Source organism: Platalea leucorodia (genome assembly GCF_965183815.1).
Source record: "Platalea leucorodia genome assembly, chromosome: 7".
Taxonomy (NCBI): domain Eukaryota; kingdom Metazoa; phylum Chordata; class Aves; order Pelecaniformes; family Threskiornithidae; genus Platalea; species Platalea leucorodia.
In genome coordinates, this window is record NC_138829.1 from 6,446,079 (window position 1) to 6,507,026 (window position 60,948).

Genomic DNA, 60,948 nt, shown 5'->3' on the forward strand with positions numbered 1-60,948 from the left:
TACGGAGGTTCAACAGATGGGAAACTGGCAGAGGGCAGGCAACATGCACAGGGCCACCTAGGAAATCTGCGGCAGAGAGGTTGCTCATGGATGTCTTAACCTACAAGTGAATGTCCTAATTGCTGGAACATCCTTTTGCTCCAACAAGAGGCCTCTAGTCTCCGTTCCTTCTGTACTAGGGCTGCTGCAGGAGCCAAACAGTTCAGCTTCATCCATTACTTATTACATTTTATTTAGTTAGTTTACATGGTTTGCTGTCTCATTATGGGGTGAACCATCCTTGAGGTCTCTCTAAGTACTGTCACCTGAGACTTCAGTACAGACCTTTCCCCTCCCAGGCACCGTTCCTCACCTAGTCACAAGCCCAGGGTACCAACACCCTTGTGTTACCCCTGCTGTGAATCTGGTGGGTTCTGAGCTTGGGAAAAGGTTTTGCATTGAAGCCTAGGGCATCAACTGATGAAAAGTGACTCAGAAACCACTATGGCTCATAATCGTTCTACCCTTACATGTCCTGGGTGGGTGGAAGATAAGGGCGAGCTGGGCTGTCAGCCAGCCAGGGCCAAAAGGAACAGATAGAGACATTCCTCTTCTCTTTCCCTCTTCAGAGGTGCTTGGTTGGGTTTCCCTCCTTTTTAGGCAGGTGATGAATTTTTCTTTGTCTGTTCAGTGAGAAACAAGTCAGTAAGAGCGTTATCTTGGAGGCATCTACCCCTCTTTTGAATGTGGTTAAAATTGGCAAGCTGGTTCAAAATTTTGAGGGTGGAGAGGAACCAACAGGCTGTATCCTCATATAAACCTTGCTTCCTGAGGTAAAACTGGGTCCTACACCTTCTGCATAAACTTAACCTTCTCTTGCTGTGTATCAGGCAGCTAATTGCTTTCAGCAAGTAACGAACTCATCTGTTCATGGCCTGCCTTGACTATGTTGAAGAGAATCCTCCTTTGCTCTCCATCTCTTTTCACCACCACCCACCACCCTCACCACCACCCATCCAAACCTGCTCTGCCTTCTGGGGTCTTGGTGGTTTGAAGTCTCCTTTGATCCAAGGCTTAGCTCTAGGAAGAATAACTCTCTCCACCTGGGATGTGTCCAGCCATTGTTATCTTCATGCCTTTGAAGCTGTCTATCTGCAGTGCACTTTTCTGTACCGTTGTTTTCACTCCTCCAAGTCCTTTTAACAGCCCTTTCACAGCTGCATTTGCCTCCACCCCAGGCATTTGGCAGTACAAAACCGAACAGGGAAGCGGAGTCACCCGTAATGTTAATAAATATTCCCCCTCCATCCCATGGGCTGGAGACACTGGCTCTGGGAGGAGGCCTTGCTGGCTGTGATGAGGGTTGCTTTCGTTTGCCCAGCGTCCCACCAGCTCTTTCCCACGAGGTGAATTGCAGCAGTGTGCCATGACCCCAGGGCTAAGAGCAGCACAGTGGTATAAAACGAATACAGCTATCATGCTGATTGGAAATGAGCCCAGGTGAAAATCCCTGCTTCAAATAGCGCTGAACTTTGGAAAGAAGTTTTAACTCTGGACCAAGAACTGATTAGTAAGAAGTTTTTTTTTTCCTGAGTGCATTTATCCTCTGCTCATTGCTAGGGTACCTGGGCCTCTAGCAGTGATAAAAAAAGCAATACCTGCCAAACACTGAGGTTTTCAAAAGCTAATCAGGATGATGTGAATGTTGAACCTGAGTATTTCATTATCCACCCAACAACAGTACCAGGACAGTCTTTGCAGAAGGACAACCATTATAGAGGATTACAGCTCATTTTAAGGGCTAGGTGAATTCTCAGAATGAGTGGTGTTTAGCTGGGAATAAGTAAATGAATTCTTCATTCAATTTGGCCTTTGCTCAGGACAAGTGGTTGAGTCTCCCCTCCCTGACCTCACTTATTGAAAACGTATCTTTGTTTAAAGCCGTAGGGAGTTCATTAGAGTTGTCTGTCTCTGGGCAACTAAAGATTAAGGTGTGCATACATTAGCCAAAGCAACATACATCAGGCCAAAGAGAGAAAATAAAACGGGCTGTATTCACTACAGCTGAGTACAATTGTGTGCTGCCACACACAAGTGAATATGGCCCTGGATCTCTTGCATCTGATTCTGCACAGAAATAATTCAGGAATGAATATGGGATCTATTTGTATGTCAGCCTGTGGGACTCTAAGCGTGACTCCCGGCGGAGGTTACTTGGAACGGAGCCCACGAAGCCCCACTGAGATTCCCATTGAGATACATATAGACCATTGTGTATTGCACATTAATGCAGAGTAATTATGTCGTACTGGAAACCTTTCAAGTCAGCATTCATCATTCAGAAATCGTCTTAAACCAGTTTGTGCTGCTCTTGTGCTTGAAAGTGAATTGTGCGAAATTGGCAGCCATAACCACCACTGCAACAGAGCGTATAAAAGCCCTTTCATTGTGGAGTTAGTGGTTTTACTGTAACTTCCCTGTCTCATCAATGAGCACCATAATTCACTGCAAAAATCTATAAATCCTGGAACATCCTGAGCCTTTGGCTTGCTGAGCATGAGTGACTCCAGCCTGAGCTGTGGTGGGATCATTGCTCCCTGTCCCAAGTGTACCATCAGCAGGCAGACAGCAAGCCTGGACAGAGAGTTCCATGAAAGTTGGTTCAGATTGCACTTTCCATGTGGTATGGCTGCGCTTGCTGGATGGGAGTAGGGTGGTAGGAGGAACGTCATCCTCAGCAGCAGTTCTCTAGTTGAGCTAATATAGAGGCAAGCAGGCATTTGCAAATATCATGCTGGGCAAATTCTCCAGGGCCTCTGTCACAGCTGCAACATGAGAGAGATGATAATGAATATCTCGTCTGTTCTGTGGCCTTTCGGGCTGTTCCTGAGTTTGTGGCAGGATTACAGTATGCAAAGAGCAAGCCTCCAGCCTCGTGCACCAAATTAGGTGGTAAAAATAATTGTGAAGCAATTTGTGGCTGAGTTTCATTATGTTGTTTTTTCTTTCTTTAGGAGCTACAGCATGCTGCAGACACATGAGAAGAGCATCAAGGCTCCTTTGGAAAAAGGACAGAAATAAAGAACTTTGAAGATTTTGGTTGGTGAAGATCTTCCAGCTCAATCAGGTTTGAAATCCAATTCTGTATTATTTCGATGTCTGGCACACCAATGAAGAAATATATGTCCAGGTTGCTAGTGGTGGGAAGGAGTGAAATGAAGCTACAACCCTTTGAAACTTACAGAGAAAACACCACCCCCCTAAATTAAATGCTAAAAACTTCACAGATCTTGTTACGGCCAGATTTTCACCAGCCTCTGATTTTAGTGGAGCTGCTCCCATGCTTACAGCAAGCATCTTAGTAAGCTTTTGCAAACTTGGAGCCTTAACTCATGGTCCCAGCTGCTGGAGGTGGGAAAGATATTTTAGTCCAGCTTTTTGCCATGTGGAAGACTGCTCTCTACATGACATTAATTGCTCTCTGCCTAGCTTAATAAGAGTCTGCTTTCAGCAGCCGAATATAACCATGTAATCGGAAGAATTTCTGTTTATTGTTAAAATGTTTTCATGCCTAGAAAATGAGGACTTCCGGAATGTGCCTGATGGCAACATGACATGGGCATTAGGGGCGAGTGCAAACGTCTGGAGTGCTGAGCTGTGATTTGCTCTGCAGCCACCCCGTGCCCTGCTCTGCAATCAGCTGCAGCCAATGTAGAATTTAATTTCAGATTAAGCAGCTTAAGACAGCAAGGACTTTTCATTCTAAGTGAGGAAATAGCACACCAGTTATGCTGCCTGCTTACATGTGCTTTGTGTGTGTAAGCACACAAGCATAACCGACAATCCACCACGATCGGAAATGATGAGCAGCTGGGATGTGTCCTGAGCACATGCACAGCTCCTGGAGTGAGGGTGAGCTGTCGGACGTGTTACTGCTTTCCCACAGCAGGGATGGCACGGAAATGGCATCGGTAATGCCCTTCTTCCCAGGATAATCCCATGCCAGCTGTCCATGCCACCCCCTGCAGCTACTGCTGTGGCACGCTGTGCGAGGAAGGAGAGGACAGTCCAGCCTTTGGGGTGCCAGCTTGCACTTTAGGATGCTGTCGCCTTTGACCATGTCTCTGGCAACCAGCATCCCCTCTGGTCATCTCCACCCCAGGAGGTTGTCCCATGTGTTTTGCGCAGGGAGAGGCTTTCAGGGCAGAGCAATGACCTTCTAGAGAGGGACTTTCTCCAGGAACCATCTCTCAGGTGCCCTCACCTCTTGCAGAAGCTGTGCTGGAGAAAGCTGGGCTCAACAAAAGACACCTTCCCTCAAAAAAAAAATCTCAAACTACTGCTTATGGTTTTTAATTGGGCAGTACCTTCTCACCTAAATTAACTGGTGCTCAGCTGATTCATCCTACCTGAATACTCCCCCACCCCAAACCCCAGACTAGGGTCCACTGGATCTCACCTGGATCTAATCAGTGCTGGAAGAAAATGAAGAAAATACATTTGAGAAGCTGTGTCAGAAACAGGCATTTTTCAAAGGCTCTTTTGCCTACGGGTGTTCAATGAAGAAAGCCACCACACTGGAAGAGCAGGCTGCATGTCAGGGGACACATCTGCAGTGTGTCCCTGCTCTAAGCATCGCGGCGAGTGGTTCCTATAGCACTCAGCAGTTGACCTGCTGCGGCAGCAGGGACATGCGTGCTGCAGGCATCTCGTGAGCCGACCAGCCTTGGCTTTACCTATTTATTTTTCAGTAAGTGCATCTGAGCCAGGAAAGTTACTGTTCTGGCTGCTTCTCCCTTCACCCGTGAGTGGTTTTTTCATCTCCAGGCTGTGTGCAGGGCACAAGGGACTCAGTAAGGAGCAAAAAGCACTGATTTTTTTTTCCATTGCATCCTGCACGTTTCCAAGGGGAGACCTCTCCCCTCTGCCAAGGTTCAATGCAGCTCTTATGCACTGGATCCACAAAAAAACAGTAAATACAGCACAGAAGCATGCTTTGTGTGCTCTCCTGCCCGAGAAAAGTGTTGTAGGGCAACTAGAGTTTCAAAGCTTCCTCCAATAGGACGTTTCATTCCCCACGGGATTTTGGGCACCGTGAAGCCTAGCTAACTCAGCAAATGTATTTACTTTTGTGAACCGGAGAGCCACAAGGCAGGAATTCACAGCAATCCCAACTTCTTAGCACAGAACCAATAACATTATGAGCACCTCAGGGCAGCTGTGAACAAGGGCTTCTTTTATAGGTGGGAAAGTGTAATACAAAGTGATTCTCGGCCACAGGAAAAGGGAAAATCGCCCAGGTAAATGTGCAGTGGGACCTGCAAACTGGATTCTTTCTGAAAAGTTTAATAATTCTGTGTTATTCCATGAAAGCTTTCCGGTATTATGAGTAATAACCCCCTCCTCCGTCCCTACATGTTAAAGTAATTAGATTGCAAAATGCAATGGCTGTAGAATGTATCTATGGCTTTTGTTATTTAGTGGGGTTTTTTTTGGTTTGTTTCTCTACCCCCATGATGCGCCTAATTGAAATCCAAATGAAATCAGAGGACAAAATAAATGGTGACAAGCTGGGTGCTCCCTCTGGGTCTGCGGCCCCACTGACACACACGTTTTGTTCAAAAACTTCTCGGAAATGTAAAGCCAAATTAGAAAAGTCTTAATATGCCAAGATGCTGCAGGAGGTGTTTGGCTGTTCCTCAGGAACTGGTTCTCCAGATCAGTTCTTTGTGTGAGGATTTTCCCTTCCAGCCAGCCTAGCACAGTGGCGTTGCTAAATGAAATTACACAGGGATCACCAGTGCAAGGAAAAGAAAAAGAAAATCTACTGTTCCCCAAATAAAGGGCTGTAGTGTATCACCTTGTCAGACTGGAAGAAAATTCCAGCTTATCAGGGAAATAGCAACGTTAGGCTTTTTTCTGAAGATTAAGCAACACCAGTGCTACCTCGAATTTAATTAAAGATACATGTAATTTCTTTATATTTTTTTCTAGCTGTTTGACCAGAGAGGAGTTTGGATGTAAAGTCAGGTGCTTCCCAGAGAGCTGAGAGACACCAGCAAAAGTCCTGGCTCTGCTTCCATCCCCACAGAGAGGGTAAAAGCACAGGTCACATCCCGAAGGGCCACTGCTGAGCTATCAGGAGGGGGAGCTCTGACCACACAACCCATCTGCAAGCCTTCTCTGCTTGCTCCCAGATTTCTGCCCACATCTTCAGTTCCATCCACATCTTCTCGGTCTGCATTGGCTTGTGCATTAGCATCCATCCCCATCTCACTCTGCTCTGTATACCTGCAGTAAAGGATCTCTGCATCACTGCTGTCTGGTCAGGGAAATGAGATCTCCCCCTATGGCACTTTTGGTGTTCCCCAGGAGACAGCGCAGAGGGTGGGTTTGGTGCCTCATGAGGGGTCCCTTTCCCTGTCACAGCACAAACCATGATTCCTTGTGGCCCTCTCTGTGTTTATGGTGTACCGGGGAAGCTTTTCATAAGCAGTTCTTCTTGATGGAAATTTTTAACACTTGTATCCATAATGCTGAACAAGATGCGTCTTGCAGAATGCTTTTGACTAAATAAATGAAATCCAGTTACTTAAATTAATGTAAAAAGACTGCAATGCATATAAGAGTATTTTTTAAATGCATGGTATAAAGGGATACTACAGAAAAAGCAGATACTGAGGACTAGCTATCAGCTGCTGGATTCCAGCTGATCAATAGATATCAATCCTCATGACAGACCAGAACAGGGCAGAAAATGATGAATAGGGATTTTCACCATCCTACTAATTCCTGTAGTACCTGATGGCTTCCCAGTCTCCTAATTAATCTAATCTCATAACCTCCTGAGGTGCCAGGTGCTCTGAAGGGGACCAAAGGCACAGCCCAACATGCCACTTTGGTCTTAGGCTTGAAGCTTCTTCCTTGGCTTAGATCCCTTTAAATCTGACCCCCAGTGTTTGAGGAGGACACTGTAGTCCTGAGACATTGTTTGACTCTGTCTGCATCTGTGTTAGAAGAAAATGAGGCATTTTGGGGATTTTGTTGACATTCATTTGCAGCAGGAGATTTGAGAAACCTCAACAGCCCAACACGTGTAGGTGACTGTGCTTCATTTCTTCTGCCAGTGCTTCCTGTGTTCAGGGCCATGCTGGTTCGGCCCTTTCTTGATGGAAAAAACATACCAAAATTTGCCCTAACCTGAAACAGTGACTCCTTCCCAAAGTGGGCTCCTCTAGGGCCTGTCCATGCTGCTGTACAAATACCTGCCTGAGAAAATGAATATAAAAGGGAACCGTGCCAGGATTAGTTTGAGCCTATCCTCCTTAAAAATATACATATATATCTCAGAGTGTATATTGTAAAGAGAAAATGTCACAAGGTTCAAACCTTCGAGGTCTGGGTTGCAGGGAGGATGCCAAGGGAGGATGGATCCAGCCCTGCCCTGGACCATCCTGGTCATGTCTGAGACCACCGTGCCCAGAGATGCCTTATTCCTTCTGCAAGCTGATGTGTGAATTAAACAGAGAGGGATGAGATGGATTCATCTCATAAAACCGCTGGGCTCTGAAATGAAGCCCAGCAGGTGAGGTGATTGTGAAAAGGAGTTTAAAATATGTTGCCTGTCCCTGCTCTAAAATATACTTTCAGTTGCAAAGTGTTTAGTTTCCTCAACCCCTTGCTAGGCCACAACCTGGCTCGCGTTTCCCTGAGCCGGGTTTTTCCTTTCCAAGTGATTTAGTAACTTTTTCCACTCCAGAAGTTTCTCTGATGGGGAGAACTTTCCCTTTCTGAAGCATTTTTGCTCTCTGCCGATTAAGTGCAGTCCCAGCCCCTTCTAAATTAGAGGTCTGAGCGTTGAACAATGAACACTCCTAACCAAGATTTAATAAAAACTGAAAGAGGTCACAGTGGAAGCAAAAGCAGCTGGAACCAGAAGGCTTCTTTGCATCTCTAAATGCTCTCTAAATGCTGGGGAGTGTTGCAAAAGATGACGCTCTTTTTTGGAAATCAACACCAGCATTTCTCTACATCTGGTTGCTGTCAAGAAGATCCCCGTAAACACAGGAGCGAGGCCAGTTCCAGCCCTTAGTTGTTGCTGAAAGTGTTGGGTTTGGTGTAAGAGCCTGTGATCAGTGCTGGGACTTACCTGGCCATCCAGCAGCAGCGATGGCTGTTCACAGGTTTGTAACATCCCCCTGGAAGCTTTTAAAAATCCAGTGTAAAATATTGTCAAAATACAAAGCAAAGAGGCTTATTTAGCATGGAGCATTGATTTCTTTCCCTGCAGCTGGCTTCATGTGCTAGTCTAAAATATTACTTGTAATATTATGAGATCCAAAGTGATCTTCAAATTGATGATGCCCCTTTAAAATGACTTTCAAAAATCCTTTTAAAGTAGATGGCAGAATTTTAATACCACTCACAGAGTTCAGCATGTATCAGTGTCACTCTTCCTGCACAGCTGTAAAAAACCCTCTCCATCTGGACTTTAAAATATTTGACTTTGAAAAGGCAAAAACAGCAAACCCTCAATCATTAACCAGGACCCGTTTCCAATACAGATCCATGAAATTAAACAGCGCTCATGTTAAATTACTTCCATCCAATATGTAAGACACATTAGATTTGTTACACTTTGGGAAATCGTGATATTACTTCTGCTATTACTAGGCAGAAATATAAAAATTCCTAATAAAAGAACACACACACACATGAAAATTCAGCTTCTTGTGGCATTTCTCTTTGAAGTTGCTCTGGCTCTGTGCCAGCGAGTGGTCACAGAGTGATCTGCAGCCGCTCTACACGCTCGCCGCATTGCTGGACCCCGTCTGCTAACAGAAATGGCTGTACTCAATGCCAAACTTTGAATCGGTGTCCTCCTCTCTCTCATGCTACTGTGATCAGTATGGCAATTTGCAGGCCCCAAAAGATTTTCCTTTTTTTTTTTTTTTTTTTAATTCTATGTCTTGCTTTTCAGAAAATGCAAATTGTTACCGTTGTAAGTGCAACAGGTGAATGCATTGAGAGGGCTGCAGCTCAGCACCAAGGGATATTGCTGTGAGGGGAAGGTCACCTTTTAGCATCTTCTCCAGCAGCAGTCCTACATCTCATTCTCAGAGCCTACTCTCTCTACCTAATAGTTTGTCCTGGTTTTGATAGCCACCTGCCTCTTGTTTTGTGCAGGTTATCCAAGGATACAAAGCAGGAGGAGTTATCCTAAGTGCTGGTAGCATCAAAGATGTGTGTGTTATCTGAGGCATGAGTTATGAGCATGAGAAATGGTTGATTTAAATCAGACGTGCAAAACTGTTGAGAAACGTGGTAAGCCCCTGTGAAGCTTTGCCTCCTCGTCGTCCACCCACATCCCAGCACGTGCTGGCCCTGCCTCCCTTGGAAAATTGTACAAATAGCCAGGAAACCAGCTGTTGTGAGGGAGGAGAGAATGTGAGTCTGCAAGAACATGAAGAAGAAAATGAGGAGGAGTTGATTTTTCTTGATGTCTTCCACAGGCTGACCTTTGTCTTCATCTTCTATGCAGAGATGATCTTATTTATCAGCTCCTTGCAAATTCTTTGTGAGATGTATGCAAAGAGGATGCCCAAGACTCTGATGGAGGGAGGGAGGGAGGGAGGGAGGGATGGACAGATGGACACAAGTAGACACACAACATATCCTCTCCTCGCTATTCTCCCTCTTCTCCAATTTTTCTATACAAATATGCATGCCCTGTCATTTATCACTTCCTTCAACCCTGACAACTGATGAGAAAGTGTTGTTTAGGACTCAAGGTCTTTATTTAGTTTTCTAATCAAATAATTTAAATGTATGAGTTGACACAATAGACGAAGAGCCATAAGTTCCACTGCTTTCTATTATGTGTGATTCTCCTTTGAGCAAATATATAATCACAGCACTAAGTTATAATAATTATGTAATATTTCTTGATAGAAGCAATTGGAATCTATTGTGTAGGGAAGTAATTACAGCCTACTTTAGTTCCTTTGTTTCTGAGTGGGTGGCATTTATGGGCAAAAAATTATGCATGCTCAAAAATCTTTATAAATTGTTGGGTTCTCAGAAAGTCTTGGACCTCCTCAGATGTATGGGATTTTTAAGGGATAATAACTTCTCTTTATTTTCTGCAATGCAAAAATGTTTATTCAATTAACCAAGAAACATTTAGTTCTAAGGACGATAGAACATCAAGGCAAATGTTTTCGTTACAAAAAAAGGAGAGTTTATAAATTTACACATTCAAATAGGCTTGATGGGTGTGTGCACATGCTCCCCCTCACATACACAGAAGATATGAGCTGCTTTTAAGCTGACACCTTAAATATTGATTTTTATCCTGTAGCAATTTCATGTTGGAGGGTTCTCTTTTGTAATTAAATTATTGAGAAAACCTTCATAGTAGTGACAGTGCAAAAATTGGCTTAAAGGAATAAATTAACAGTAATAGCACAAAAGAAGGAATGTTAAGCAGACTGCTATAACACTGTCTAATTTGCTTTTCCAGTCGCATCAGTGAAGGTCTGGAAATAACCAGATGCATTAACGTTTATCTAGAAATGATAAAAGTTACCATCCTGTCAGATATTCAGTTGGTTTATTAATTACCAGCAGAAACTTGAGATGGGATGTGTGTTGGTTCAAGTACTTCACTGCTCACTGGAGAATGTTTTTAAAGGGATTTCCTGTAGAGGAATAAGAGATGTTTGGGAAATATTTTTGAAGCTTGAAAACAAAAACGTTAAGTTTCGGTTCCTGCCATGATCTTTATAAGTCTTTCATCAGGTGTTTAGGGGACTGGTAAAGGATGCAGGAAGTGGGCTGAAGAGGAGAAAAGATCATAAAAACACAAATATTTATCCTGGAGGCATGGGGTGGCTTTTTATACATAGCAAGCTAAGGGGCTCCTCTTATAGCACGGTGTACTCAATCAATCCTGCACCCGTTGCAGTCACTCTGGGTGCCAAAATTACTGTTGAGGAAACTGGAACTGGTGTTTTCCATGTCAGAGGTGGCACTTTTGTGATTTCTTCAGCCCTGGCAGTGTCTTTTCTCACTAAAAATTAGTGTTGACTCTGGAGATTAGATGAGATATCTCCCAGCCTGGGGCATGTCTGGTGACAGAGATTTCTTCAGGTCTGTGCTTTCTGCTTGGATTTCATTTGTTCAAATAAAACAGCCCATCTTCGGTGTTTTCCTAAATGTTGCCTTGCTTCTTTTTCTGTGATATTACCCTTCTAAAGGATGCTTTTCCCCAGATCTGCCCCAGTATACCTTTCTAAAGCAAACTGCATTTCTTGGGGCTCGGGGCATGCAAGAAGATGTATTTGGGGTTCCACCATGGCAGCTCCTCCATCTCCATGCCCATTTTTGGGGTCAGAGTGAGAAGGGGCTGGTGGGACACCAGTGGCCAGTGTCATGTGTGTGTCTCTCCGCCATCCTGTGGTCTGAACCAAAGGCAGTCTTGCTGAAAACGTTTTCCAGGGGTTTGTGGGGGCATCACCTCAGAAAAGGGATTATTTTATGCTAATCTTCAATTCCTACCCTCAATTTCAGTGACAATAAAGCACAAGAACCCAGCTGGGAGTATCTGTTATCACTAATATTTAGTCACCAGCACCAGCTGAGAAACTGGCCCATGGCTTCATTTTCTCCTGACTGACACAGAGGCTTAAAAACATCAGCTGCAAAGATACCTTCTGAGCCATCACTTGGCTGATAGCACTAAATATTTCTTCTGCTTAGATCTGCATATTTCATCTGTCTGCTTCCCATGGAAAGCTTTGTAAGTGGCTTCCTAAGATGAAAAAAAAGTGTTATTTTCCTCCCATTGCACGTAGACTCAGATACTTTTGTTCCTTTTGACCTGATTCCCTGCCTCCTGAACATTAGGCCAACATTTTAGCTAGTGACCCTTTCCAAAACGTTCTCCCAGCCACTAGAGATTCTCTAATTTACTCTAACAATTGCCCTGGTAAGAGCAGAAATAAGCAGTGTGGTCCCAGTCCTGTGCAGTGCAGATGCATGGTCTGTAACTCCATGCTTACATCTGGGTAAAGCTTTGCTGTCTATAGACCTATGTGCAGGCCCCCAAAGTGGAAGCCTTTTCTCTGTGGCTGAGTTGCACTGAAGACTTCTTCATGTGTAAATTTTATTCTGGATGCCTGCTGCTTAAAAAAGTGATGGCATGATAGCAAAGCCCACCCTCTTCCACATATTTTGACTAACTGCCTCAAAACATCCTGTGTTAGATTCAGGCTGTGTTTCACACCCACGTCATCACCATTTTCTTGTACATTTTATTTCACTGGCTTTCTGAAGCAAAGCTGTGAGCTGCCGAACTCCTCGGAGATCAATTAGAGGTCAGAGTCTGCATTGCTTCTCCTGAGTGGCATGGACAAGGAGAAAGCCCCAACTGTTCCCTGTGCTACAGGACAGCTCCTGCGTAGCTGTGAAAGGCTTCATTTGCCAAGAGGATAAAGAAACTTCATACTGAATTTGATGGAAAACATGATTGATCGGTGTGGGAGGTGGTTGAAAATCCCCCCTAAAACTTTTTGTACAGGGTTTGGAGAGGCAGATCGTTGTTGGGTGCTGTCCCGTACATCCCTGGCCATGAAGCCTGTTTTTACCCAGACCTGAGTCTCACCTGAAGGGAGACTTTCAGGAACAGACACTTCAAGGATGTGCCGACTACATAGCTGCTGCTTACCTTATTGATGCTTCGTATTGAGATTCAAATTCTTTTTGAAAGATTGCAATTTAAGCATCAGTTTTATTGTAGCTGCAGAGATTTCTTAATAAGTTCCTGTCAAGTACAAAATGCAAGTTAATTTTTGATTCTAAAGAAGTGCTGTGACAAAGGCAGTTTTAATGACAATGTTTGGGACAGCCAAGCCCCAAACCGGTCTGCTCCTGCAGGTCAGGATGTACAGCTCATGCTCCTGTAACTGCTGCCCTGATGTCCTTTACCCTCTAAAAGTAGCACTGTAATTCGCACTCGATTAGAAAAAGTCAAGCCAAGTTAAGAAAGAATTTGTTTTCACCTGAATCTTAGAGTGATAGATTTGGCCTATTGATTTCAGAAAGTGAAAATGTGATCTCACCCCAGGTGACAGCTTTTAGGAATATGCCCGATAGCTCCATAGTGTGACTTACTTATTTCAGCAACCCATGTTCCTCCACGTGCACACTTGGCTCTGCCTGCTGTCGTATTAATAAATAACACCTTCGTTTTCACGGCGCGTATGCCACGACGGCAAGACGTTGTCCCAGAAGCCAAACATCTCTTATGATTCATAAAAGAGTTAACAGGCAATCCTGCACCTCGCAGGGAGACCTTTGCTACACATTTTTAATGGCCTGGGCTCTTGGTAGGTGAAAGAAAAGTTCCAAGCAATAATTCAGGTTTAAAATACTGTCTCAGTGCCAAGTAATCAAACTAGTTTTAAGTGAAGCAATTAGCAAGCATTAGAAAGGCAGCTATTTCCTGCTTGAAGGTGGTAAATTCTGTGTCTCTTATTATGATTTCTCTGGGGATGCGAGTAATGGGCTATGGGTTTTTTTGGGGGGGTTAGGGGGTAGGGGTTTTTTTGCATGTGTGGAAATACTGGCAATGTCCTAACTCCTTGCCAATTTACTAGATACGAATGATGATGAGGGTGGAACAAAGTTCTTACTCTTTTCTGGTGGCTTGAGCAATATGTGTGCCAAAGTCAAAGAGGTGGTTTTCTCATTAGTTGCTTAAATACAGGTTTTTCATTGTCGGTTCAGGCTCACTGCCTCACCAGATCACCATCATTGGGACCAGGCTAGCATTGGTGGCTGGAATGAGCACATTGGGCAAAACCTGGTCATTCTGCTGCATTTCCTAGATTTTGTGGTGGGTTGATGAAACGTGGGCGGGGACCAAATCTCCCTGAAGGAGAGGTTTCTCTTTGAAACCAGCTTGATTTTCTGCCCAGGGGAGCTCTCAGAGCCTGCATTTCCAAGGTCTGCAGCAATGAGGTGGCTTCTGGTGGATGCAGCTACATCAGCAGTCTGTTTTAACCTAAGCAGGTGCTTTTGGAGTCAGTCTGACAGTTATGCTAATTTCCTGCACTTTACTTTGTACCGGAGAGATGCCCTGGAGAGCCAGGTCTCTCCCCCATCTCCCTTAGTGCCTCTGTCCTCCACCACAGGTTTATAAATTGGCATCCACATCTAAAGCTGCTTGGATTAATAAGAAATTCCCCTGTTGGCTCTGCTGGGCTTTGAAAAAGGCCTCGGGGGGTCCAACTGGTGGACGTGCAGCCAAATAAAGGTGAGAAGCAAGGCTGAGAAGGGGGGCCAAACCACTGCCCCAAAGGGAAACCCCTGTGGGAAATGTGAGGTCCAGAAACAGACACTCTGCGATTGTTTCATGGCAATTTATTCTTCTTGCTTTAGTTTTGGGGAAAAAAAACACCTTTTCTAAGTGAAAAGTGTGGATCTTAGGAAATATTAGAACTAGTTTGCTTTCTATGGTTTATGTTCCTTCCCCACCAAATTCAGGCAGGATGGCAACACCCTGGAAAGCCTGAAAACCAAATTCTTCAACAGCATTTCAGATCTGCACAAGCATGTGCCCTTATCTAGTACCGAGCCTGATGAGACTACTTTTATTTTAACAAACGTGGATCATAAATTTGATCAGATGGCAGTTCATGCTAGCACCAGCTGAAACCTGTACTGGTAGAATTATTGCTGCGTATAAGCAAAAAAGAAAAGCACACACAAAAAAGCTAGAATCTTACCTCAGCTTAAAGAAACAATGGGAAGTTTGGCAGAAAATGTGGAATTATGTCCTTTTTTGAAAGCGTTGGATTTTCAGGACCACAGGAAGCAGACGAGGAAGATCCCCCTCCCATCCCCTGGATTTTCAATCAATTTGTTCTTAATTCTTTCTCTGAACATACAGGACAAATCAGGCTTTTCTGACAGGGTGTCTATATACTGAAGATAACCACCACTGTGCTTAAAGTAACGGATTTTCTTTCTGAGTGCTGGGATAAAGAGCAGAAAAGAGGAAGAAACTGTGTCCCCAACATGTAGGACCTCAACCCAGATAGGTATTGGCAAAAGAAACTCCTGTTTTTGAAGAGGGAAGCTAAGTATCTCCTTTCCAGCTGACAACTCAGCTGATGAGTCTTTCGGCTCATCGAAAAGGCTCTTGCCTGCTCTTTATTTATTATTATCATGGCATCTGTGTAAAATTTGCTGTTTTTCACAGCTTTGATTTTCACTCTCAAGTTTTTCTGGTGGAGGCATGAATGCCTTTACAGCGATCTAAGCACCTTCCTAGGAGGCTTGAAATCATAGAGAAACAGTCCACAGGTTGAAAACTATTAGACTGCAGCTGATAGCTAGCTGTGATATTTTCCATCAGAAGACACAGCATTCATTTTTTTAGAGCTTTTCCAGCCCAGCCTGCTTGGGTCAGGTCAGTCTCCTCAGAGATGGGTGCTAATTATGTGCTGCTGGTTGCTTTGGTCCCCAGCTTGCAACCCCCTTCTGCCAGACACAAGGGTGAAGCTCTCATGATTGCAGACGCAGTCAAAGGGGACCTGTACTGTGACCAAGCAAAGTGCTATGGAAATAAGTACTCTGAAAAATCAAGCCTTGTGCTTTCTCAAATTATCAGATGCTTTTAACAATGTTGACCTTCCCATCTCTGCAATTCTGTTCCCTGTCTCCAAAAATGGGGATAATAGTATCGTTTTGTGGCACAGGGCTCTGCTGAAGGTACATCCGTTAGTGCTGGTGAGGTTTTCAGTCTCAAAGAGAGAGCATTTCATAGGAAAACTCAGCCCAGGATTTGAAAGATACGCAAGTGAATGAGGGCAAGAGGCTGTGTGATGAACAGAGAGAGAAATACGCAAAAACTGCCTTGTTTGGGGATGTGGATCATTATGTATAGAGCAAAGCAGGGCCTGATGGAGGGCAGAGGAATAGGTCTATGATCATGTCTTTCTAGACCACATTATAACATATGCAGAGGAGACTACATCAAAGTGGATGGCATTTTGTGTATGTGTACACACACACGCATGCATATAAATGTACAGGATCTCATCTTAAATTAACAGCTAGGGTGAGGCAGTAATTTTTAACAGTGAGATTCACAGGAATGAGTGTGAAGTTGAGGGTGACTGTGAAATGTATATTTATCAAAAAATAAATAAATAAAATAAAATAAAATAAAATAAAATAAAATAAAATAAAATAAAACAAAATAAAATAAAACAAAGGAATTTTCTAATCCTGCTATGGAAAGAACCTCTGCTGCCACAAAAGCCATCAGAACAGCAGAAAAATAACCCATGGTAGCAACAAAATCTTAGGACATCACATTGTGGCACAGGGCAGACTCCCAGGCATTTCAGGATGACAATAACCAGGGCTGCTAAGGCAGACCTCAAAGGCTCAGGACTTCACCCGGCACCAAGACCCTTCCAGGGTGTTGACCCACTTGTCTGGACCAGGAGACCCTCCTGCATGGGCTGCGCACTGCTGTCTGCCTGTGTCTGGGCTATCCATCGCCTCCTGCTCACACCCACCCCTGCCTGATCAACACCTGCCGGGCTGCCCCTTAGCCAGGGCCTGCTCAGTGTTAAGGTGGTATTTTTTGTTTCTGCAGCTAAATCTCCTCAGGGCTGGGATTTGAAAGGCAGAGAAATGGCTGTGCTGAGCAACTGGTGGGGTGGTAACCTCTTCTCGGCTAGATGGGGCAGCCAGGGCTGAGAGAGGGTTATAAACCCTTGATCAGGGGGAATGGTCCCTGCACGAGTTGGGATGTGTAACGTGGCTGCTCCTGCAATATCTAATTGCTTCTGCATCAGACTTCGGAGGTGGAACAGCAAGATTTGCTTCTCACAGCTTACATCTTGCTACGAACACTCTCCAAAATCTCCTCACTTCCCTTCTCCCCCCAAATACAGATGTGTCTTTATGTGTATTTTGCTTCCAATCTGAGCATCTAAACTTCTTTGAATATTGTGCTCAAGTTTCCTTGTTTGAAGATTGAATCCTCTATATACTTTCTTTACTCCATTTTCTTTCAGGCAGGCCTGGTCGTTGCTTGAAATATTCCCATTACATCCAACTGATCAAGATATTTCACAGTGAAGCACGGTGCATTCACCCAGAGTGTATCCACCTGATTTCAGAAGTGCTGCATTATTAGCTTGGGAAGCTATGACCTTGAAGGCTTTATATTTAATTTATTTCAACATTCCAGCCATAGAGATGTTTGCTCTGATTAGACCCAGTAAATTACCCTCTACAGATGAATTATCAGGGGATTTTCTTCTATTTTTTTCTGCCCATTCTCAAACTACTCAGAATGAGCCTGGGTACATAGCTGTGTGTGTCTGGATAGCTTAAATGATTCCTTTTCCATAGCACAGGTCTCTGAACAGTTTACAGTGAGTTTTCCTGAGTAACTGCTCATCACATATGTGCCATTTCTAGTGTCACCCAGTGGCTAATTTGATTATCAAAACTTTTCAATAATTAAATAAAACACAAATTATTTGCAGTTTTGGCCAGTGATTAGCAAACAGGTAGCAGATCCATGGGGATATCCTTATCTGCACCCCAAATAAGGCAGAAGCAGCCATTCTTTTGGCATTCTGGGAAGGAGAAGATCTTATCAATTCAGGAAAGGAGACATACAAATAATAAAAGAACAACAGAAGGTCTGAATGAAAGTCCACAAATGCTGGCTTTCTAGAATTAAGTATCTTGATTTATATGGTCTGCTATTGCAGTGACCATGGCTTCTCTAGATAAGTAACATTGCTTGCAGAAATGTTTGGTATTCTGGTAATAGAAACATGGGAATTTGGTCTTGGTGTGTGAACTTCAGACACACTGACCAACCAGGAGGAGAGCTGAAACAAATATTTAATATTTTCTGGTTCTGTGTGAGCAAGAGGTGTGCTTTTTCTGCAACATTTTTCCAGCACAGATACAGCAAGTGCTTGCAAGCAATTGAGTTACAGGAGCTTAATTCTTTATCACTTCTGCCCCAGCAAGAAACTTTGTGCAACTCTGAGCCAAATGCAAATGTAAAGTAAAGCGTGTTAGCTCCAGTCACCCTGCAGGGACATTTTGTTTTGCATTTGCAGGAGGCTAAAAGTCTGCACATGGGTAGTCACCGTAGCATATTTTGTTAGCAGTAACTTTTGCTGAGCTTTCCTAATTCAGTCACCTGCAGCTACATGAATATATCCCTAGGGAAGAGATGGTTATATCAGCATTTAGAAAAGGGCTTTTTCCAGAATGACTCATCTTAAAGACTAAAAATAAGGATAGGTGCATGCTTCTGAAGGTGTTTTGTTCTCCTTGAGGGACATCTTTTCTTTGAGCAGGAGCTGTAGCATGTGCAGAGGCCAGGTTTACGCCAGCGTGCTCATGATTCCCAGCAGAGCAGTCAAAAAGCCTGTTAGGACAAGCGTTCACCCTGCAAGATCCGGGGCCATGCTACCTTACCTCTCACCCGCTGAGCTTCCTGCAGGCTCCTCAGCTTCACCTCACATCTGGAACAGTGATGAATATTGCCTGCTCCCCTGCACCTCTGTCCTGGCGTGCTTCCAGCACTGGGCTTGGGGACTCCATCAGGAGCTTATTGCATTTGCAGAACAAGCTATCGCTACAAATAAGCATTATTTGCTAGTACCTCTGCGGCTCCATGAGAAGGTTTCCCCCCCTGCCCCCCAACTCATTTTCTAGTTTGGATGAGGCTGGAAATGATGGGAGCTGGTGGCTCCGGGTACCCTGACATTTGTTTTCTTGCAGTGATTCGGATAATGCTTCCCAGGTCTGGGGAAAGGAGGGCTGGATTTTTATTGTTTTTATGCTGAGGACTGGAAATTGTGATTTAATCCTTGAACTGTGTAAATAAAATCCTAAATGCAGAATTACTGGAAAAGGCACATGGGCTACTTCAGCCAGGAAATAGCTTCATCAAATGTTTTTTGGATCAAAATTGTTTGAAGTATATTTTACACTTTTCATATCCAAAAAAAAGTGTTGCAATAAATGAGGATACATAGTTATTTGAACTCTAGCATAAAATGCTAACATAACATTCTCTTGCACCGTTAGCTCTGTTTCTTTGGGATATGTATAGCTACAGGCAATTCAGAGCTTTGGCAGGTCAGGGTAACATTTGCTTAAAACATGTTTAAGCCTGGGCTCCAGTGACCTCACTAACCAAATAGATGAAGCTAAAAATAAATGTGAGATGTAGACACACAGGAGCCCCTGTTCCCCCAACTGTTTGCAAAAGGAAGAGACTGATTCTCCTGGTTTCAGTTTGTCATTGGAGATAAGAGCTCACATCAGACAGTTTGGGTGGGGGTCCTTTGGTCTCATTTTCCCAGACAGCAAATACTGCATAGAGATCCTCCAGAAATCCCTCCTGCCCTCTGCATTCCCACTCCCCAAATACTTCAGGCCCTTACATTTTTATGGCTAGATAATGAGGCCAGACCCAATCTGTCATCTGATCTCTCTGCTAATGTAGCAGACACAGTTTTCCTATCCCGGCTTAAGCCGATTTTACTTAACTGTGACCTCTGCAGCTGATGAGAGCTGAAACAAAACTTTTTCAGTTCAGGTCCTAGGTTTCGGACAATGTGTGACCGCTACTCTCTACAACTCCATTTGAAAATCTATGTAACTAGCAAGTCAGATGCTGAATTTGGAGTAACAATAAATTATCTTGACCAAATAATTAGCCTTGATCGCAGAAGTGGAATTTCACATTCACGATTTGAGAAGCAAATGGAACTGGTACAGAAAGATTACAATAGACAACAGACAGTTGTCAGTTTTCCCATGTAACATGGACAGAAAATGGTTTCAACAAAGGTTTGGATGCGCTGTGATATGGGACATGAAGATGGTCCTCCATGGGTCTGGATGAATCTGATTCTTCTGAAGCTACAGGAAGCAGAAGCAGGTGATGGTGGCTGGCAGCGAAGGTGAGAAACCTTTGTGTTGCCATGGCTGTGACTGCCAGAGTTGTCTCTTTTTGTCTTCACCCCAAGGTGAGACTGTGAGGCACATTTCTGTAGGCAAGTGGAGCGCTGGGAGCCTTTACACCAGCTGGTGCAGGCAGACCCAGGCCATCCGCAGCACCGAAGGTGTAACTGGGACACCTAAACAGACTGTTATTTCCCCTAAGAAAGTCTCATATGCAACCGGCCACACCGCAACAGTTAACATTGGTGTGAGTCTCCACAGACACATCTCTACAATGTGCCGTGTTGCGGGAATAGGATGTACCCGTTGTTCCTTCCCCTCTTAATTAGACGTGGCCTTCTAATAATGAAGCTGTCAGAGGCAAAGGGATCTGGGTCCCGTGGGCTGGGCAGGGAGATTGGCCATCCCCACCACAGTGCTGTTCCCCAGATTGAGGCGATTTCCTCCTTTTTGTATTTGGAAGGGGAGGCGTGGGGGAGGGCAGGCAGAGTTCTTTAGGCGATAGTTTAAATGATTTTTCCTGCTGGCAGAAGGGGAGGAAAGGCTTCCAGAACAAGATCTGACCTTTTGTGTGCTGCGGCACTGGCTTCCAGTGAGGCCCGTTGAATTCCTCCCTAATGAGGAAGAACTTTGTTTTTGCGCTGCGGCCTAGTTCACCGAGAATAGCCCCGTTTTCCTGCCAATCAGCTGGAAAACTTCCTCTCTCGGGGCTCACATGGGCTCCTCTGGCCAATGGCTCATCCCGTCCCCCTGTGCATGGGGAGCCTGCTGCACACCATCCTATGGGACTTTCTGCCCAGGAGCGTCTTGGTCTCTTCAGCACTTCTTCCCTGGGTGATCGCAAGGTCCTTCGCAGCCAGCAGTCAATTTGGGGAGGCCCAGGAGCTCTGACTAAACCCCAGAGCCCCTGGGTAAATCTGATCTGCCTCTAATATTTCTTAAAAGAGCCTCACAACCCCAGCTAGTCCCAGTGGAGGGAGAGTTTGGGATATGCAGACAGCTCTTTTCCTCCAGGAAAAGCAGACATGTCTCGTCCACTGCTTATTCCCTGCCGTGTGCCCCAATCCCACCTTTACACAGTCAATGCCCTTTGCTCTCCACTATACCCAACCTCCCTTTATCCCTCCATCCCTCTCTCCTTGCCCTGGAGCTGGTAGCTGTTGAGGAAGATGAAGGAAAACTGCATGTTGCAGCGGGAGGGATAAACACAGTTTCCCTTCCTTGCTCCACGCTGAAATCCAACTTTGCTCATTTTCACCATCTGCTCTCCTATGATCATCTCCAATGAACTTTACAGGCTAACCCCAACGTCAGCTCGGCTCTGTGTAAATCTGTAATACGGGTATGTAAATAAACCCCCCAAACATGTCCCTTTTTGTAAAGAAAAAAAGAAAAAAGGCTAGTAGCAATGTGTCAGCTGCAATAGCTGCAACAAGGGGAAGGGGAAGCAGTTGGAACTGAGGTGTGAAGGATGAAAAGAGTTTCCACCAGGGATATCCTGGGATGCAGGGAAGGTGAAAAGGGAAAGGGCTGAGGACAGTTGACAAAAGGGAGGTGGAAGAGGGGCTTCAGCCTCCCATTTGCTCCCTGCTGGGGGGGCTTGGCAAGGACAGGCTGGAGTTTGAGATCTGCACTTAAAACTTTGCTTCCTTGGCCTCAAGTCTCATTTCTGCTTTTGTCCAATTACCGAGCCTGCATCTCATCTGCAAGAGAGTATTCACTGCATGGATTGTACACAAGTAACTGCATTCACAGCCCTGAAGGGCTCAAGCACAGCAGCACCAGGGACTGTGTGCGCAGCTGAGATCCACCATGCACCCTTTTCTTTGCCCTGCTTGCGAATAACAAGGATGAACCGTATTTGGTATATCGTAGCACCTCTGAAGGGGCTGACACAATTCACCAAGCAGGTACAAATAACTGCTTTACACTGCACAAAGGCAGATGAGTTAAAGTGTTTGCAGTGACACTATGCCAGGCTCTGTGATGGGAATTCGCCTTCGTGTAATTAATTCTGAGGCTCTGTCACTGAATCTAGTTCTCCTCAGATAAAACCGGTGTTAAATAGGCTCAAAAACTTGCCGTGTCAGTCTGCTTTGTACTTGAGAGAAGACATGTACCTTTGGGTAGGGGGAAGGGAGGGAAGGCAAATATGCTGATGACTGAGAGACACTAAGATATGCTGGTAATGGGGCCAGCCAAGAGCCAGAGAGAGAATAAATAAACATAATTTGGTAGTGACAGTCTGTCTGGCATTGTACTGCGGTCTGCTAAGATTTCTTTTTTTAAAGGATGCAGTAATTTAGTGAAAGCAATATGGTGAAAGAGCTCTGGTATTATCGATTAGCTTTGATCCATAAATTGCTGCTGAGCTCCTTGAAAATGCATGAGATAAGGACAGCCATGCAGGATAGTCTGGGGCCAGATCTGGATGGATGCACAGGTCTCGATGGTGCTAGCAGCACAAAATGTGACCTTAAAGCCAACTTGAGTGGGAATGAAGAGGCTTTTATTAGTCTGTGGTAGGTCTTGGCTGGGTATAAAGCTAATGAAACTGGCCCTACTCAAGCCCTTCAGGTCCTCCTACAGTTTAGGGAGACTGTGTTGGGCTGCAGTGACAGGGAAGACTGTCTGAAGGTGTCTCAGGATGTGTGAGAAGTAACCCCTGTGGAGATGGCTTGCCAAGCTGGGACATGGAGGGGACGCAAAGACAACCCAGACCTGTGGCTAGCAGAGCATCGTGTAACATGTCCCATCATGAACCATCATGAGTGCTGGGGTCCTCCAGACTCCTAATGCACCCTTTCTATCACACATTTGCTGTTGGTTTTAGGTGAGTTACCACATCCATAAGTGGGTTGCAGCCCCCTGGGCTATGGGAAATCATGTGAGTTGAAACCTCTCTTGTGATGCTCCCTCTATGGGAAGCTTATGCAAGCTTAAGTTGGGCAGTGTTATTGGAAATACTTATTCCCATGGACAAATTTGAGCATCTGAGCCCTGTTTGGAGGAAATTTGACCAGATCGCTTTCTGAGCAGTGAAACGGCTACATTTCGTAAGGCCCTAGCCCCTAAGCGATGTAAAATATTCACCTCTGTGCAATGCTTGCTTGCCTGACTTCCCAAAACATTGTTATGTCTCAGCATTGCAAGGATTATTGCATGTGTCTGAATGCACAGCTTAGATCCCTCAGACACAGATTCCCTGTAGCTGTTATGTCACTGGCACCATGAGCAGCGCTGGTAGCAAAGAGTGGACTCATGCAAAGGTCTTTTTGTGTAGCATCAGGCGTCGCACAGAGCCTGGAATGGGCAAATGCCTTGCAAGTTGCCAGCAAGTCTTTGCTCCCTTTGCCTGATGATCCTCCAGACAAGCACATTCTCAGCCTCTGGTGATTCAAGGCTGACATTTTATTGCATCAGGGATCAGCTGTGGTCAGATTTGGCAAAGCCAATGACATCTTGCCAGCTGTCAGATGTGTACTCCAAGGCTGGAGCTTCTTCAAAGAAGCTGTGTAAGGAACAGAGTATCCCATTCTCACGGTTTCATTGTAGAAGGGAAGCAGCTTATTTTAAGCATCTGGTCTTGCAATGATCTTCAGAGTGCTCCAAGGCTGACCGGGGAAGTCATGGGCTTTTCTTTGGACCGTCACTGCTTCCTTGTGGGTCTTTATGGATAGCGCACTTGCTAAGCTCTTTCTCACAGCATCAGGTCCTTTTGTAGATGGTGCTGGAGCTCTCTTGACTCATACTCCCACTGAAGTCTGTACCCACCTGGCTCCAAGTCAGTGACATGTTGCCCATCCAAACTGCCACTGTTTCTTCAGGATCAGGCTATGTGTGCTGGTCTTCAAGGGCTTGGATACAAACCCTAGAAGTGTCCATGGAGAAATTCCTGTTTGTTTCAGCTTTGGACCTGGTGCCAAGTTCTCAGCACTGTGCTGAGTATAAGCCAGGATCCTGTTGGAGGCAATATCTGATGCAGCACCATGTCATCACTTTGGATTCCCTGTCTTCAGCTTTTAAAACCCAGAATAAGTATTTTACTCATCTCCCTATAGTTATTCAAGAACACAAGATGGGAAGACACTTCCCTGAATCATCAAGGCTAATTCCCTGCTCCCTCTGGCACCCATGCCACTCAAATCCTTGCATAAACCTCAGTTTTGGTGGTAATTAAACTGTTTAGCCCTTTAAACCATGGCTAGTCTCTCATGCATGTTGCATCCCTTTTCTGCCCAATATGCAAGTGTGTTGTAGAGTCTTTTCTAGCAGAGCTTGGCTGCTGTCATTACCAGCTCACACCTTCTACTCCCAGCCCATCTGTGCCTGGCACTATTTTCATGCATAATACATCAATCATCTGCAGCCTGGTGGGGGGGAAATCATCACTTCAAGTCACTTGTCTGAATTCAAGCCACATCTGAGCTGTATCCTTTGCTGCATCTCATATCTATAGTCTGATATAGGGGGGGAGGGAAACCAGCCAGAAGGTCTCAGGCTCCTCCTGTCTGCAAGGACTCCAAAGCAAATATTGCTTGCATTTATAAGCCTTTGAGAGCCTTATGGGCCACAGTCAAAGCTGGTGGCAATCCATGCAAGTCTGATGCACCCTTGCATCAATGCCAGCTGACACTAGGCAAAGGATAAGGGCTGTGTCTGTTTGCGTATCTTGACTTTCTGCAATGCAAAGGATCAGGCTCTCCTCTTTTGCAGGTTGCCTGCAACCCCATGAATGTTTACTGATTTTCAAGCATGCTACTCTTGATTTACACCAGCATTGCTGGGAAGAGCACTGGTGTTTCATTCTGGAAGACAGATCTTCAAAGAGTAATGTACACTTAACAAACTTGATTTTGAAGTCTCTCAGGAAGGCTTTGAAAACAAAGGCTCAAATTCCAGAGTAAGTAGAAAGTCCTTGGTTTCTAGTGGTGAAAGCTTCCTACCAGAATTATTCCCAGAGGCAGTATAGACTTTGCATTTTGCCTCATCTAAATGCATTACGAGGAGTATTAAATTTCACATGTGCTGCATGTTGATGTAATTCTCCTGACATGTCTGTTTGCACCATTATGAAATAAGGGATTTCCTTTCCCTTTCTTTCCACATTTGCCCTGCTCTCTAGGGATCTCAAGGATATGATCCATTGGCATACAAGGATTATGCCTTTTACACAGTGGAATTAAAAAAAGCTTCGTCATTGTGCTAACAGAAGTCTCAGGACGACATCCTGCATTAGCAGTGCTTGACTTAAGTGACTACCTATGGCTGGAAGAGATCCATTAATCTTCTGTGTCATGATCCCTCCAGGCACCCCTGGCCCCGCTCAAACTTTGCTATGTGCAGCTCTGCTCTTAGGATGAACACTTTGGTGCAGGAGGATCTTGAGAGTCTTCTCATGTAAAAACAACACCTCCTTGCCCTACAAGAGTTGGGGAATCTGGCATCTCCTTCCTTAATTTTTTTTTGATGTGGTGTTAAGGGAGAGTATGTGTTTAAATAAACAGCCCCATAATCTCCCCCCAGTTATCTGCGGGTGCAAGGTTAGGCTGGAGGATGCTCTCTGCCACCCTGTGCACCCCTCCGTAGCCTGTGGAAGGGCGATCAGCAGTCTCTGTTGGGTCTCACACGTCTGCTGCCTCAATACTTGGCGTCAGCAGCCATGCTGCTGTACTTGTGACTTTATTCTGCATCACAGCTCCACACTGCGACAGGGACAGTGTAAATGCCTGCTTTGAGCAGAATTTGGGGCTTTTTCCTTCCCAGTAAATTTTGTATGATTTAAATCTTCTGGGCTGTAAGGAGAGTGCAGAGCTAAGGGGAAAAAGAGGCAGAGATGGGATTTTTTTAAAGCCTTTTTTTTTTCCTAATAGGCAAATTTACATTGCTAAAAGAGCGGCATAAAATGAACCTAACAGGCCAAAGGGAATAGAGGAGGCAACCAGTTTCTTGATCAGTTAGCACTGACCTTACTACACAGACTTGAAGGCATGCTGCCTTACACCACTGGGGGATCCGACCTGTGCTTACTTCTCAGATCCTTTATCCAGGGCTGATTGCTGTGTTTCTCAGCTCATCAGCTGCATGGCGCACAGGAATGTGTACTGGAAGAGATGAATATGCATATGGTTAGAAAATGTACTGGAGGTCATGCTTTGCTTTTGCCTTCAAGTAAAGCTGTTGGCAAAGAGCCTTTTATTCTTAACACCAAAAGTTATATGTCTCTATCTATCTATCTGTCTGTCTATTTATCTATTTATCTGTCACACATATATATATATAGGTGATGAGCACCTACACGCACAGAAGCACACCTACATGCATAGAAGCACACACGTGGTCTACATCAGTGTAATGTGCATGTAAAATGCTTGCGTGCACAGCTACATCCCTTGGTTTTGTCTGTGAACCAAGCACTTTTTCCAGGTGAATGGGAAACCCTCCTGTCTGCCTGTCTGTCTGTCCCAGGCAGGAGAGCAGGGAATGCAGGAGAGTGTTTCTGGAAGGCATAGCCTGCAAGTGGGGTTTTTCTGCACCGTTCGCGCTGTGCCTCTCTCTTGCTTGGGTTGATGCTGACATCTGGAGGCTATGCCGTAGCAGTGTGTGTGCACAGTTATTTCTACATGGCTTTTTGCTCATCTTCATGGTTGTGTTTTGTAAGAAACACCTTTTGGCTATCCTGCTATGCCAGGGTGATTTGACCCTGGGGCATGCCTAATTGTCTGGATATATTTGCTGAAATCCTGTTGCTGATTTGGGTAGCATTTAGCATGTTTCTATGTTCCCTCTGTTAGTGATATCTGCTCGTGACATGGTCAGTAGACATGAGCCCAAACTCGAATAAGGCAGGTCTGGATACAAGACAAGCCATGATGTGACCAAGTTTAAAAGTCAGGGAAAACTGAATTAGGCTTTCAGATGATGGAAAAAGGACTTATTGTCTCAGCTGATGGGCATCAGGGGCATCAGGAGCATCACTGATGTTCATAAGGGGGGTTCACCTACAATGCAGGCTGTCTTACACTGCTGACCCAAAAAATGAGCTGCTATCCATAATCCCATAGGGAAGAGTGCTCTGCCTGTCCTTCTTCTCTGTGACACCTCTGCTTGCCATGCCGTCACCATGTATGATGGATGGACGTGGTCGTGGACAAAATTTCTGTAACTCACTTCTCTGCTTTTTGGCATGTGTGAGGTAAGGGTGGGCTTTGGGGTTTTTAGCATGAGGTTGCCATTCTCTGGTTTTGCCCATGAACTATATTAACTGAGAAAACTGTGTGCCAAAGCAAGGCTCTTTACATGGAAATTTCCAGCCATGCTTCTAAATTCCCAGACGTGTAGCTGAAAGGCACCCTGACCACTACACCAAAGCTCTGCCCACTTTAGTATGGTTTATTATTGTTTATTACTACAAATGCCAGTATACAAATTGTCATGCACCAGAAGTCGTGCTTCTCCCTTAACATTTGCATCCTAAGAGGATGTTTTTTACCTTTGCTGGTCGGTTTGCCAAGGCAGGCTGAGCCCCCACAGAGGGCTGTGGGATGATGACTGGGAAGTGTCATTACCAAACCCCAGCCTCACAAATGAGCCACATTTGAGCAAAGAGCCTGGGCAGCTTGTATTCAGGCTTTTGCTCAGGGGCCTACTGCAAGCAAGGAATAGACTTTTACAATCACTGCTGGGAATTCCTCTTTTTGGTTTCCTCCTGGCAATTTTTGGCTATTTGGCATCACCAAATTGTGCTACCACTGCTGCTATTACACTCAACTTCTAAGCACTTTTTAGACCTTGCTGCTGGGCCATGTTTCTCTAGGAGTTGCCCAAGCATTTCTGAGATTGTTGTGAGCTCTGCTGCATCCATTCTTCATCCCCTCACCACCTTGAGGGTTGTAAGGAAGAAAGAAATAAGGAAGGAAAGGAAGAAAGGAAAAAAAATCTGTTGAAAAAACATTTATGTATTGGAATTTTATACTGGCAATTGGGAAACTGGCAAAGGTTCTGCAGAGATGGGCATTTAATCTCTAACTGATTTATATTTACTTTTAGGCAATATACATGCCCTGACCCCAGCATTTCTGTTGCAACAGACTTGCACAATAGAGATGCTGAATGGCACTTGCATGTTTTGTGAAGAGGCAGACAGCTTGAACAGGCAGAATTGGTGTCTAGCAATTGGAAGGTGCCTGTACTGGGCTTTTTGCATCTTTCTCATTCTAAAACAGTGTGTATTATATTTTGAGATGAATGCCTGGAGTTTTGAAGTTGAGAATAGACAGATCTCTGCTCGGGTTTCATCCTTGGTTTCTAGTAAATGTCTAAAGCCATTTTAAATTTAAGATCTTAACCTTGTTTTTAAAGCACTCAATGAGTCATTTAAATGAAAAGAATTGTGAATTCTGGGGGATTTTCAGCAAATTTCTGACTTATGTTCTTTTCCGGTCTTGATGCATGATTTTCTCCATGCCTTGTGATGAACAATCATCTTTTACTTTGAGAAGCTGGATTCACCTCAAGCCACATTTGTTCTTTGAGAACATCAGCATCTTTCTGGCTAATCCCTGTCAAGGAAGCCATTAACTTAAACTGTAAGTTGTACCTCCCTTCATTTTTCAATGACGCATGCTTGTTATTATTATCATTCTGCTTATCAGTATATCTCTGTTTCTGGGGATGTATTATTTCATGCTTCGGCATCTCACCACAAAAGTACAGCTACGGTTTCCAACCACATATGTGATAATAATTGAAAGAGAAATTTGGAAAGTCTTTATTCAGGAGACATATCTCCTAAATCATGTTGAACTGGTAATTAAATGGATTCAATAATTGCCCTAACTTTAACTCAGCAAGATGAACCTTTCCAAACCTCTGGTAGAGAATTACCCTAATCAAGTCCAGAACCCCTTGTGATAGAAAATGCTGAATTTTCTGAGCAGATTTGGAGCTGTTTGAGTTCACGTCCTGAGGTGGAGGTGAGGCCAGCTGTGGGGATGCAAGAGCATGGACAAGGTTCTTGGCAGGGCAGCATTTTTGATTCCCCCCAAATTTTTAGCCCCAGAATAGCTACATATTGACTTTGCTAGCATGGAACCAGCAATGTTGCCCCAGGTTGGTCCTCAGCCACACGTGCCAGGGATCCCAGGGATCCCCTTTCCTTACAGTGTGATAGCTGGTATAAAACCTTGCTGGAAATCTTTGAGACCACTTTGAATCCTGCTGGAATGGTACAAGGGGTCTTGGCTGACACCAAAAATCTGATTTTTTTTGTTTCTTTGGGTGTGATCATGAGGAATGGAGAACAGGCCTTTGGAAAGTGATTAGTTATGTTGGTTAAACCAGTTCTGAGCTGGATCCAGTGCCTTTTGGTCATGAGTCAGGCGAGAAAGCACATGTCCAAGTGTGACAGAGTGGAAAATAGCATGTGTGTGGCCCACATTTAGTTATTTCTGTAAAAAAATTATCCCACTGGCTGTATGATGTTACATTAGCCAAGCTGTTCCACTGCTTTGAGTAGTCTCTCTGCTTCCAGAAAAAAACCTAATCTCTCCAAATGAACAGGCTATTAATTGAAGGAGACCTCAAAAGATCCCTAAACAATCCCATACACTAATTGAAGACAGATCAAAGTGCAGTTTCTTCTATTCTCTCTGGAGGCAATTGAATTTCTGAGGGGCTTCTTTCTGAGGGAAAGATAATTCCTCATGGCATTTCCTTGGTTTCAAGTGCAGAAATGCACACTGTTTGCTAGCTGGCAGCAAAGACGTGGGTGATGTATGAGGAGCAGCCCAGACTGAATGCAGGAACATGCTGTTGCCATTTAATCCAAGATAACATATTTCATGATGATACTCCTGGAGTTTTTCAGCAACTGGCTTAATGTATGGGAAAGTATTTGGCTTGCTTTGGAAATGTTTCCCATTTGAAAACAAGCTGCAGTGGGAGAGCTGGCAGTTGCACAAGAGGCTGCTCCATGAAAATTGGATTTCCCTGAGCAGCACAGTGGGGCTGGGTCACAGCGAGGGCTTTTGAAGAGCTCCCAGGAAACGCTCCAGGCTGTGCAGATTTGCCAATGGAGAAACCTTCCGCCTGGTCTCCAGAGGATTGCTGCTGCCTCGCTGCTTGGCAGAACAGGGATTTTGGAATGGATTTTATTCCTGTTTTCTGTCCCTTGGGCAAGGGGAACGAGCAGAACAAGAGCGGGAGTCTGGCTTATGTTCATGAATTAAAAGTCTTGGGACCATTTTAAATCTCCAGCTGTGGAGGAGAAGCTCTGTTCTAACTTTGCTCTCAATTCAAGATTATTTTTCTTAACTTCAGCAACTACAGAACCACTAGCTGGGTCTAATTTATTAGTAAGGAATACCAGGACACCTGGTCCTGGTTGAGAGAGCACCAGACCAGGTGTTTGTCAAAGGTCTACATGCAGAAGCTCAGGTGATACACTTAATTTTCTCTGAGGCCCCTACTATCTGCAGAAAGCAACAGCTCCCCTTTTCAGGGGTGATGCAAGGACAAGATCTGCTGTGGTTGTGTGGTGCTCAGAGGATGATAATGCTGTAAGAGGCTGCTTGCTCCAGCCCTGGAGAGATTTGTTGCTGTGCCTAATCCCTTCTGGAGACAGCTTTATTGTTCAGCATAAGCATGAGGAACAATATCACATCCAAAAAAGTTCCTCTCCCACCCTGGCTTGCAGCTTTTCTGGGCTTTTCCCTTGCCTTTCCCGGTGGAGAGGACCACACACCTTTTGGTGCTGGTTTTTTCTTCCATGTATCTATCTGCAGCTTCTATCTCCACCCCTTCTGCTGCATGAGGCACTGCCTGCCCCTGAGGCTGCCACAGAGCGGGCCAGCTCAAGCTGGCCCCAAAGCCTGCACCCAAACCTGCCATTTTGCAGATTTTTTTCTGGATCAATCCCTTTCCCCATGGCACAGAGTGTCTGAATGTATGCCTTGGTCCTGCAGCAGATGTTATGCAGGGGAAGCTGGTGCATGGGGCACATAGCATACCCCATCGTCAGCACCATGCGTGCTGCCAGTGAGGGTCCTTCGCATGATGGTTTGCTGACAGAAAGCCATGGCATGCCCAGCTGACCTCCACAAAGCTGTTTCAGTGTGGGTACAAGGCAGGATCCCTGGCTGGACCAGTTTGGGGTGCCCATGCCCATCTCTTTCTCGAGAATGAGGCACGTTTTAGCCCTTAGCGAGCTCTTTAGAACCACATAAAAATGCAGGATGGCTTCCTCTGGTTCACACTGACAAAGCTGCTGTTGTGGGACTTGCACTGGCCAGGGCTGTACTAGCTACATCAGCTGAACTGCACAGTAGGAGGTAGAGTAAAACTGCCTGAACTTGGCAGAAATGCAAAGGGAAGGGGTCTGCTGCTCGCAGCCACGAGAGGGCACGAGAAGCAAAGCTGAGACCCTTCTTCAAAAGGCCTCCCTGCCGGTATGAGGATTTATGAATGGCTAGTCTTCTTTCTTAGGGCGGTTATCTGAAATTCTCCTGAGAGCTTTTATGTTTTTTATGCTTGTGGATGTGTTTTCTCTGTTCCCAGGTTGGTGTCTACAGCTGAAGGATCACCTCAATTCTTGGTGCCCAAAGGAGGACAGCCCTGTGATGGCTGTTCCCGCTTACGTTTCCCTCATCCCCTGGCCCTGGGTGAGCTGTTCAGTCCCTCTGTGCCTTGTCTGGAGGGGCGTGTCTTTACCCAGGGAGGGAGGATGAGTTAAAAGGTGAATTGCCTGCACTCTATGACAACAGCTGCACAGGGCAGACTGACTTTTGAAAATGGGAAGTGTTTGGTTTTCATGGCTCGTTGTTAAACACCCACCAGGGTGAAGGACAGAGAATTTGTTCTATTCTGATCAAAGAGCCACTGCCTGGCTCTGTGCTTGCTGTTTATGGTCATCTCTCTTGCCCTTCCTGAAATGTCTAAACAAGCATCCTCTATTGCTCTGTGTTGTAATGGGATATTACCAGCTTGTTTCAGGGCCGGGTGGTGTTATTTGTCATGACAGGGAGAAAGCGAGACAGTGGGAACAAGCTGAAGAAAACCCTTCTAGAGGTGTGTTGACTTCAAGATGTTCCTTGGAGGCTCTTCTTTCTCCCCAGCACTAGAGACAGCAAATAGACATGCATTGTGCTGGCCCAGAGGCCCTGCCTTCCACCTTGGGGCTGGGGGGCATCAAACACCAGGAACTGACCTGGAAGGAACTATGAGAGGCTGTGCAAAATAGCCATCGCACCCCAAGGCAGGACCACCTCTCCCTAACCCAGCCCTGACAGTACCTCTGTCAGGTTGGGGATGGGGTTAATGGTCCTTGTATGAAAGGCTGGGAAAAGACAGAAGAGAAAAAATGATGCCTGGAAAATAATAATGTGAGTCAATGCTTGGTGAGAGGGCAACACAGAGAGGTGAAGAGATCCCTGCCTGAGAGCATCCAGCTGCTCTCCCTGCCTGGCTGTGGTGTCACCTTGTGATAGCAACAGGGTCATGTGTCCTATGATACCCCTGCCACCTTGCCCCAATTTTGGTCAGTTCTTGTTCCTGCTGCCTCAGGAATGTTTAGTGAGAGTGAGACATATTAGGCGAGAAGTCAGCCTTGAGGCCAACACTGGAAAATAATTTGGGGAAGGAAAGAAAGTACATATTTGGTCAGGTCTACATGCCAGGTCTTGAACAAGCAGAGCTGTTTTTGCAAGAATTGTTTGACTGAAATAGTTACGAATTAAACTTCCCCCTTTCATACAGGAATAGCTCTGGCAAGTGCTGGTCTTGCTGTAACTATCACCTGGAGGGTGAGATGAGAACAATTATTCACTGTCTGACAAAATAGGAACTTGAGGATATCACAAAAACCTGTCAAGTGACACGTTCAGGACCGTTGAAGGGAGGCACTTCATATACTGAACCTATGAACTGCCTTGGGTGGGTCCTGTGAGTGCTGATGTGAGTTCAGCGTTTGGGCAAGTTCATGGACTTTGAAGTACAGAGACCCCACCTCTTGTTTGGGCAGCTTTTGAGCCCCCAACTACTGGAAGAGGGATTGCACCCCAGTGCAGGAACATGGCAGAGCTGCCTCATTCTTATGCTACTTGGAGGCATATGCTAGTAGGCATGGTCAGAGACAGGATATTGGACTAGACTGACTTTTAGCGTAACCATATACACCCATGGGACTTTTCACCTCTAAGACTGTGTCTACCACAGCTGCTTTGCCAGCACTTCAGGGTAGGGTTTTCGTGCACTCTTGACACACACAAGGCACCTGATGTGTAGACTGAGCCTTTAAAGGCCAGGGTCTTCACTCAGGGATGGCCTGCATGCCAGGCGGTACATCTGACACACCGTGCCCAGATTTGACATCCTTCTTTTACGTGGTTGAAGGTAAGGCTGCTCTGTTTAGACAACACTCGCACTTGGAAAGCTCCCTTAGCACAGCACAACAGAATCATTTTTAAATGACTTTATAGCTCCTGTGGAATACAAACATGGCAGCAAGGCTCCGATGCAGTGAGGACTCCTCTGTTCAAACCAGTCTCTGTTCTTACAAAATGCTTATAGAATAAAACCATTATAAAATTTGAATTAAAGACATGGGTTTATATGTTCTTTATAAACACCATCAGAAAGGTTTTTCAAAGCCACAGAGATAAAAGGTGAAATTGCCTTTACTCATCTTAGTATAAGACAGGAAGAGGTAGAATTAATCATTTCTAACACACTAACCTTTTTCTAACCCTGTCCAGTAGATGCTTCTAGTGTCTCTGAACTGAGCCCAGGTCTTGTCCTTTAAACATGTCTTTCCGATCATATAGCTTATCCAATATGATGGCTCAAATCAGGCATCTATTAAGTTATATACCCTTCTTTCTTCTTCCAAAGGTGCTATGCCATGCCTCAGAAAAGCTTGTGCATGTCAGTTCCTGGAAGAGACATGATTTCTTGCGAGCGGCAAAATCCAAATAGAACCAGCAAGCTCTACCATGCCCCTCCTCTGCATTTTTGTGGAAGCATCTTAAAAATGCCTTGCAAAACAAGTGTACTTCTCAGGTTGCTAGCACAACCTAGGTGCAAACTGAGGAGCAAATTTCTTACCATTAATATTCGGGCTTTGTGTAACTGTAAATCTTGAGCTCTGAAAGGATAGATCTCGGCAAAAGGTAGGAGAAATTTTATTTCCATGGGAGTTTCTTTAGAATAATTCACTAGCAAGTCTCCAATGAAGAATTCAATTCTCATATGTTATGGCAATAGTTTTGCTATAAGAAAAAACATTTTTTTCATTTTTTGTGTGTTCAGAATCTGCTGCTAATGACTCCATTTTCTGTGCATCCCCTCCACCATGTGGTGGTAGTAGTTCTTCTTCTGGAATAAATTGAGCAGGCCAGCATCTTCTTTGTTGGCTTGCTTCATTGTCCTTACTCGCCTTTCCAATTTGATGGAGATCCTTGACAATTATTTTTTCAGTATCTTCTAGTACCGTTGTCAATAAATTAAATAGGAGAGCGATCCAGGCAAGGCCAAAAAGAATCCAAATGGCCACCAGTGTTCGGTAGTAGGAAAAGTAATTCCTGTCAGGCTGTTTACCTGCAGATAAGGGGAGAGAAAGAAGAAGAAAATTAACAAGTTAAAATTTCTTTGCCTGTGTAGAGTGGGCCAGCCTAATGGATTCATCAATGTAATGTATTTTACATAGAGTACTTTAAGGTGACTTTTTCATTGTAGTGGAGTGTCTCACCTCCCCAGCATTAGGTTAAGGCTGGGCAAGTCTCCTGTTGTTGCAATAAACTGATATATGCTAGCACAAACATGCTGGCCTGTCAAAAAGATAAACTGGAATTAAGGTGAATTAGCAGCGGAGCAGGATATTTTTTTCCCCTTATAGCATGCCAATCCCAATTTAACCACTGCATCTACAGGTAAATGCAATGATGTGGGAAGTAGTGTAAAATTGTAGCATATTATCTTGAAAATATTTCCAAACTCCCAAAGCACAAAAAGCAGAGCACAGTGGGCCACTATAACCACATGACTATTACTACCTAGGTTATTGTAATTCTGTGTATTTCTATAAAGTGTGTTAATAATAAATATTTGCTTTAAATTATAGGTACCCTTGATCATACAAAGAGAGTAGTTGCAATTACTACTTTGCTTTTGAATAGCTTCAGGAGCTTCCTCCATTAAAAAACTAGGTGACTGATGAGAACTCACTGACACATGCCAAGAACACAACTTTCTGTGTTGGAAACCAGCGGACCAAAGCTTATTTCATACAGTCCAAACCTCTTAGCATCAGCCAGTGTCACACACCTGCTTTTCTGCATGGGTCATTTCATTTGTTTCTTCAGACGTCAGCAATCCACCACCAACATACAGAGAGCATTTGCTCTTACTGTACTTAGTCCCACACAACGTTATCATCATGATACAGGTGATATGGCCCTGGCATCTGCAGGAAAACTTGGTGATATCAGTTATTGAGTGCTATAAGTCACTGTCAAGGCTGACTCCACAGAGTAGGTAACACAACAATGTGCATAGACAGGGAGATCACCACAAACCTGGCAGATCATTTCCCATTGTGAAGCTGCCCAGAAAGAGCCAGGATGCTGGCAGCTCTTTTCAGCTCCTGCAGTGCTCTGTACTGCATAGATCTTTGTGCAGGATTTTTGTACTTCATCATGCAAGAGCTCTAGAAAGGGGGCAGGAGTGGGCTGGTTTGTGCTCATGGATAGATACCCAACAGCTGTTTCCATTTCTTCTGCTAGGCTTGAGTTGGCGGAAGGGATGCCAGCCTTGCTACAAAGCATCTCCTTTTGTGCTCTTATCTGAAGTTTGTGATGTGGGGTTAGCAAAGCAACTAGTAGTATCTTTGTAATGTTAACTCAAAACTGGACTTCAGCAGGGTATAAATTTGGTTTGCAGCCCAAGGGGAGTTTCACCCTAGAAGTATCACCTATGTGTACATGTATTACAAACAGTTAAATCCAGACTCTGCCATCTTCCTAGGATGTCTCCCTGCCCAAAACAGGCTTTATCTCATGCTTGAAGCACAACAGCTACAAACCACTTTTGAATTACTAAAATGCAAATAAACTCAAACCTGTTCTGTTCCACTTTGCCAGCGCAAATACATTTGTCCTCTGTAATCAATTCTAAATGCATAATACGAAGAGCAGTCATTGATTTTGCTTGTTTCATTGTGAAGGTGTGAGCCATTAAACTTATCATCATTTTATCACTGTTGTTTAAGGCCAATTGAGATAAATACTGCAGGGAAAAACATTTCAGCTCCAGTTACGTCATCCTAATGAAGATGAAATCACAGAGCCAGAAGGCCTATCTAATTGTTTTTTTTTTGTAAGATAATATGGCTGCAGAGGAACAAAGTGCTATGGAGGTAGTGGTTTTCAGGCTGTGACTTGCTGTCGTTATGGTAAAACACACTTGTAATTTGGACAAGGGAAGAAAATGCACCAGTCTGATGTCCACTTTTTCTCCTGCATGGCATCAGCCACTCTCCACCTTCCTATATTCCATGTCACTGAAGTTTGAGGTGCTCAGTATGACACAGGCCAAGGTTATCAGTCCTACAGATGGTTAGGAAAGAAATGCCTGTGCCTTATTGTTCTCCACTGCAGTGACAAAGATTGGCCCCAGCTAGAGAAAACAGTGGGCAAAGAAGCCACTGTTGTGTGATACAGATTCCTCGCTGATGCCCGAGTTCTGTGTCATGTTCATGGCAATACTGCTTAACCACAAAGAATCTTTCTTTGGATTATGTGAAAAGGGGAATTTCAGGGGACACTGGTTTCCTGTGCTTTGTAGCAAGAGGGAGCAGTTAGCTAGCTGGATCGCCTGGGGAAACATGGCCTAATTAACTCATTGCCATTGCATGAATTCACCATCAGCTAGGCTACAAGATCATTATGATCACTGAACTCATGCAAACAAGCAAGTTGTCAACTGGATCGTCAAAGCACTACCCAGCCTCTTTAGCAGACTCAGCGAAATTAAGATCAGCAGGGAACATCAGACAAAGCCTGGAAAAGCTTGCGGGTTTCCTCTGCCAAAGTCCTCAGCCTGAACTAAGAAATCTTTCAAACACACAGCAAGGCTGCCAGCCAGCCTCCAAGGCCCCTCTTGCATCTCTGCAAAGCTTGAGAGCCTAAGGTTTGTTATGTGGTGGATGTCTGTCCGTCGGAAAGGGACATGAGGCTTCCAGATTCTCTGTAGGGACAGCACTGGTGCTCAAGTATTAGCTTCAGAGCTTCCTTCTCATATCCCCACTGAAGAGAAGTTCAGGCTGGCAAGATGCTGGCAGGACATGTTGTTGTAGAGACATTTTTGATTCTCCATGGAGTCCAGGTGTTTGATTGCTTCTTTTGTGGACATTGATTTGGCTCCTGCTGATAATTTTGGAGCTTCTCTGGAAGCTTATTCCATGGAGAGTGTATTGTGGTCAGCAGATCCACGGAAGATTTTTGAGAAGCACTCCAGCATGCTGGAGTGTAGCTTAATCAGTTCATCTTCGGGGGAAATCCTAAGCTCTGGCTTGTGAAGACAGAGAGCCTCCCGTGATGCACAGGAGACTAAAGGCAGCCACTTTTTCTGTGATATATATGTTTAAGCCCCACTTCTTATCGAGTGAGTAGATTTCCCCATTTTCCCATGATTGGGATTTCCACCTCAGTCTATTGTGTAAAATCATGTCTTCTGAAACATGACCACTTATTTCTTTACTCTACACTTTGAAACATAAGTCTTAGATGGCTAAAGCAGGGATACATGCCTTATTTTGTATGACTGTTGCAAACTGTTCCCTTTTGGTATAAATAAATTCCTAGGCACCTTGAATTCTCCCCCTACACTTCTCCTTTCCTCCCCCAAATACTTGGCTTCTTTGTACCCCAAAGCACCATGTTTCATTATATTTAGATAATTTCATGCTTTTGTCAGCACGTGCAATCCCAGAGAAATGAGTATTTCCCCCAGAACTGTACAAGGCAAAGACTAGTCAGACTCAGACAGATTTATCTCTATAGTACATTGGTCACTGCAGTCAGCCCATGGTAATTACAGTCATAACCCTGCACTTTGCTGTGTCTCCTCTCTGAAATCAACCTTACCTACTACATAATCTCCAAAGCCAATGGTGCTGAGGGTGATAAATGCAAAGTAAATTCCTTCACTGTAGGACCAGCCCTCTGTTATCTGGAAGAAGAGTGATGGCAAGCACAGAAAAACTAGGATCCCCGTTGCCAGGAAGAACAAAAGTGTCAGAAATTTAATCTTCTTCTGAAAAAGAAGGAAACCAATTCAATTACAATCATGATTTGACACACTAGCAGGCCATATATAATGGTGGCTATTCAAAATGGGTGGCTATCTAGGAATACCTACTAGGACCACAGGAACTGAAAGATTTGTATGGAGTGCTCTTCTTCTAAAAGTACCCTAGCCTTGCTCTGAAGCAGGGGGAAGCCATTTATTATGGGTGTTGCAGGTCCACAGTAGACCTGGGAGATATAGTGTTTTATCTAATTGTATCAGCCTCCGATGACCATGAGTATAGGAGGAATTCCTATCCAAACACTTTTACAGGAGTCAGACTATTTCCACTTTTCACCAGACAACTCCACTTTTAGTTTTTAGGTATTCAGGTGTGGCACCTAAAGAACATTCAAATTTCCCTGGGAAAATAGACTTTTTAAGAAAATATTTACACCATTTCTGAACAGTACTATCTCCAAGAGTCTTGATTGTTGACTTTATTTCTCATTGCATCAGTGCCACAACTTGGCTCCTATCCAGTAGATGCCTTACTACAAGAAGACCTTTAACAAATGAGCTCCTGATGAAGAAGTGCTTGGACAGTGACTTTTGAACCATCCTACTTCCCAGCCATCATGAAGAAGCCTTGACTGGAGAAAAAGACTTGTCATATATTAAGATTTATCAGCCCAACACACATATAGTTTATGTATAGAATTTTATAGGTCCAGATTGTCTGGAAATTAATGGCAACTGTTGGATAATTTTTCATGTCTTCGTGCATTGTGCATGTGCTTGAATCTATACCTGATCAAGCCTTATGTTCTATTTAAGTTTGCCAGACATGGGGAGAAATTAGCAATTTGAACAGGGTTGTCTGTCGCATTCATACCTTGTCCGGAAAGACAATTACAGTAAGAGACGCAGAAAAGCTATTCTCACTTCCTCAGTAGTGGTGAGAGAGGGGGAGAAGCTGCAAATAACTTGGGGCAAAACCAGGCAAGACGCATCCTGTCTCTAGCCCTTTACAGGTGCCTCCTCACCCTTCAGCCACTGGGCTCAAATGGACAACTTCAGCCTGATGTTTCCTTTCAGCCAAAGTCAAAGGAGGGGAGGGATTAAAGGACTGCACAACGAATAAGGAGGGGTGACACACTAGGCATTGAGTCAATATCCATTGAAATCCCTACAGCTCACCTACTTTTTACAGCTTTTTACAGCTCACCTGCTTTTTGCTGCCTCAAGATGAGATGCTTAATCATCTCTCTCTTTCCTGGTTATAAAGGGAGACAGGTACTTCCCTAGAGTGTTAGCTCCTGAGGTAAGTGTCTAGAGAAGTGGGATGAGGTGCCCACTCTCTCCATTAATTGATGAAGGGGGCTGGATGTCTGCCATTTAGATGGGCAGACAAAATGCATCCCTTTCTCTGAATATCTCCTCTATGGTTGCCTTGTCTGTTCAGCTCTGCAAGTGAAGAATGTCCCTTTCTCTCTCCTAGTACAATGTCTAACACAGCATGAGAACAAATATAATAGAGGATAATGCCAGCATATATCTTGAGAAAAAAAAAAATAGAAACGAGCACATAACTGTGCCTGAGTAAGTAAAACCAATTACCTTTCTCATTCCTTTCTCATACAGGAAGTTCCCCAGCTTTTTACACAGCAGTGAGAGCATCTTACCAACACGGTGCAGAAAAACAACATTCAGAGGGATTCCAAACAGAGCAAAAAAGACACAGAAGATCTGGCCCCCAGCAGTTCTAGGACGTAATGTGCCATAACCTATGAAAAAAGATGGGTCAGAGGAGAAATTCCAGAGAACTGGAGCAGTCCACAGTCACATTCACACCTATCCCAACCCAGCCTGCTTTTGACCCCAAAAGATGTGGCTAGCATTTCTCAGTCCACATGCACTCTTTTTTTCTCTGAAAAAGGCAGTAAGCAGATGAAGTGATTCACCCTGAATATTTTGGGGGATGCAGAGAGCACTGTGTGCTCCCAACCCAGCCTTAGTGGGAATGAAAGCACAATCTAAAACTAATTATGGAAAACATGCTCTGCCCTGTGACAAATACATGGAAAGACAGAAACCAGAAGTCTGGGGACCTGGAAGACATCAAGGCTGGAGTTCCAGGCTGTTTGCCATGACAAAATCACATATAGCCATCTCTAGCTTCTTGTCAATCTGCCTGTGTGTTAGTGACCTCCCTGGCTAAATGCCAGTAAATGGGTATGTCCAGATATTGGCTCCAGACCCAGAGGCAGTGCAGTGTGCATTAGACTAGATGGTGCTAATTAGTCCAGACCTTACTGGTAGCTGATTTATTCATGCCAGAGAGATATTTGTCTTAAAGTCCTACTAATAGAGGATTTATCTAAGTAGTGGAAAAACAGCTGCAGAACTCCAAACATGCCCTTTAATGGACTGGAGACTTTGTTCCTCTTAGACCGCATGAGGTATATCTCTGAGAGCAAGAGTCCTGTACTTTGTGTATGTCCTTAATCTGTCAGTGCCCCTGAGAAAATATGCTTTCCCGAGCACAGTTCATCTCAAGGCATCCATTACTTGGAAAATGCAATGTTTTCTTTGGTGGAAAAGACAAATAAAATAACTGAATGATTTAGTGGCTACTAGGCCCCAAATGCTTAAGCTGTCTTGTGCTCCCTGTTGCAGAAATATTCCGTTTTCATGACAAAACCTGGTAAACACTAGTGGAAGTACCTGATGTACCTTCACAAAAGACCTCTGCAGCAAAGGTGCAGAGAAACAGGCAAGTTGCACTTTTCCTGGGACAGCCTGTCTGCCTCACTAGGGAAACAAATTTGACGGGAAGCAATTGATTGTCAGAGAAATGCTGTAATGAAAAAACACAATAATACAGGTGATTGCAAGGAATGGATTGGCTAGTAGCAGCGTGCTGACAAACTAGGGAAGCTTTATCAATATGTGAATGTTGTAACCACAGAACATTTGTCATTGATGTGATGGGTCAGAAGCCTTTCTTTCTTCTAGAGCAGGAGGTCTCCACGTGGGTTCATGCAACACCTACACACCTGCCATGATGCTAGGACACCACTGGGGCCCTTGTGACATGTCACACTCACTCTGCAAAAACATAGATTGGACTTTCACTACATGAGAGTGTGAAGCAGGAGCCAACAGTGTGGATTTTATGCCTAAATTTGGCAGGCCTGCACTTTTTGATTTGCATATTTGAGAGAAAAGGAGAAGCAGGCAGGGGCAGGCAGCGCCTAAAAAGGTCAGAACAGCTTGAAGCAGCAGTGTAAAAGTCTCAGCATTTGCCTTGCCCCCTTCCCCTTTTTTTCCTCCTGGTATATTACAAATTCAATATATGCACTAACAGCTCAGCACAGGTTATTGAGATAGTGCCCATGCCCCAGCAGAGTTCACTTCTTTCCTACCATTCTTTTATGCTTTACAGCACTCTCAGATTTAAAGCCTATTTGACCTAGAATAAAGACCAGGAAAGTAAAGTTTATTTCCCACCCACAACTGGCAGCAGAGCGAACATTTTAACAGATGGCTCAAAAAGAAGAAAGAAGTGGGAAATAATATAAAAGGCCACTGGTATTTCACAAGCCAAAATAATGCATGAAGAGCTGTGCAGTGGTGAGGTCTCAGAACCAAGTTCGTTGCTGCTTACCGTCCATGACAATGAAGGGCTGGAGTTTTTATCCTTGAAAGTATTATCCATTCAGTTCCTAATAACCAAACATAATAAGCATCACACACACACAAACACACATACATGGAAAGCATTAGACCTACCTATTGTGGAGACAACCGTGCCTGCAAAGAAGAAGGAGTTACTGAAATCCCAGTTGCTGTCTTCAATCTGTAATTCATTTCCAACAGGGTATACTCCATTCTGAATGGCTTCAGTCAGGTTCTGGGGGGGAAAGCAAAGTTTGGTATCAACATGGCTGCTTTTCTCAAGTGCTTGCTGCAAGAATACTACAGATTTAGCCAACTACTGCTGTTTTCCTATGAATACCACTCACCTATCCTCAGCAATACTCTAATACTATTCACACCTTTACCTCCAAGGCTGGGTAGCAGCCAGCCAGTGTTTTTGAGTGTTAGTCTTTTGCCCTGTTTATATTGACTGCTCTAGTGGGTGTTAGGAGAACTTGTTTCTTTCAGCGTGATCAAGGACCTCAATTCTTTTAGGCTAAGTGCTTTGAAAAAAATGGTCCTATAGATGACTAGGACATGGCAGAGCAAGACGGCCCACTGTCTTAAGTGATGGGGTGGCTGGTTGCTGGTTTTGTTTGCCCTTGAGATGGCAGTGATGGATCCAGGATCTAATCATCTACCTGTATTCAGGCGCACTGAGCAGTGACTCTGATCCCTCCCAGGAGGGCATCACTGAGTTATAGCAGGGTGCACATGACATACAGAGAGAATTTCATTTTAAGGCTGTATTCTGATTAGCATCACAGATTTAAATTCAGAGACAGTCCATTGATTTGCACAGCATTACTCTTGGTGCGACCCCAATCAGAATTCAGCCTGACTTATACACTGTTCTCCAAACTGCATGCATGAACATACATGCACAACATTTACAATGTGGCCTTTGAGATGAGGTTATATGAACATCTGTTGGAGATGGCTTGGGTTGAGACTGCCCTGCCACAGTGGGTTTGACTAGGTGTTTCTCCCAAGCCCCTCCAGCCCTATCATCTATCATGTTATGCATTTTCAGACTCTTCCCTTCTTCCTTGGTTTTAGTTCTAAGTGCTGTTAATTTTTTTTTAAGTTTAAAAAAAAACAAACCAAAAAAACCCAAACAGTATCCAGCTATCCCTGCCTTTAGCAAACATCGGACCGGACATCTGTAAGGCAGGCTGATTTGTACAGAAACAGCCTAGGTAAAATTCAAGGCTGAGCCCTGCCATAGGCAAGATACAAGCTGGAATAAACTGCACCAGAAAAGTCTTCCCTCCACCTTCCTCCCTTACTATCTTTTTTGCTGGTGTCCCAGAAAATCAAGGCTAACAGAAATCATTCTACAGCCCTTGCACAAAGATTTCATGGTCTTGAAAGGTTCCTCTTTTTTTTTTCTCTTCCCCTACATGCAAAAAAAAAAAAAAAATCCAAGATGAAGAGGGTGCATACATATGTGAATTGGAGGCTGGATTGCTGGTTGTGTTATTAGAAATACCAGTTCTTCCCCTCATTTCCTTATCCTGTGAACTGGCCCATTAAGAGCTCCCTTAGTTTCCCGCGTGGAAATGCTTAGAGCAAGGCTATTTGCACTCCCCATTTTCTTCTTCATTGTAGCAGACAGAGCTAGGAAATACCGAAAATGAAGAGACAACTCTACTCATTCTCAGCTTCCTGTGCCGTGCCCAGAAACACCTTTCCTTTGGCCAGGCTGCCTGTTTCACTTCTGCAGCATCTTCAGAAAGTAAGCCCTGACTATGCCACCCTCCTTGTAGTGATTTGGGCTTCTTTTTTTTCCCAACAGATTATTGCAGACCTTGTCGTATCATTCCTTGGTGCTATCTGTGACACTGTTGTAATTCATTTCAGACAGCCTCATTTTTCCTGCCATGCCATATCTATCATCTATAATGATAGATGAGCACAGTCCCACCGAAAGCCAAATCAACAGGAGGCAAGACCCCAAAGAATCGGGATATTGCAGTATGGGGACTGTTGATAGCTAACACACAAGGTTTTGTCAAGCTACACAAGCTGTATTTACCATCAGCGTGACCTGCCTGTACAGATCAGAGAGTGTGCTTGGGTTTGATAAAATCATCTGAACGACCACATCAGTAGGAACACAGTGAAAGTTACCTGTGTAGCAAGGCTGAGTAGGAAATGACACCTGATGGGGAAACAGGAGGGAGAAAGGGCTTCCACAGGGCTGGCACTTACCTTCATAAACTGCTCCATCTCTGCCATCGTGAGGTGGGTGAAGTTCTGCAGAAAAGTCTCCTTCATCTGGGCAGCTGCTCTTTTCTCCTGCTTCTCAGCAGTCCTCTCCAGTGCCTGGAACACGGCTGCACCCACCAGCAGGTAGATGAAATACCCGGCCACCAGCAAACCTGTCTGCAGCTTGCCACTGCACATGGTCTTCAGTGGTACACAGCAAGGGACGGGGAGTGAAAGGAGGCGATCGGTAAATCCCTCACGCTCCTGGGAAGCCTCTACCAGCCAGGAAGAGCCCTCCCAGCTCCGATTTCCACTGGCATCCTGCGCTGACAGGGACAGCGAGCTGTCAAATACTTTCATGTGGAAGTTGGGAAAAAAAACACAAAACAAACCCAACCCCCCAGAAAAAACTTTCCACTCTCTGGGCTGCATGCTGTTTAGGGATTTCCTCTTGTCTGTGAAACTCTGCCTTGCTGAGTTCTCAGGAAAAGTGGGTCAGGATGTGAGAAGCTGGCAGGTGGCCATCTCCTGCTCAAGAGGCTCTGGGGACAGGTGACGATAGCCTGCAAAGGGCCCACAGGGGAACTTGCTTCGAAAAACACTATTTTCCCTCCTCTGCCTCCTGTGAACTCTGAGAACTGGACTCCAGGGCAAGCCCTGATGACTCCAGAAGCCCCTTTTTGCCCTGTGTTCAGGGGGAGCTTCAGGGAAATGGAGCTGAGCTGCTCTCCTGGGCTTCACTTGTCCATTTGCAGCACAGGGCAGGGTCATGCAGCCCTGCACAGCTGCAACAACTCACAGCAAAACCTTGGACGTACAGGCAAACTGCTACACGTTGCATATATGCCAGGCCTGGACAGGTTCTTCTGCCAACATTTCCTATGCAGTGTGTGCAAGAGAGGACCCAGTGTCGCTGGGTGCACAATTAGATGGATTAAAACCCGGTTATGTCATCAGATGGATAAAACCCTTAGCAACCTGGTCTGACCTCAGAGCTGATGTTGCTTTGAGAAGGAGGTTGGACTAGAAACCTCCCGAGGTCTCTTCCCACCTGTGTTATCCTGTGATGTCATGAAAGACTTCATTATAGAGAAGTCCCATTGGAATCAGTATACAGATGCTTTGTTTGCTGGGGCCCAGAGATCCCATCCAGGCAAAATCCCCACAAATGTTAGAGGCATGTCATCCTGCACACTCTTTAAGATCAAACCTGTAGGTTTTGACGTTCTTTTCACATTTTTAGGGCATACCAAGAAGTTGTCACAGTGTTGTCATCTGACATGATGTACTGGGCCTGGCTAGGATAATTTTCTTCATAGCAGCTCATATGCATACTGACCAAAATAGTACTGATAACACATTAATGTTCTAGGTTTTGCTGAACAGTGTTTGCACAGCATCAAGGCTTTTTCTGTTTCTCATTCTGCCCCCCTAGTGAATAGATTGGGGCGTGTGCAATACACTGGGAGGGGATACAACCAGGCAGATTATCTAAACTAACCAAGGAGATATTCCATACCATATAACATCAAGCTCAGCAATAAAAGGAAAAAGAGGGGGTTTTAGGGGGATTAGCCATCTTTTGCTTGGGAACTGGCTGGGCATTGGTCTGTCCCCAGGAAGTGGTGAGTGATTGCTTTTGCATCACTTCTTTTGTTTTGTTTTCTTCCCTCTCCTTCCACTTATCCTTCACTTATTAAACAATTTCCTTGTTTGTTAGTTTGTCTGTTTCATTTTGACTCCCAAGTTTTCTTGTTTTTATTCTTCCTTTCCTCTTCCTCTGTCCCATTGGGGGTGGGGGAAGAGGTGAGTGAGCGACTGTTGGTGCTTATCTGCCCACAAGGGTTAACACACAACACATGCCCTACCTGCACTGTCTTTCAGTGGCAGGAACAGTGGATGACCCCAAGGGTCTGCATGTCTTAATGAATTCCTAGGCTCTATTTTTTTCTGACTTGACCAGAAGATGAGTATAGAAGAGTGCTTACAGCCAGTCACTAATGTTCTCATTGTGAGTCTGCCTGGATTGGTTCCCGAAACTTCTCAGTTAAGTCATGGCTTCTATGAGGTATTGATATATCTCCTATGTGGTGAGCACACAGCTGTGCCTTCATCTCCCCACCAACCTAGGAGATCTCCAATGAACTCTCACAGTCCCTCTGTGTGCTGTTTACCTGCCCAAAGGCTCCTCATATGGGGATCCGCATATCAGGGTCCTCCAGGTGGCCTCTAGTCCTTGGTTAAAGAATGATGAGATGTCCATGACTTCCTATGTTCCAGAGAATATCATGTAAGATAGACTCAGTTTTTCATGAAGAAATACTTAGCCACTGTGTGTAACTAACTAAACTGCTTGACTAACCTGATCTCCTATGACAAGGTGACCTGCTTAGTCGATGAGGGAAAGGCTGTGCATGTTGTCTACCTGGACTTTAGTAAGGCCTTTGACACTCTCCTGGAGAAACTGGCTGCTCATGGCTTGGATGGGTGTACTCTTTGCTGGGTAAAAATCTGGCTGGATGTCTGGGCCCAAAGAGTTGCGGTGAATGGATTTAAATCCAGTTGGTGGATGGTCACAAGTGGTATTCCCCAGGGCTCAGTATTGGGGCCAGTTCTGTTTAATATCTTTCTCCATGATCTGGACGAGGGGATCGAGTGCACCCTCAGTAAATTTGGAGACGACACCAAGTTGGGCGGGAGTGTTGATCTGCTGGAGGGTAGGAAGGCTCTGCAGAGGGACCTGGACAGGCTGGATCGATGGGCCGAGGCCAGCTGTATGAGGTTCAACAAGGCTCGGTGCTGGGTCCTGCACTTGCCTCACAACAACCCCATGCAAGGCTACAGGCTTGGGGAAGAGTGGCTGGAGAGCTGCCTGGCGGAAAAGGCCGTGGGGGTGTTGGTCGACAGGTGGCAGTGTGCCCAGGTGGCCAAGAAGGCCAAGAGCATCTTAGCTTGTATCAGAAATAGTGTGGCCAGCAGGACTATGGCAGTGATCGTGCCCCGGTACTCGGCACTGGTGAGGCCGCACCTCGAATACTGTGTTCAGGTTTGGGCCCCTCACTACAAGAAGGACGTTGAGGTGCTGGAGCGTGTCCAAAGAAGGGCAACGAAGCTGGTGAAGGGTGTACCGGTGTTATGAGGAGCGGCTGAGGGAGCTGGGGTTGTTTAGCCTGGAGAAGAGGAGGCTGAGGGGAGACCTTATCGCTCTCTACAGCTACCTGAAAGGAGGTTGTAGCGAGGTGGGGGTTGGTCTCTTTTCCCATGTAACAAGCGATAGGAGGAGAGGAAATGGCCTCAAGTTGCGCCAGGGGAGGTTTAGATTGGATATTAGGAAAAATTTCTTCCCCAAAAGGGTTGTCAAGTGTTGGAAGAGGCTGCCCAGGGAAGTGGTTGAGGCAACATGCCTGGAGGTATTTAAAAGATATGTAGATGTGGTACTTTAGGGCCATGTTTAGTGGTGGGCTTGGCAGCATTAGGTTAATGGTTGGACTCAATGATCTTAAAGGTCTTTTCAACCTAAATGATTCTATGATCTATGATTCTGTGTTAACTACAGTAATGTAGCCTCTACTGATTTCAGAAGGATGGTCCCCATGCAGTGGGAACTCACTTATGTATGTGTCAGAACATGTTCCCATCATCTTCAATGAGAATTTGGCTGCCATTGAGAAGAATTTGTAGGGTGGGAAAGCAAAGTCTCTGAATGAAGATATTGACTTTGGAACAGATACCAGACAGATCTGAGCTTGACTGTACCATGGACATTCTTAATGCTCAGATTAACTTTCTTGACCTTAGATTTTCCAGCATTTTCATTTGTTTTGTGCACAATTTCTTTGTTATTTCAGCAGATGTCTTACCTTAATAATGAGAAAACACTGAAGCAAATCAGCCTTTGAAAAAGTATTTAGAACGTGTCACCTATTCTGCTCTTCAAGTCTTTGTGTTTTTATTGAGTTTGAAAATACAAGAAAAGGCAGAGACTGGGATTAGCTTCGCGGAACTGGTGTAAACAAGAAGTGGCAGATGGCTCCACTCTGTCAAGTGCAGGTTGCCCTTTCACACATAAATCTGTTTGACCTCAGAGGAAAACAGGAAAACTATGAATGAAGGTAAGTAGCTTTGCAAACCCTTAAATGTTTAAAGACTTTCTTTAGAGTTACTGGAAAAGGGTTTGTAGAAACAGGATGTGTCATGTTTCCTTTCACTTCTTTTGAAGCTACAGGGTATCAAAGGTGTGTTTCTTCCTCAGATTTAAACAGATTCTATACAAATAATGGCACCTGTGGCTTCACCCTTTTGTGTCTCTCAGACTCCCAGCCCTGTGAGACAAGAGAAATCCCTTTACAGGTAAAAATGCAGCATTTCCTTGTCTGCATAGAAGACATGAAGATAATACAGGTGGATTCTTTCCTCAATACATCTGAGGGGAAAATGGATGGAAAAACCATGAAACTCGTGGAAGATGGCGAGAATTTTGATACTGACTTCAGTTGCAGTGGTTTGATCAGGGTGGGTAAGGTGCCAGGAAGCCTCATCTTTCTCATGCTGTCTCCTCTGAAGTGTATAAATACTAAGCTGGGTTTCCCTCTATCCCCATCTCCAAGATAGCAGGTTTGCTATTTGTGCATGCATCTCCAGAAGCCCTTGACTGCAAGGAAGCATTCAGAAGATTGGTGACCTTTGTTTTCCTCTAGCTCTGGAACAGGGAATACACATCATCTTTTCTCAGTCTGTTTCTTCATACCTGCCTGCAAATCTTTAATAACCACTACAGATTGTTCTGACATGAGAGGAGTGTCTCATCACACAACATCTTGTTCATACTTGGGTTGACACTTGCAGAGGGAGAGAAAGCACAGTATCTGTTCACTACTGGGATCTTCACAAATAAGTTGCTTTGGGGACGAAAGGAAGGGGGAACCCATATTGACTCAGTGAAGTGCTCCACTTGAAGCCGTTCCTCATAAAGGTAAGAATAATTTCCATTAGCTGTGACTGTGCTCCTCTCCTTATTTTGCCTAGATTAAAAGCTGCAAAACACGATCTTGGTGGATGCTGCTGCAGGTGTGCCACTGGTAGCTACTGAGTGAGAGTCACTGAGCGAAGGGGGATCTGGGCTGAGCCAAAGCACTGTCACTGACTCCTTCCCACCTCAGGGATCCGGACACTGGGCTAGCCTGATGCCACTCACCCCAGTCCTGAAAACTGAGTGCTTCCTAAGTGCTGGGAGCTGCTGTAGGTACAACATCCTCATCTGAGGGATGATGCTGGCACCTCACATCTGCTTTGTAACCAGAGTGGTAACCTGTCTAGATAGCTGAGAAGGTAAATGGGGACAGTCTATCTGATGAATGAGCCACCATTATCCCTGTCTACTGGGAGATCATGACTACATCCTGTCTAGATGCAAGTTAATACAACCCTCCTAGATGCTAGTTAATCAAAACAAGTCACTGGTGAGGGCAGCTCTTCTCTCACGTTCCCCAAGACCTTGGGCCAGCTGGACTGACAGACCTATTCAATGCCACTCGTTCCTCAAGAAGGAGCTGAAGAAGCAGACATAAGGCCTCATCACTGTGGTTTTCAGTTGTGGGAAACCAACAGATCCAGCTACCAAGCAGTAACACTTCTCCATGACTCATAAATTAACAGGAGGACTTCTGTCGCCCCAGTTCAACCTTCCCTTGGGACTACCCCACTGCCACTTAATCTGTAGCTTGCAGTTACAGCAACAACAGGATCTATTAGGGTGCAGGAGGCTGTGGGTGGGTTGGGGTATAGTTTCCTAGCAAGGACTTGCAGCAGAACATAGGTATCATGGCACTACAGAAACTTGTGCCAGGGTGCAGCGAGGGCTGGCAGCTCCCTCATGGCCCAGGAGTCAGAGGCTGAGTGTGCTAACACCAAGGCCTGTCCCACCACCCCCATCCAGGGAGCAGGGCAGGCCTGGAGACCCTCGGCAGGGTCAATCATGCCTGCAGATCATCAAGCAGGTTCACGGTGACAAGGCAGGATGAATTCAAGCCAGGAAGTCAATCTGCAGCTCAGTCTCATGTCCAGGGATGTCCAGGCAGGGCTGTGGGGATGGAGCCAGGCCGAGGATGGGCTAGGATGTTGGCCCACTGGTGGGCCTGGCTTGTCGGGGCCCATGGCCCCAGGCCAGGCAAGGCTGGGGGAAGCTGGAAACTGACAATCTGCAGTGGCACTGGGACAGGGACTGACAGCTGTGGTTTGGGCTGAAGGGGGATCCTGGTCCATGGACAGGGTGGAGAAAAGCCCTGGGGGGCTGGTTAGGGCCCTGGCAATCATTGAGGCAGCGTGTCTGGTAAGGCAGTTAATTCATATGTTTTGCTCCTAAGCCAGGAGAGACCTGTGACGCACTTATGGGACCAGGAAAGGAGAAGTGATGCAGACTTCTCGCACCTGAATTATTTACCCAATCCATTGCAGGAAAACCCACGTAGTGAAATCAGTGGTAATGGAGGGCAGGGAGCATTTCCTGCCTGTGACACGACACACTGGGACAGGGTTTTCTTACGCCGAGACCTGCTTTTGCTCCTTCCACTCTCATCATACTCGCAGTTCAGCCATTTCCTTTTTCTTTGTATGGCGTTAGCTATCTTGCTTCATCCTTATGCGTTCTGTGTCCTTAGGCAGATTACAGCCTGATATTAATTCCAGCTTAATGGAAAATGTTATCAGTTGCTATGGAAATGCCTTACCATGTGATTGTGGTTGTACTTCCTGTTGTGCTTAGGGCTAAAACCATTAGATGACCTTCATTTTTACACTTTCTTACAGTTCTCCTATAAATATATGTTACTCATAACTGTGGTCAGAACATTCAGTCTTCTAACACGGGTAATTTTGGTTTTTATGCTGTGATCTTATGCCAGGCTATTAAACACTTACGCTCAAGCTTTCTGCAACAGAGATCCTCAGACTTCCTGGTTTGTTATTTAAGATCTCCAAAGCCAAATTCCTGCAGATAACTATGAACTGTCAAGGAAATGGGCTGATTTCCATGAGTGAAGAAAATGCTGAAGCTGGTCACTTGCCTTTGCTAGCTGGCTGATACTGAGATAAGAGCTCTAGTATGCAGGAGGTAAGGGCCACAGCGCCAGGCAGCCCAGCATGGAAAACTGCCTAAGTGCTGGGTGACTCCTAGCCACAGTGTTGGCAAATGTAAACAGCACCTCCTTTTGCTCAGTGATATATCTGCCATCACTAACAGCTCATCTGGGGATCTGTGCTGGCTCTTTCTTTGTTCATCATATACATTAGGAATTCAAGTAATGCAGTTTTGTACAAGCTCATCTATGCTATTGTCATCGTCAAAGAAGAGACTCCCCCTTCTCCCCCCCATCAGCAGTGCCCCCTCCAACAATCTTTGGACAGTGCTTTCAAGTATCAATACAGGCTGGGGGATGAAGGGATTGAGTGCAGCCCTGCTGAGAAGGACTTGGGGGTACTGATGGACGGAAAGCTGGACATGAGGTGGCAATGTGCTCTCGCAGCCCAGAAGGCCAACCGTATCCTGGGCTGCACCAAAAGCAGCGTGGCCAGCAGGTCGAGGGAGGTGATTCTGCCCCTCTACTCTGCTCTGGTGAGACCCCCCCTGGAGTACTGCGTCCAGCTCTGGGGCCCTCAGCACAGGAAGGATGTACACTTGTTGGAGACAGTCCAGAGGAGGGCCACAAAAATGATCAGAGGGGTAGAACACCTCTCCTATGAGGAAAGGCTGAAAGAGCTGGAGTTGTTCAGCCTGGAGAAGAGAAGGCTGCAGGGTGACCTTATTGCAGCCTTTCAGTACTTAAAGGGGGCTTATAAGAAAGATGGGGACAGACTTTTTAGCAGGGCCAATAGCAATAGGACAAGGGGTAATGGTTTTAAACTAAAAGAGGGTAGAATCAGACTGGATATAAGGAAGAAATTTTTTACAATGATGGTAGTGAAACACTGGAACAGGTTGCCCAGAGAGGTGATGGATGCCCCATCCTTGGAAACATTCAAGGCCAGGCTGGATGGGGCTCTGAGCAACCTGATCTGGTTGTAGATGTCCCTGCCAGTTGCAGGGGGGTTGGACTAGATGACCTTTAAAGGTCCCTTCCATCCCAAAGCATTCTATGATTCTATGATTCTATGATTCTACTGGTACCTCGACCTGAAGGCCTCCAGAGCAATGAAAACATCTGCACTATAAGGTCTTTCACCTGCACAACAAGGTCACCAAGGCCATTTGATCTCACCGTCACAATCAGAGAATTTGGGTTGCGAGAGACCTCTGGAGGTCTTTAGTCTAGCCCCCTACTCAAAGCCGGGCTAACACCAAAGTTAGGACATGTCGCTCAGGGTCTTGTCCAGCTGAACTTTTAATGTTGCCAAAGAAGGAGATTCCCCATCCTCTCTGGCTACCTCTTCCAGGGCTTATCTGCTCTCATGGCATACTTCACTTGGTGCAACGTGTGACCATTTCCTTACATTCTTTCACTGTGCACCTCTGAGAAAAGGCAAGCTCTGAGTAGTGGAAGACAGCAATTAGATCTCCCTCAGCCTTCTTTCTTGGAGACAAGTGGTGCTGGACAGCTGTTGTGTGGTGCGGCGTATGGGTGTAATCCTGCTACCTGTCAACAGAGCTGCATCATCAACCTGTTGCCAAACCAGTGCACCCACCTCTTGAAACCTACTGCCCCCAGAGCAGCTTCTGCACACAGACAGGGACAGTGTAACCTATGGGATCCTCTCTAGACATTGCGCTGTCCTTACCCACCCCTGCACCTGGGCACACCTCTTTGGCATGCTTACTCAGGGCCACTGGCATGGCCTGCAGGCTCACATGCAACAGTGACCTTGCTGGTACTCAGTGAATAGTGCCAGGCATGGATGAATCTATGTACTGTCTGAAGCACTTCTTTAATTGCGAGCTTTTTTTACAATTGTTAGCTTGCAACATGAGCATCCCTCGTGCCTACAGACTCTTGGCATTTAAAGGTCCTCACAGTTGCACAGAAAAACAGACAACAAACTTTCCTCTTATGCAGCCTGCTCCATACACCCCTCCTTCCTTGGCATCTTGAGGCTCCCAGGAACTAGCCCCAGACTGTACTAATTCCTGTTTTGAGAGGAATCATGTCTCTGTAGCATGACAGCCAAGGGACTCAGTGAAAGATGATAACTGGCAGGAAGCTGCCAGTGCTGCCAGGCAGGTCCTGCAGCATGCTCTTGGGCAAGAGATAGCTGCTGTCTGGGGCACTGCTGGGACCCGGGGGCTGTAGAGTGGGTGTTTAGTTGTACCTGAACACAACTGGGATGGAGATCCTGCAGCAGCTGGTTATCTGTGCCAGTTATCCTCTGGGAGTCAGATAACAGACTGGTCAAGAAAAGTTTTTAATAATGCTGCTATGACCAGAGCTGTCAGTGGCTCAGGATTTTTATAGAATACAAAAAAGAGAAAAATTATCCAGGATACCCCTCTACGAGAAGAGATTGCAGAAGGGTAAGCAGCTCTGAGGAAGTGACAGGAAATTGCCAAAGAGCCTGGAAAACCTGGAGACTTTTGGAATGGGAACCAGTTAATGTGATGGAAGTGCTATCGCCTGGGTCACTGGCAAGCCTGCCTTTGTGGTAAAAACCTGCTGGGAAGCAGAGGGCTAAGCAGATTGCATTGTCTTCAAGGGCTCAAGCACTGCTTGTAATTATTCTTTGTCCCCTGGATTCTCAGCCTTCTCCTTGATCAAAAGAACTTGGCCAGATGAACCTGCAAGGTAAGTATTTTCATTGGTTCAAAAGCTCAAAGGTACCCAAGAGGGAAACAAAGCCCCAAGAAAAAAGCAAGAGGATCAAGAGGCGAGATTAGCAAACTACCAGAAACTGTACATCAGAGCTTGTTCTTTGAGGCTGGAGGGGTGAAAACACTAAAAAAGACTATCATGGATGTATTCAAATGAAAAAAATTCACACATGAGATCTTACTCACATAACATGTCTCCCTTCTTGTCTTTATATACCAAATCCATAATGTGTATACACTTTTAACCCAGAAGAGATGCATGGTAAATGCAGGGACTGAGCCAAGGCCTCTAGTTCCTCCTCTCTATTCCTCACAGCACGTGCATTAGCGTACAAATATTTCTAATGCGCTCCGGCGTACTCAGTACATCGCGGAGCAGAGCGAAAGCTCTCGCTAGCGCGCCATCCCTCAAACGTTGCCATGCCGTCCCATAGCTTACCACTAGTAAGCCCGATTTTATCCCTTGCCCCCTTCAAACCTAGTTTAAAGCCCTTCCCATCAGCCCCGCTAATTGGTGAGCAAAAACACTTTTCTCCCGTTGAGAACGCTGCCTCTCGTCAGACCCCAGCAGGCCTGGTGTCACATAGCCCATCCCATGATTGGAAATCCCCAAATTCTGCCAGTGACGCTAGCCTTGGAGCCAGGTATTGATAACGCTGCAGCTGCCTGTTTCTTTCGATGTCATTCCCTACAACTGGGAGGACAGAGGAGAATACTACCTGCGCTCCTGATGCCTTTACCAATCTCCCCGAGGCCTTGAAGTCTCTTTTGACCGCCCTCGGGCTTCTCGTCGCGACTTTGTGGGTACCCACATGACAAAGCAAGAGCTGATAAGAATCTGAGGGCCATACAAGGTTAGGAAGTTTCCTGGTAGCGCCTTCAACCTGAGCCCCAGCGAGGCAGAACCCTTCCCGGAAAGGCAGGTCTGGTCGGCAGACCAGGGGAGTAGTGAATGAATCCTTTACGTTGCTTTGCCTGGGCGTGTAGCTCTTGCTTTACCTGCTAACCTGTCCTCTCTCAACCCACAAGCTTTCCCACTTTTACCCTGCGGATTCTCTCTGCCATCCCACTGGGGGCAAGTGAATGAGCAGCTGTGTGATGTCAAGCTGCCTGCTGGGATTAACCCACAACACCTGGGAAGCCAAAGCTCAGTGAAATCACTGCAACCAGAGCCTGCTGCACCAGCTCTTCTGCAAAATGCCCCCCGACTCTGTGGCAGCTGAGCCGTCAGCACCCTCTGCCTGCCTTCCCCAACAAAGCGATGCACAGGCGCTCCCAGACACAGTGTTTGTGTGTTAACCGAGGGATTTATTGACATCTCTGCACAGGGTGAAGCTGCCAGAGGGACTGGACTCTCTCGAAGAGGGCAGGCAGTCGCTGCCCGGGTAGTGACGGGGGTCTCTGTTGCCAGGCTCCTTGTACTGGCCCCTTCAGCTGCATGCGGTCTCACTCCCCAGAGCGTGCTTTTGCTGTGGAGGAAAGGTGCGGCAGCAATTCCCACTGCCGGTTGAGCAGCGTGTTCCCCATGGGCGGCATGTTCAGTTCTGTGGCACCAGCTCCCCGGGGAGCGTCTTCAGGCCGGGCCCTGTGCCTGAAGAACCGCACCTCTGCCACAGCACAGCTCTCTGGCCACGTCCTGCTGCTGCTAACGCTGGCCTCTGCCTACTCGATGCTCAGGAAGGTGTCTGAGTCCTCTTGCTGCACAGCAAACACCATCTCAATCAAGAGGGTACTATCGGAAGCGCTTGTCAGCCGGAGCTTGCAGGAGCGCCTGGAGGGCAGCACTGTTAGACGGCAGTGTCTCGACTGAGGCAAAAGCACCCAGGCCGCTTTTATCAATATCTGGAACCAGCGGGTGGTTTTCTCCATGTCCAGGTAGGGGCCGGTGCAGAGGGTGCCTAGGAGGCTGGGACCCTGATTTCTCCTCAGCTCCTCCTTGGGGTGGTGGAGGAAGCACAGCATGTCCCCCACCAGCCGCTCCCTCGTGCAGACGCACTTCAGCTCCACGCGGAGGCTGCAGTTCCTTGCCGGCATCTCCTCCGCAGTGCCCAGCTCCAGGTGGAAGGTGTGTCCACGGGGGGGCTTCAGAGGCACAAGCAGGCAGTAGACAGCATCATCCTCACAGGAACTCCAGCCTTCTAAGGCGCCGCTCACCCTGATGGCTGCCTTCAGCCGCGGCATGAAACTATTCCTGGAAAGTTTTCGGCAGATACGGAGAAGTTCATCCGCCAGCTCCTCCACCATTGTGAACGATTGCAGCAGGTCCAGGAGGCGCTTGGCGGAAATTCTGCCCACAGCCAGTGCAACACTGGCTTTTTCTTCTTGCTCCTCCTTAGCCACCTTTTTTCCGGAACTGCCCTCCTTGCTGCTGCTGGCTGGCTGACGGCCCCTTTTCCTGAGCCGCCAGCAGAGCCCCAAGAGCAGGACCAGGACTCCAGCAATGGCCCAGAACTGCCACTGCTGCAAGGCAGCAAAGAGCAGGGCTCCCCAGGAAAAGCCGCTCTGCTCCTGAATCCTCTGCTCCTGGCTCTTCTGCTCCAGCTCCTGCAGCAGCCGAGCCATCTCCTGGCTCAGCTGCTCGGCACGCTGCTGCATGTGCTCGTGCGTGGCCTCATCCAGCTCATCACTGACCATCCAGTTGTCGGCCGTTCACGAGTGGTGTTCCCCAGGGCTCAGTACTGGGGCAGGTCCTGTTCAACATCTTCACTGATGATCTGGACGAGGGGATTGAGTGTACCCTCAGTAAGTTTGCAGATGACACCAAGTTGGGTGGAAGTGTCAATCTGCTGGAGGGTAGGAAGGCCCTGCAGTGGGACCTGGACAGGCTGGAACGTTGGGCCGAGGCCAACTGTATGAGGTTCAACAAGGCTAAGTGCCGAGTCCTGCTCTTGGGTCACAACAACCCCATGCAATGCTACAGGCTGGGGGAGGAGTGGCTGGAGAGCTGCCTGGCAGAAAAGGACCTGGGGGTGTTGGTTGACAGCCACCTGAACATGAGCCAGCAGTGTGCTCAGGTGGCCAAGAGGGCCAATGGCATCCTGGCTTGTCTCAGGAATAGTGTGACCAGCAGGACCAGGCAGGTGATACTGCCCCTGTACTGGGCACTGGTGAGGCCGCACCTCGAGTACTGTGTTCAGTTTTGGGCCCCTCACTGCAAGAAGGACATGGAGGGGCTGGAGCGTGTCCAGAGAAGGGCAACGAAGCTGGTGAAGGGTGTGGAGCACAAGCCTTATGAGGAGCAGCTGAGGGAACTGGGGTTGTTTAGCCTGGAGAAGAGGAGGCTGAGGGGAGACCTTATTGCTCTCTACAGCTATCTGAAAGGAGGTTGTAGCGAGGTGGGGGTGATTCTGTGATTCTATGATTCTATGATTTTGGATTTATCATCATCTGCCTGCCAGTGGCAATCTCATCATCACAGCATATCCTGAGTTGGAAGCGACCCACGAGGATCATCGAGTCCAACCCCTGGCTCCACACTGGCCAGCCTTGAAGTTAAATCATAGAATGCCAGGATCGTAGACGTTGGAAAAGACCTTTAAGATCAGTGAGTCCAACCGTTAACCTAACACTGCCAAGCCCACCATTAAACATGGCCCTAGGCGCCACGCCTACACATCTCATAAATACCTCCAGGCATGGTGCCTCAACCACTTCCCTGGGCAGCCTCGTCCAACACTTGACAACCCTTTTGGGGAAGAAATTTTTCCTAATATCCAATCTAAACCTCCCCTGGCGCAACTTGAGGCCATTTCCTCTCCTCCTATCGCTTGCTACCTGGGAAAAGAGACCGACCCCCACCTCGCTACAACCTCCTTTCAGGTAGCTGTAGAGAGCGATAAGGTCTCCCCTCAGCCTCCTCTTCTCCAGGCTAAACAACCCCAGCTCCCTCAGCCGCTCCTCATAACACCGGTACACCCTTCACCAGCTTCGTTGCCCTTCTTTGGACGCGCTCCAGCACCTCAACGTCCTTCTTGTAGTGAGGGGCCCAAACCTGAACACAGTATTTGAGGTGCGGCCTCACCAGTGCCGAGTACCGGGGCACGATCGCTGCCCTAGTCCTGCTGGCCACACTATTTCTGATCGAAGCCAGGATGCTCTTGGCCTTCTTGGCCACCTGGGCACACTGCCACCTGTCGACCAACACCCCCACGGCCTTTTCCGCCAGGCAGCTCTCCAGCCACTCTTCCCCAAGCCTGTAGCCTTGCATGGGGTTGTTGTGACGCAAGTGCAGGACCCAGCACTGAGCCTTGTTGAACCTCATACAGCTGGCCTCGGCCCATCGATCCAGCCTGTCCAGGTCCCTCTGCAGAGCCTTCCTACCCTCCAGCAGATCAACACTCCCGCCCAACTTGGTGTCGTCTCCAAATTTACTGAGGGTGCACTCGATCCCCTCGTCCAGATCATGGAGAAAGATATTAAACAGAACTGGCCCCAATACTGGCCCTGTGCCTGAAGAACCGCACCTCTGCCACAGCACAGCTCTCTGGCCACGTCCTGCTGCTGCTAACACTGGCCTCTGCCTACTCGATGCTCAGGAAGGTGTCTGAGTCATCTTGCTGCAGACCAAATACCATCCCAATCAAGAGGGTACTATCGGAAGCGTTTGTCAGCCGGAGCCTGCAGGAGCTTGCCTTTGTCACAAGCCTCCTTGCAACGGCCTCTTCAGCTGCATCAGGTCTGACTGCCCAGACTGTGCTTTCGCTGTGGAGGAAAGGTGTGGCAGCGATTCCCAGTGCCGACTGAGCAGTGTCTTCTCCGTATCCTGTGTGCTCAGTTCTGTGGCACCAGCTCCCCGGGGAGTGTCTAGGCTGGGTAGGTTCTCCAACCGGACCCCAGTGAACACACAGAGGCACATCAGCGGTGCCTCTTGCCTGGTCCCTGCCCAGCCGGAGCTGCCAGCAAGTATTTCTGGGCCCAGGCGAAATTGCGATCCTGGCCACCCAATGTGAGCAAAAGCAGGGTAAAACTCATCTTTGTCACCACTGCAGCTGTCAGCGGCTGCTCGGGACAGCATCGAGAGGAGAACGCTGCTGCCACTCTTGGCAGAGGGCTGCTGCGCAGGGTTTGCCCTTTCCTCTCTGTGTCACGTATTGTGTCCTTGTGTTCCCTGCAGTGTGACATGGTCGTCTGTCATCAGCTGTGAGACCCAGAAACACAGCTCTGTGCATGAAGACCTCTTTCAGCGGCCGTAGATCAGCAGTCTTGTGAGCCGATCTCGCAGGACCATGAATTCACGCAGTGCCTCAGCATGAGTGGCCGGATCCTGGACTAGGTGCTGGAAGAGGTTGAGCGGCTCAGCTGCTTGGAAGGCTGGGGGCAAGACGATCTCCTCGGGCACCCTCTCGTTGCCAAAGAAGAAGTGGTCGAGGCGTTTCTCCTCCAGGCAGCAGCGCATGTATCGCATGATATCCTGCAGCCGCAGCAGGAAATCCCTCCTGCGCCAGCCTGACAGGGGTAGGGTGGTCAGGAGGTGCATCACAACTGTCTTCAAGGTATAGGTGGAAAAGCTTGTGCCCACCAGGATGCGGGCACAGAGCTGCAGGCATTTGAGGTGGAAGCTGTCCTGTGGGGCCTGCCTGGCCATATGCCTCAAGAACTTCTCCTCTGCCACAGCGTAGCTCTCCGACCACATCGTGCTTGGGGTGAAGATGGCCTCTGTCGTCTGGCTGCTCAGGAAGATGTCCGAGTCGCCTTGCTGCACCCCAAATATCATCTCAATTAAGAGACTTTTGTTGTCGCCTTTTGTCACCTGGAATTTGCAGGAGCGGCTGGAGGGCAGCACCGTTAGATGGTGGTTGGACGACTCAGGCAAAACCACCCAGGCAGCTTTCACCAGCTGCTGGAACCAGAGGGCAGTTTTCTCCACATCCAGGTAGGAGGCCGTGCAGAGGGTGCAGAGGAGGCTGGGGTCCTGATTCCTCCTCAGGTCCTCCTCGGGGTGGTGGAGGAAGCACAGCATCTCTCCTGCCAGCTGCTCCCTTGTGCAGGTGCACACCAGCTCCACGTGGATGCAGAAGTTTCTCGCCAGTATCTCCCCCACACTACGCGCTTCCAGGTGGAAGGCGTGCCCACGGGGGGGCCGCAGGGGCATGAGCAGGCGGTAGATTATGCCTTTCTCATCGGGACTCCAGCCTTCGAAGGCGCTGCCCACCCCGATGGCTGGTTGCAGCACTGGGAAGAAACTATTTAACAAGAGCACTTGGAGGACATTGATGATCTTGTCAACCAAGTCCTTCACCATCTGGCACTCTGTGGCCAGGTTCTGAACTGGCCACTGTATGTGCTCCTCAAAAAACCTTCCCACGTCATTTGCATCATCGTCTTCTTCCTCTTCCTCCTCCACCTGCTCCCTGTCGCTGCTGGAGCTCTCCTCGTCGCTGCTGTCCACCTCACGGATTCTTTTCCTCCACCGCCAGCAGAGCCCCAAAAGCAGGACCAGGACTCCAGCAATGGCCCAGAACTGCCACTGCTGCAAGGCAGCAAAGAGCAGGGCTCCCCAGGAAAAGCCGCTCTGCTCCTGGGCCCTCAGCTCCTGCCTCCTCTGCTCCTGGCTCCTCTGCTCCAGCTCCTGCAGCAGCCGAGCCATCTCCTGGCTCAGCTGCTCTGCACGCTGCTGCATGCGCTCACGCGTGGCCTCATCCAGCTCATCACCGACCATCGGCAGGTTCAGAAAGATGCTTTGCACAAGCCAGATGAGGAATTTTGTGGCAGCCATGGCCTGCAGGAGGAGGGAGAGAAGGGGTTCAGTGGGGCTGCGAGGGAGGGAGCTGGCGGCGGGGGGAGCAGGGATGGGAGCCGCAGGGAGCTGGCGGCACGTAGGAGAGGGTGCGAGGCAGCTGGGAGGCAGCAAGGCCTGCGCCCAGCCCCGGCGGCGGTAGCGGCACCGTGCTCTGCCTCAGGCGCTCCCGTGAGCGGCTGGGCCCTCGATGCAGGGTCACAACCCACCCTGCCAGGGGCCC

General features: G+C 46.5%; 2 protein-coding genes across 2 annotated transcripts; both read right to left on the reverse strand.

Moving 5' to 3' along the window:
• Positions 1-33,492: 33,492 nt before the first annotated feature.
• LOC309593230 (potassium channel, subfamily K, member 16-like) lies at positions 33,493-44,437 on the reverse strand. Its single transcript, XM_082317418.1, has 5 exons — positions 44,200-44,437; positions 42,079-42,199; positions 39,904-40,070; positions 38,142-38,310; positions 33,493-34,596 (listed from the first exon to the last, which is right to left on the reverse strand). The coding sequence occupies exons 1-5, from the start codon at positions 44,392-44,394 to the stop codon at positions 34,238-34,240; spliced, it is 1,011 nt and encodes a 336-aa protein (XP_082173544.1). The 5' UTR covers positions 44,395-44,437; the 3' UTR covers positions 33,493-34,237.
• A 14,731-nt stretch (positions 44,438-59,168) lies between these two features.
• On the reverse strand, positions 59,169-60,704 carry LOC309593765 (inositol 1,4,5-trisphosphate receptor-interacting protein-like 1; the record flags this gene model as incomplete). Its single annotated transcript, XM_082318840.1, has 1 exon — positions 59,169-60,704. One exon carries the CDS (start codon positions 60,702-60,704, stop codon positions 59,169-59,171), a length of 1,536 nt encoding a protein of 511 aa, XP_082174966.1.
• Between the last annotated feature and the right edge of the window lie 244 nt (positions 60,705-60,948).

Coding starts and splice junctions, on each gene's coding strand:
- LOC309593230 (XM_082317418.1), bottom strand. CDS start 44,394: ATGTGCAGTGGCAAGCTGCAGACAGGTTTGCTGGTGGCCGGGTATTTC. Junction 42,200..44,199: donor AGATGGAGCAGTTTATGAAG/GTAAGTGCCAGC, acceptor TTTCCCCCCCAG/AACCTGACTGAAGCCATTCA. Junction 38,311..39,903: donor ATGAGAAAGGAATGAGAAAG/GTAATTGGTTTT, acceptor CTTCTTTTTCAG/AAGAAGATTAAATTTCTGAC.